Below are 72,089 nucleotides of genomic sequence, written 5' to 3' on the forward strand. Positions count from 1 at the left end.
CCCCTTTGTTCCTGATGTGGAACCACAGTCGGTGGTAACCTCTGTTCCTGAGGTGGAGCCACAGTCGGTGGTAACCTCTGTTCCTGAGGTGGAGCCACAGTCGATGGTCCCCTCTGTTCCTGAGATGGAGCCACAATCGGTGGTCTCCTCTGTTCCTGAGGTGGAGACGCAATCGGCGGGCTCCTCTGTTCCTGACTCGGAGCCGCAATCGGCGGGCTCCTCTGTTCCTGACCCGGAGCCACAATCGGCGGGCTCCTCTGTTCCTGACCCGGAGCCGCAATCGGCGGGCTCCTCTGTTCCTGACCCGGAGCCGCAATCGGCGGGCTCCTCTGTTCCTGACCCGGAGCCGCAATCGGCAGGCTCCTCTGTTCCTGACCCGGAGCCGCAGTCGGCGGGCTCCTCTGTTCCTGACCCGGAGCCGCAGTCGGCGGGCTCCTCTGTTCAAGTCCAGGAGCCGCAGTCGGCGGTCTTCACAGAGCCTGTTCCTGAGCCGCAGTCGGCGGCCACCTCAGAGCCTGTTCCAGAGCCGCAATCGGCGGGCTCCTCTGTTCAAGTCCAGGAGCTGCAGTCGGCGGTCTTCACAGAGCCTGTTCCTGAGCCGCAGTCGGCGGCCACCTCAGAGCCTGTTACAGAGCCGCAGTCGGCGGCCACCTCAGAGCCTGTTCCAGAGCCGCTGAAGAGGGGACGGGGTACCCCTTGGGGCTACCTACTGAAAGTGGGGCATCATCCTCCTAAGAAGCTGCGTCGCCTCCGGCCCCGCTGCCGACCTCCAGAGCGTCAGCGGCGCCTTCGGTCCCCCAGCCGGCCACCCAAGACTCTGCTCCGCTGCCAGATCCTCGGCCGGCCTCCAGAACCTCTGTCACGTCTTCGGTCCCACGGCCGGCCACCTGAGACTCTGCCTCGCTGCCGGTCCCACTGCCGGCCACCTTAGACTCTGCCTCGTTGCCGGTCCCACGGCCGGCCACCTGAGACTTTATATTATTAACTATCAGAGACTTTTGTTGCTTACGTCCACCTTAAGTGGATTGTTTTTTGTTCTGGACTAAGTTTGTGTTTTTTGCCCTCCTGGCCTGTTTCCCCCTCTGCCCACCCTGGGTGGGTTGTTTTTTGGACTCTGTTTTTGTTGTTTCTGGCCCTCCTTGCCCTAGTGCCCCCTCCGCCCGCCCTGGGTGTTTTTTTTTTTTTTTTTTTTCATGGACTGTTCTGAGGGCGTCTGGAATCCGCCCTTGAGGGGGGGGGCTCTGTTGGGATCCTGAGGCTTGCCCACCAGAGGGCGCCGAGGATCCTCTTCTGTTATGTTTTTTGTTAAGGTCTGGGGTTACTGTTGGGATCTGGAGATCTACCACCTGTCTCCAGCAGAGAGCGCTGTGGGTCTCCTGGGCTGGAGCCTCCAGCACACCTGAAGCTCATCAACTCATCAGGAGACTTTCCTACATAAGCAGCAGTCAGACCTTCCTTCGATGCTGCAGTGTTGACCAAGTTTGGTTAGCAAACCTAAGCCTCTGTAAACATAGTGAATCACAGTAGACTCTAGAGAGGAACTAGATTCTAACTTGCCTCTGTCTTCTTTACTCACAGAAAACCTGACCGAAGTCTGAAGCTCTGGATGAGCTTTACCTGGAAACCTGCCTGCCTGCCCAAGGAAGCCAAACTTGAAGGTCTTAGTCTGAATTCCTCCTTCAGCTCTCAGGGAAGAGCTAGGAAGCTAAACCTGAAGATCTCAGTCTGGATTCCTCCCTCGGCTCTCAGGGAAGAGCTAGGAACCAAGCCCACGTCAGAGTCTCTCTAACCAGAAGCTAGACGCTGCTGCTGCTGAGCTCTCTGCTACTTCCACAATCTCTGGACCCAACCGGTTCCCCATCTCAAGGATCTGTCAGAACCTCTTCAAGGTACATTCAGAACTTACTCACTCGTCAAACCATCTAACTGCCTGGCTAACTAAACTCTCATCCCTTCAGATATCTGTGAAACCAGTCCCGGACCTGTACCAGAACCAGTCCTTATTACTCTGTGTTTTTCCTCCATAATAAACATTGTTAAATTTTCCTCTGTCTCCAGTTTGGTGTTCTGCATGTGGGTTAAGTCCATTAGCCAATCATGACACTTAAAATGACAGTGTGTAAGATTTATCACCATCTAGAGGCTTACTAAATTTATTACAACTAACAGTCTAGAGCCTCTACAATTTTTAATATCTAACAGTATTATTATGCTCTATTAACACACTCATTTTTTCGCGATGATGTGCATAATATGTTATATTACATGATTTATAGTCTTCATGGACCTCATACTGAATATGCAATGTGGTGTGCCTATTTCTTACCCTAGATCAGTGTTTCCCAACTTATTTTGACTTGTGTTCGCCTTTGGGCACTTTGTCTTATCATGAGTTCCCCTCTCAGTCAAAAATATTGATGACTGTATAAAAGTGGAACATACCAAAACTGATTATAAAATACGTTTAACTTGACTTAATTAGTTTTACTTTGCTTTCATCAAGACACCTGAGTTTTCTTTGATCAGCTCCAATAGGTCAGTGTGAAAAACAGCTGATCCCAGGATGTTGTCTATTTCCAGTCTGTCCTTCTGCTTGGTTTTAATGTGCTTCAAATCTGAAGGTGAACTCAAACATATAAGAAAATTTACTTTTTAGTTTATCAAAGCTTCTTTTTTTTCTATTGGTTCTTCACAAAACAAAATAGATCCCACCCCTATTTTTCTATTACCTAACAAATAAAGTATTTTCATGTACCCATTGCAATACACTCACGGACCAACAGGGGTACGAGTTTTCCCCATTTGGGAATCGCTGCCTTAAATGACAGTAATCTACTGATGCTATGAAACAGCATGTGTAAAAAAGTGATGACTTTACCCCCCTGAAGATGAGAACATAATTTTTGTTCGATACTGTAGTGCATATATTGTTTACATCTCGACCGGTCTTACTAGGGAGTAACAATATGGCGGCTCGTGACTTCATAGCACCATGTAAAGCTTAACGCCTTTCGGCAATCCAGTAAATAAATAGATCATTGGATCTACTAAGGAAGCGGTGGATTGATATCTTACAGCAGCTAATAACTCTTGAATCCGTACTCATCCAATATAGGCCAATGCTCTGCTTCCTGAAGCACTGAAGATCCATTTAGTGACTGTTAGAAGATAAAACAGAACCAGAAATATTTAATCTGAGCACAGACATTGAATAAAGTAGATCTATCATAGCTCTATACAGTCTTCCTACCTGTGAGCTGCAGGTTCATGAATAAAAACCCTTGAATCCATCTGAGTTGAGCCATCGTGCGTCTGTTGCTCTCACCCTCAGAACTGTCTGACTGCCTGCTGAACACACATGTAGCTTCTACTTCCTGAGACTCACCACTTCCTCACTCTGACTGATGGGCGACTCGCTGCTTTATGTGGTAAAAACATCTATTAGTTACAACTATGACTTGTAATTCTTTTAACAAGAACATTTCAAGAAAAGAGCTGTAGTAAAAAATATAAACTTAAACATTGTGAGAGCTTTTTGTTCAGCCTGATTAAAGGACGTTACAGACAGTGACATGCAAGAAGGCCACAAAAGAGGAAGTAGATCAGTGTGTGAATATTTTTACTTTAGATAAATGTGAGAAATGCACTTCTTTTGTTTAGATGTTTCAGAAACTTGGACGATTATTCAGATAAATCCAGGAGATCTGATCTGTGTTGATGAAGAGCAGCAGATCAAATGTCTAATTTGATAGATCAGTCACACTGGTAAGATTGTATTTTACTTTTAAAACTTGCTGGTTTCCAGTTTTTCTATGAACTGAAGAGGAAGTCATTGGTGAGAATGTGGTGAACAGCAGCAGCAGAGCTCTGGAGGTTTTAACCCACAATGAACAGAGAAATATACATGGTTAACACATTGATGGGTGACATTAACAGACATTAACTTAGTTTATTTGAGGCTACAGCCATATAATAACACATTTGTAGACGGAAACTAATTTAACTACACATGAGCATTACAGTTTTTACACAATGAATTATAAAAACAGAACATCTTTAAGAAGAGAGATAAAAAAAAACAGATCATGCAGACTAAAGGAAGTAGATTGAAAAGCAAAATGGTCAAAAATGAGGAAATGATTCCTAAAGATTCTTCAAGTTACTCTACACACATCAAGAGCTAAAATATTTTGAGCCATAATAAAACAGAATAATTAGACAAAAACTCCTCTTTGCTAAACCAGGCAGCCTGTTGTGATGCTTCAGCCACACAATGACGTCATCAACCTGTCATGACTGGTTTTATATCAAACCCACATGCAGAACACAACGGAGGCTGGGTAAAAGTTTAACAGAGTTTATTAAAGATGTTGACACAAAAACATGAACTGGATCTGGAACAGGTCCGGGTTGGGTTCACTGAAGTCTGCAGAGATTATAGTTTGATTAGCTGGGCAGGCAGATGATTAAAGAGTCCTTTAGATAATTCTGATTCTACCTTGACGGGGTCCAGGCTTCTCTTGTGAGAGAGGGAACCGTTGGGTCCAGAGACTGTTGGTTCAGCAGAGTACACAAGCAGCTGCAGCGTCTAGCTTCTGACTTTGAATGGCAGACCTTGATTACAGTTTCCAGCTCTTCATAGAGAGCAGATGGGGAAATCCAAATAGGAATCTTCAGGTTTGGCTCACCAGGGCTGGAAGGCAGGTTAAGCTCACCCAGAGCTTCAGGCTTGAGACAGGTTTCCTGTGAGCAAAGACAGAGGAAGGTTAGAACCAAGTTTCTTACTTAGAGACAACTTAGATTCTTTCAGGTAACAGAGGCTCAGGTTGCTAACCAAACTAAGGTCAACACTGCGGCGTCGAAGGAAGGTCTGGTTGCTGCTTATGTAGGGAGGGTCTCCTGATGAGCAGATGAGCTCCAGGTGTGCTGTAGGGCTCCAGCCCAGCAGACCCACAGCGCACTCTGCTGGAGAAAGGTGGTACATCTCCAGATCCCAACACAACCAAACAACCTCTAAGCTCATCTCAGCTTTACACTTAAAAGCATTTAGCATATTTACTTAAACAGATTTAGTTTTCAAACGTCATTCAAATATCAGATATATTGATTCTGTAATGCCACACAATTAAACAAACATTAATACTTTTTCTGCTTTGTGATACTTTAAGGTGATATTTGCTTTTCTCCATGTTGAAGTGAAATATATTCTGCTTTAAACTTTTCCAAACACAAATCTATATAAATCTAAAGCCAAGGCTGTGTATATTTGGTCAAACTAAAGAGTCCTCAGATGTTTTCATAGTTCTCTCCATCGTCATCTTCTTTATCCTCTTAAGGAAGATTAAAAATAGAAAAACCAACATCACGTCTTTTAGAAACCTAAAAAAGAAAATAATTCAGCAGCATTTAATGCAATCACTGAATCACTATTCAACATGTCAAACTAAGTAACTCTTAAAGGTAATCCAGAGCCTTAGACACGTGATATTCTGGTAGCTCAGAGGCCTTTTTCACAAAAGCTGAATTAAAAAAAATCCCAGAATAGGAGATAAAGCCAGGCTCATGCATCAGAATCTTGTTTTAGTCAAATAGGACTCTGATCTTGTTGCATGTTTGTCTTTTCCTTCCTGCAGCTTTGGGTTCAGTTGGTAAAGATCTAGAAGCACCTGAGAGGTGGAAGTGACAGCCTATAGAGCTGCTCCTGCAAAGTGTTTCTCTCACTGGGAGGCTGCTTGATAACCTCAGTCAGGTTGTTGTTGCAAACAACTTTTCACCTCATTTTATCCACTATTACCATTATTCTGGGCAGATATTTTTCATCAATGACAACATAATTTCTCTTTTCACAGAGAATCTTAAATATCAAATAATCAAAATAGATCAGGCTAAGCCTTGACTGTAGAGCTTTTTTTGTTGGCAATAATGAGATAGGTTGGTAAAAATTTAGTTTAAAAATGCAAATAGTGACAATAATATCCCTAACTTTACATCAGTAACAGAATAAACACAATAAACCAACTTTTTCTGCACAGTAATTAATATTCTGAGATTTACACCAACTCTATAATCATTCAAAAGTAAATTGAGATTATAAATCTGCTCCATTTCTTTCTATATTACCTTTAATTCAATTCAATTCAGTTTATTTATATAGCGCCATATTCACAACACATGTCATCTCAAGGCACTTTACAGTTCAACCAGATCATACAGTCAAATTGGTACAAAGTTTTCTATCTAAGGAAAACCAGTTGATTGCATTGACTCATTGACTCAAATACAATCCCCCACACTAAGCATGCTTGTAGCGACAGTGGAGAGGAAAAACTCCCTTTTAACAGGAAGAAACCTCCAGCAGAACCAGGCTCAGTGTGAGCGGCCATCTGCCGAGGCCGACTGGGGTTCAAGGAGACAGAAACAGAGATACAAAAAGCAGCTGTAAAAGGCGGCCCCGTCCAGGAAACACACAGCCAGGCAGACGAGCTCCAAGGCAGCTCCCATGCCAGAGGACGAAGATCATCCACTCAGTCACGGCCAGAGAAACAGGACCACACTGGAAAACAGGCCGATCTCCAACATCTATAAACAAGGGTGTTGATGGAAGCAGCACAGCTGATGTTTCTTTCCAGGATGACGTCACAGCCAAACAGGAACAGACGAGGCAAAGCTACTCTGAGGAAAAGCAGAGAGAGCAGAAGGTTAGAGATTGAACTAACAGATTCTGCAGAATAGGAGAACAGAGAGAGAATGAAGCAGAATGATGAAATGGGGGTCCCTATGTCCTCCAAAAGTCTAAGCCTATAGCAGCATAACTATAGAGATAGCTCAGGATAACCTGAGCCACCCTAACTATAAGCTTTATCAAAAAGGAAAGTTTTAAGCCTAGCCTTAAAAGTAGACAGGGTGTCTGCCTCACGGACTAAAACTGGTAGTTGGTTCCACAGGAGAGGAGCCTGATAACTAAAAGATCTGCCTCCCATTCTACTTTTAGAAATTCTAGGAACCACTAGTAAACCTGCAGATTGAGAGCGAAGTGCTCTGTTAGGAACATAAGGAACAATCAGATCTCTGATATAAGATGGTGCTTGGCCATTTAAGGCTTTATATGTGAGAAGGAGGATTTTAAATTCTATTCTTGATTTAACAGGAAGCCAATGAAGAGAAGCCAGGATAGGCGAGATATGATCTCTCTTTTTAATTTTCATCAGAACCCTGGCTGCAGCATTTTGGATCAGCTGAAGGCTTTTAACTACAGTTTGTGGACTTCCTGATAGTAAAGAATTACAATAGTCCAGCCTTGAAGTAACAAATGCATGGACTAGTTTCTCAGCATCACCCCTGGACAGGATATTTCTAATTTTTGCAATGTTCCTCAGATGAAAGAAGGAAATTCTAGAAACCTCTTTGATATGGGATTTAAATGACAGGTCCTGATCAAAAATAACACCAAGATTTTTTACTTTATTATCTGAAATCAGTTTAATCCCATCCAAATGAAGTGACTGGCTAATCAGTTTCTTTTTCAGAGACTCTGGTCCAAAGACTATAACTTCTGTTTTATCTGCATTCAGAAGCAGAAAGTTAAGAGTCATCCAGGTTTTTATGTCTTCAAGACATGCCTGTAATCTATGTAATGGGTTAGCTTCATCTGGATTTATAGACAGATATAGCTGGGTATCATCAGCATAACAGTGGAAATTAATCCCATGCTGTCTAATAATTCTACCAATTGGGAGCATGTATAAAGTAAAGAGAATTGGTCCCAGCACTGATCCCTGTGGTTAGTTCTGGTCCAAACGCTGAAGCTCACAACCGTTATAGAAAGTGCTGCTAAACCCACAGAGACGATGATGATACGCCATAAACCTGAAAGAGAAACAAGAATATTGTTCTCTTGTCGAAGGTCTAAGTAATAACAGCTTTCCTTTACCTATGTTTTTAATTGTCTTTATTTTGTTATTATATTCTCTACAAAATCAAATGATTATATTATTTTTTTTAAATAAAATTGGTCTTATATTGCATTACGTTGTTTATGGTATTTAAGTCTGAAATATAAAATAAAAGCAATATGTGAAACACACTAATAACACAACCTGATGCTTTCTTTCGGTTAAGACATTTCTAAATAAATGCGGGGAAAAAAACATTATCAGTTATCGTTATTAGGAGAGCTTATTTTAGAACAATCAGCACTTTATATATTGCTTTCTGAATAGTGTTTCATAGAATTGACAGAACTTGGGAATTACATACTAGCAGGTGAATTATTTGATGAAGCTTGTTGTTGCTGTGATATATTTCAGAGCCAAAGATTAGAGATTATTTTCTAAACTTAATCTGAAGCTCCATAATACATATTGAAAAAAATATCAGAGGTGTCTTCATGGGAATTTCTACAAATGCTGCCATCATTTTCAATAAACACTTAAAACAAGTTTAAGGGTTTAGTGGCGAGAAAAAAACCTACAACAATGAAACAACATCCCAGCATCTTTACCTCCATTAGATGATGAGTCTGTTGGCGTTGGACCTGGTTCCCTGTTTTTTTCTATATTTCTGGTTGGGCTGCGTGGGCTCTCAGCTATTGTTTCAACGTAAGGGTTGAGATGACAGAAAAAGGTTGAGTGAGATGAAAATACCTGCAACAACAAGACAGTATCACAGCATCTTTACCTCCATTAGATGAGGAGTCTGTTGTGGTTGGAACTGGTTCTGTTCTTTCTTCAATTTCTCTGGTTGGGCTGCATGTGGTTTCAGCTTTTGTTTCAACTTCAGACAAAGATACTAACAAGACCAAAGAGTTAATATGTTCAAGTATTTAATGTGCTGCAACAATAGTTACATGCAAAATAGAAATTTCATGAGATCAGAGATTTTGAGTAAGGTAATTAACCTGAAGCAACAAGTTTTCTCAAATGATTTAATTTTAGAGGATGGATTGTTGAAGTTGAAGAGCTGTCTGGTTCCACCGTGTGTGACGTTACACCCAAACACACACCTCTGCATGTAGGACTGCTCAATAAAACAAACTGCAGCAGAGCAGTCAGGCTGTTTTGACTCACAGTGTTTCACATCTGGAGCTCCAGCAGGACAGCTATGCAGCCACTTCACTTTGTAATCACACCGTCCATATGTCTTCACAGAACAAGTTAATGTCCCTTTATCTGTGTACCTTTGTTTAGTTACTGATGAGGAAACAGTAGGAGACATTTCACACCAGACATACAGAATAAGTCATTGTACTTATTGTGGCTGTAAATGAGTTTATATTTTTCAGACAAAATATTAATTCTGCAGTAAAACAACAACAACAGTATTAATAAAACAGTGACAAGGAGAAAAATGACTTCATATTAATACTCACTGTGGACAACAGACACATGAACTGCACATGAACCAGGATGTGAGGATGTGATTTGTTTCCAGATTTGTATTGTTGGCATTGATAACGACCAGCATCCTCCACTGTGACATTCCTTATTACCAGAGAACAGCTTTCTAAACTCAGTTTGTTTGATTTACTTTGCAGTTTTGGGTCAATCTTTCCGAGTGTGACCAGCCCAGTGCTGCAAACTAAGCTGTCAAAGTATGAGGAAATAAAAATGCATTTTAAACGATTTCAAATGTTTCAATGCACTCTCTAACTTGGCCACTTATTGTTCTCAACTCATTCAGGAAAACATTTTTAGGAAAAACTTCATTGTTCAAAAATCAGAATTTAGGGTTATGAAATACATGATGGTAAACAGTGACTATTTTTGTCTTTATGTTTGTGACACCAGTGGTCTTCATTGATATTGTTCAAAGAGAGAAAATGCATGGGGGGGTGGGGGGCATTAAACACTCAACCCTGTTGTTTCAGCTGCATCGAGGACTGAGGCCTCCATACCTCCATAAGTTAGTCACATGTTCTCACTGCCCTAAAAATCTGAGTTGATACCTTTATTCACGTCGCTCTGAAAAAGTTATCAGACCATTTCAGTTTCTTGTTGCTTAAAGGTGTGAATGGAGCCATATACTGAAGGAGAACAAGTTCATAAATATTAACCCCTTATTTTACTCCAAACAAGTTTTAATTATTCATAATGTTGATTTTTCAATGTTTTACCTCCTAAGTTCTAATTTTCTATCCTTAAATGAAGTAGAAGCATTTATCCAACTGGAAAACTTTCACCTGTTTACCTATCTCCTCCTGTGTTTACTGCTAGACAACTACTGTAATATAATAACCAACAGGTAGTGTTGCGCTTCAACGCATTCAATTAACGCTGTTCACTAAATATGATCATATTTTTAGAGAACAGTGAACCGAACGGACCAGCTTTGAAGGAATGAATGTGAACGAGAGCAACGTTCACTCAGAATAATGAGCAACACGTGTCACTACCCGATGTGTACCATCAGTTCATTTCAGCAGGTGCAAGCAGATATTCACCCAGATATACATATGGTACTTAAATTACTTATATTTATTCTTTGAGACAATAAAGAATGCTGCACAACATCTCTAAATATATGTATATACGACTTTTTTCTGGGACAATTTGATGCTTTTTACATTTTCTTTGTGAAACAGCTTGTCTGATGTCATCATCAAACACGTCCAGAGCAGGTCCGCAAAATAAGATTAAACCATGTTTATCTGCATATCAATTGTTTCTATCTTTAGATTACCAATATATACCATAAGGTTAACATGAAAGGACAAAAGAAAATTCAAAAACAATAGATTTTTATTTAAATCCAAAGACAAAAAAGTTAGGTCCTGGAAGTAGCCTAGGATCACATTTCCAGCACAGATCGGGCACCGATGAGTGATAAAACAGAATTTAAATGAATTAATTTTCTCAGGGGGGAGGCCCCGGGGAAGACCCAGGACACGCTGGAGAGACTATGTTTCTCGGCTGGCCTGGGAACGCCTTGGGGTTCCTCCTGAAGAGCTGGAAGAAGTGGCTGGGGAGAGGGAAGTCTGGGCCTCCCTTCTTAAGCTGCTGCCCCCGCGACCCGACCCCGGATAAGCGGAGGAAGATGGATGGATGGATGGATAATTTTCTCAGGTAATACATTGTTAACCTTTACAGACATTATAGTTTAGTATGCTTACTATTTTAGGGAGGGAAAAACGTAATTTAGGTCTTTTTAACAAAGTAAATCCAAGGGCGACCAAGATGTATATCTGATGGCCCAAATGAGCTGATGGTGTAGATCAGGTAGTGACAACACACACAGCTCATGTTCACGTTGAGTTGACGACAACACTATTTACTGGATAACATCAGGTTTTATGGCATTTATTACAGCATAACAGATCAGCATTTCTACTGCTAGTACTAGTCTGCTCCATTCAGACACATCTACTGGTATTTCTTGTGCCAGTTTAGCAGAGGAAGACTTGGACAGAAAAAAACTCACCTTTTTGTGCAAACTGTGCCAACTGGGACTGAACAAGCTGACTGAACAAGTCCGGACATCAGCGTTGTCCACTTAAACTTAAAGAGAAACATGTTAAAGCATCTAAGCTATCTTAGCAAATATCTGCTACGAAAAGACGAATGGAAGAAACCATTTTGATCCGGATCTTTTCAGCCGATCCTGAATGTTCCTGTATGTTTTTGAAGTTCTGTGTAATTTAGCTAAATAACGGCTTCACGCACATCCAGTATACCTTCACTGCATCCAGTATTTTCCATTTATTTCTATATATTATGATGATCACACATTTAAAGGGGAAAATATGAAGTTCTATTGTGGAGGATTATGGTTTCATTTACCAAATGAACTTGAACTAGCTCATTTATAGGTTTGTAAAATTGGTTAAATTTTGAAAAAGTGAACCATGAGTGTGAAGTAGTTCATTTTCATCTGTGTGATCTGAACTTTGAGATCATTCTTTTAAATTATGAACTGGCTCAACATTGCCCACAGGTCAGTAGGAAAAACTGGCCAGTTTTAAATCTAACCCCGCAATTGGTGAGTCAGAGACTGAGAAATCAGATCCAGAGTCAAGGAATAAAGCGTCTCTGTGGGAACTGATCTATGACAAACAGCTCTATAGCGCTGACCTGAATAATCTTCTAATCCCTTCATTTCACTCTGTGAAGGAACCAGCAGCACATTTTAGATATTATAACCAATATATGTTTAATTGTAAATGAAATCTGAAAGTACAGAAAAAAACAGTTTGTAGATATTATAGTCTAAAGAGCATAAATTTTAACTAATAAGTCAAACCCGGGGAAATTTTTCATGTTTACCGTCAAATGCAAACATCAATTTGTTAAACATGCAACAATATAAATATAAGAAACAGAAATTCATTACTAAACAAAACATAAATCTATTCCTAACTTTTTAGCTTTTCTTTGGCTACGTTCACACTGCACCCTGAAGTGACCCAAACCTGATTTTTTTGGCCCATATGTGACCTGGATCTGATCTTTTCATGGCTGTCTGAACAACACAGATTCGATTTTTTTCCAATGTGACCCAGGCCACTTGGCTCTGTGGTCCTGAATCCGATACGAATCCGATCTTTTCAAATGTGACCTGTGTCTGAATGGCCAGGTCGCATTCATCCGACCTGAACGCTATTAATACCCCACATAGGTCACTATTCTGCTTCATGCTACTCAGAAGCAGCAAGAAAAACAACAACCATGGAGGAGGATAATGTGGAGAGCAGTATTTTTTTTATTAATCTTGAAAAGATTGAGGTTTTAAGGTTTGGAAACATCGCTATACGCGCTCCAGCACTACGCCCATGTTTACTTCTGTAAACACTGAGCATGCTGGCTTGTGACATCACTGGGTCCTGTACTGTGCATGCAGGAAATCGGAATTGAGATCACATACAAGTCGCATATATTTGGAAATGTGAACGGCAACGCAAAAAAAAATTGATTTCACAAAAAAAAAAATCAGAATTGAGCATCAAGGCCTGCAGTGTGAACGTAGCCTTTGAAAGCAGTTAATTTATTTAACGCTCTCATATCTTAGATTATGAACATGTCACCTGAGTTTATTTGCTTTATCTGGCACTAGAAATGTGAGAATAAAGAAAATACCAAACAATGAGTGGGTCATTTTGTCTCTTTAACTTTCATTATGTTATTCATTCTATATTAATGTGTTTTTTTATGATATAATTAAAGTTTTGTAAAAAGAAAGTTCTGTCTAAGATGATGGGATGTTAAAAAAAAATGGTTAAAATATTCATAAGCAGTTTTAGGATTTACAAAGAACCTAATGTACCTGAAGTTAAAAAAATAAATAAAATAAAACAATATGTCAAACTATTAAGCAAGCAATGAATAAAGTACTAAACTACATCATAACATCATCTCCATTAAAAGTGGGAAAAAAAGAAATCTGGTGAAAATGACATGTCAAAAGTACATCTAGAAATATATTTACTGAGAAATATGTTGGCGTGTTAAATACTTATCTCAACAGCTCTGTGTTTGTTACAGGATAATAAAAGGTGATCAGATTAGGTTGCTGTCTTTATGATAAAGACTATGACTGAACAGTTTTATTTATAGTTATGCTTATTACTAACTATTGTCACAATTTTTTCTTGCTTTGCTTTATGAAAACCCTTTGTTTACAGACCTTTGATGATGATTACTGTGAAACCCAGAATCCATCTGTGTAATATTTGAATAAATTAAAAACAAACATAATGTTCCTCAGTATGAACATGTTTTTTTTTAAGTCCCTGAACGCAGAAATTTTGAGCTAATTTGGTCAAAAAATTTATGAACTTTTACTAAACTTCCATGTTACCACTATAGAGAGTAGGTCTGCTTTGCTGTTTCAGTTATTGGAGCTTATGACACTTTAGAGGTTGTTGAGATTCTCAGAGGCTGCAGCAGAAGAGGAACAGTCTCTCACTGTGCTGTAGGTCACAGCATCAGGATCTCCACCAACCTGGAAACAGAAACACAGAGTTACAACTTTATTAAAGTACTACAGTACAGCATAACAGACCAACTGTTCTACTGCTAGTACTAGTCTGCTCTATTCAGACTGATCTACTGGTATTTTTGGTGCCAGTTTAGCAGAGGAAGACTTGGACAGAAAAAACTCACCTTTTTGTGCAAACTGTGCCCACTGGGACTGAACAAGCATGTCCGTACATCAGAGTTGTCCACTTAAACTTAAAGAGACACATGTTAAAGCATCCAAGCTATCTTAGGAAATATCTGCTACTGAATGTCAAATGGAAGAAACCATTTTTATCCAGATCTTTTCAGCAGATCCTGAATGTTCCTGTTGGGATCTGGAGATGTACCACCTTTCTCCAGCAGAGTGCGCCATGGGTCTCCTGGGCTGGAGCCCTCCAGCACACCTGGAGCTCGTCTGCTCATCAGGAGACCTTCCCTACATAAGCAGCTGCCAGACCTTCCTTCAACGCCGCAGTGTTGACCTTAGTTTGGTTAGCGAACCTGAGCCTCTGTTACCTGAAAGAATCTAAGTTGTCTCTAAGTGAGAAAACTGGTTCTAACCTTCCTCTGTCTTTGCTCACAGGAAACCTGTCTCAAGTCTGAAGCTGTGGATGAGCTTAACCTGCCTGCCAGCCCTGGTGAGCCAAACCTGAAGATTCCAATCTGGATTTCTCATGCTGCTCTCAGAGAAGAGCTGGAAACTCTGATCAAGGTCTGCCAATCATAGTCAGAAGCTAGACGCTGCTGCTGCTTGTGCACTCTGCTGAACCAACAGTCTCTGGACCCAACGGTTCCCTCTCTCACAAGTAAAGCCTGGACTTCTTCAAGGTAGACTCTGAATTATCTAAAGACTCAATTAATCATCTGACTGCCTGGCTAATCAAACTGTCCGTTTCTGCAGACATCAGTGAACCCAACCCGGACCAGTACCTGAACCAGTTCATGTCTTTGTGTGAAAACCTTTTTCAATAAACTCTGTTAAACTTTTACTCAGCCTCCGTTTGTGTTCTGCATGTGGGTTTAGCCTTAAACCAATCATGACAGTTCCTGTATGTTTATGAAGTTCTGTGTAATTTAGCTAAATAACGGCTTCACTGCACATCCAGTATACCTTCACTGCATCCAGTATTTTCCATTTCTTTCTATGTATTATGATGATCACACATTTGAAGGGGGAAATAGGAAGTTCTATTGTGGCGGATTATGGCTTCATTTACCAAATGAACTTGAACTAGCTCATTTATAGGTTTGTGAACTTGGTTAATTTTTGAAAAATTGAACTATGAACGTGAGGTACTTCATTTTCATCTGTGTGAACTGAACTTTGAGATCATTCTTTTAAATTATGAACTGGCTCAACATTGCAAACAGGTCAGTAGGAAAAACTGACCAGTTTGAAATCTTACCCGCAATTGGTGAGTCAGAGACTGAGAAATCAGAACCAGAATCAAGGAATAAAGCGTCTCTGTGGGAACTGATCTATGACAAACAGCTCTATAGCGCTGACCTGAATAATCTTCTAATCCCTTCATTTTACTCTGAAGGAACCAGCAGCACATTTTAGATATTATAACCAATATACTGTATGTTTAATTGTAAATGAAATCAGAAAGTACAAAAAAAAAAACAGTTTGTAGATATAGTCTAAAGAGTATACATTTTAAACAATAAGTCAAACTGAGGAAACGTTTGATATTTACAGTCAAATACGAACAATATGTTAAACATGCAACAATATCAATATAAAAAACAGAAATTAATTGCTAAACAAAACGTAAATCTATTCTTAACTTTTTAGCTTTTCTTTGGCTACGTTCACACTGCAGCCTGAAGTGACCCAAATTAAATTTTTTGGCCCATATGCAACCTGGATCTGATCTTTTCATGGCTGTCTGAACAACACAGATCCGATTTTTTCCAATCCGACCCAGACCGCTGGGCTATGTGGTCCTGAATCCGATACGAATCCGATCTTTTCAAATGCGACCTGTGTCTGAACGGCCAGGTCGCATTCATCCGACCTGAACGCCATTAATACCCGACATTATTGCATATCTATTGTATACTTCACTTATATTTAACTCTGCAATAATTTATACAATCAATCATTTGCACAGAACTTTACTGTTGTCACTCCATACCAGTGTTTGTAACCTTAGCCTTAGCCATTTAACTAAGGCTAAGGTGTGATGGCCTTGTCTGTATATACTTAATATATATTTTCAACATTTTTTATATTTTGTATTCTTTCTTTTTTCCTACTGTACTGTTCACTGTGATGCAACGCTGCAATTTCCCCATTGTGGGACAAATTATCTTATCATTGGTCACTATTCTGCTTCTTGCTACTCAGAAGCAGCAAGTAAAACAACCATGGAGGAGGATAATGTAGAGAGCAGTATTTTTTTAACCATCTCGAAAAGACTGAGGTTTTAAGGTTTGGAAAGGTCGCTATATGTGCTCCAGCTCTTCATCCATGTTTAGTTCCGTAAACACGAAGCACTTTGGTTTGTGACGTCATTGCGTCCTCTAATGCACATGCGGGACGCTTAATCTGTATGAATGCAGTTCACAGAGGAGATCACATACAAGTCGCATATATTTGGAAATGTGAACGGCAACGCAAAAAAAAATTGATTTCACAAAAAAAAATCAGAATTGAGCATCAAGGACTGCAGTGTGAACGTAGCCTTTTAGAGCACCTAATTTATTTAACCCTCTCATAGCTTAGATTATGAACATGTCACCTGAGTTTATTTAGTTTATCTGGTACTAGAAATGTGAGAATAAAGAAAATACCAAACAATGAGTGGGTCATTTTGTCTCTTCAACTTTCATTATGTTATTCATTCTATATTAATGTGTGTATTTTTTGTTTTTTTTTTACGATAGAATTAAAGTTTAGTAAAAAGAAAGTTTTGTCTAAGATAATGGGATGCTAAGAAATTTGATTAAAATATTCATAAGCAGTTTTAGGATTTACAAAGAACCTATTTGCTAAAGTAAAAGAAAAAAAACAATATGTAAAACTGTTAAGCAAGCAATGTATAAACTACTAAACTACATAATTTAAACTAAATAAACTAAAATAATTTCCATTAAAAGGGGAAAAACAAAAATCTGGTGAAAATGTCATGTCAATAGCACATCTAGAAATATATTTACTGAGAAATATGTTGGCGTGTTAAATACTTATCTTAACAGCTGTGTGTTTATTACAGGATAATAAAAGGTGATCAGATTAGGTTGCTGTCTTTACAAGTCTCTATGACAAAGACAATGACTGGACAGTTTTATTTATAGTTATGCTTATTAATAACAATTGTAAGCTTTTTTGCTTTGCTTTATGAAAACCATTTGTTTACAGACCTTTGATGATGATTACTGTGAAACCCAGAAACCATCTGTGTAATATTTGAATAAATTAGAAACAAACATATTAGGCCTCAGTATAAATGTGTTTTTTTAGTCCCTGAATGCAGAAATTTTGAGCTAATTTGGTGAGAAAAGTTGTGTACTTTTACTAAACTTCCATGTTACCACTATAGAGAGCAGGTCTGCTTTACTGTTTCAGTTATTGGAACTTATGACGCTGTAGAGGTTGTTGGGATTATCAGAGGCTGCAGCAGAAGAGGAACAGGCTCTCACTGTGCTGTAGGTCACAGCATCAGCATCTCCACCAACCTGGAAACAGAAACACAGAGTTACAACTTTATCAAAGTACTAGAAGTTTTAATCTTCCAAGATCTGTTATACCCCTTTCCCTCTGTCTGAAAAACCTGTTTAAACCCGGGAACAATCGGCTTTTATTGGCAGTGGGAACAGCTCACTGACGTGTGTCTAACTGGGTCAAACGACTCTGCAAGTGACCTGTGTTAAAATCAACTCGATACAGATCAGCATGCTGTGGGAACACCAGAGCTGGGTTGAACCGCTAAATTACGTGATACCATTGAACGCAACGTACAGGCGTCAACAACCCGCGCCAGCCATGTCTGTTCTAACAAACCAAAAAAAACAATGTTTACATTTGTTAAATAAGGCACAGCGCTGGTATGAGGGATTTGGAAAGTTAATAGAGTGAAACAACAAAGCACACCAACTACGCCCTGGCTTCCTTACATGTTGTTCTCCATTGTTTACTTTCTTGATTTCTGTCGCACTGGTGACATCATCAGCGCTAACACCATAGACATTATATACGTAGACACCTCATTGGACACTGGCCGGTGTGCCTAGAGGGCGGCCATCTTGGATAGGACCACATTTCAGATAGCTGCTGTCAGGAGACACCTTAGATCTTATTTTCATCACATGTTTTATATATAGATCTATATATCTATATATAGATATATAGATCTATATATATAGATAGATATATACATATATACAATATTGATATATATACAATACATTTATATGATATTTTATGGTGAGAAGTCAGATTTTGAAAATTTGATCACTTTGATAACTTTTGATCCCCAATGACTTAAGTTTGCTTCAATATGAATAAAAAAGACAGAATACTGGCTTGATTTAAAATGTCTCCAGGACTGTTTTGTAGACCTTGATGAGTTACACATGTGTATCATGTGTATAAAATGTATTATTCCTCAGTAAAAGCATGGCCTGGGACAGATTTATTGTTAAATGGGTTGAATTCCTATTGTGGAATTATTCATTCCAATTTTGACCCCTGTGGCCATGTGACTAAGCTCATATGCTTTGATGGAGGAAAAAATCCTTTGGTAACGTTTGATCCCCAATTCCTTAAGTCTATGTTGAGCCAAGTTAACTCTCATGTTGAGGAGTTTGCTCAGATATTACTTTATCATGTCCATTAGTTTTATGGCAAGAAGTCAAATTTTTAGGTTTGGCCATGGCCACATGCTTTGATGTAGTAAAAATAATTTGATAACAATTGACTCCCAATGCATTAAGTCTATGCACACTGAATTTAAAGTCTGTAACTCAAAAGCTATGGGAGGAATTCACTCAGGTACAAAATAACTAAATGAGAGAAAATTGGACCTGATGGCAAAATGTCAGAATAAAGTCAGAATAGTATCTGTGTATCATCTGCTGCTGGAGATATAATAAAAATATACGTGATATTTGGGACTTTCTCCCCTAATGTATAACAAAATTGATGCTGTTGCAAAACTGAAACATTAATATTTGAGGTTGAAGCCAAATAAAACATGTTGAGGAGTTTAAATGAAAAATAATGAAAATACATTTTTCACAAACATGCAGCCTGAAGATTCAGGGTAATTTTAAAGTGTTACCTCCCTACTGAGATCCTGTGATCTCTAACTTCATTATAGGATTTATTTTCTTTTTATCTACATTACAGAAAGAACAGAATAAGAAGTGGTTCAAGAAAGTTAGGCCTCAATGAAAATTTAGTTTAAAATAAACATGTTCAAACTGATTTTATGGTTTACAACCATCATGCAGAAAAATAGTGGTGGCTCTATGAGCAAACTTTGGCATTTTTCTCTCTGATTGTTTATCCTTTTAACATGACATTAAACTGTGAAAATGTAGAAACTATCTTACTTTATTTTTTCTTTTATTTTTCCCTGGATGTGTGATGGTGGCGTAGGTAACATCACCTCCAAGATCAACCTGGAGAGGAAAGAACCATAAAAATAAATCAAATAACTTTAATTAAATTACAGAGTTAGAAATGTTTACCTTCATCCATAAAATGATAACACATTTTTTTTTTAAACATCTTGGTTTGGTTTTAGGAATAAAAACAAAAATATTTATCAAAAATGTTTTAGTTTTTTAGAATCACATCCTGGATGCCTTTCTTTGGACGCCTCAGTCTTCCCCCAGCTGAGCTGGAGGAGGAGGCTGGTGAGAGGAAAGTCTGAGAGTCTCTGCAGAGACTGCTGCCCGAGCGAACCGGTCTCTGATAAAGCGGAGGAGTATGAGCACATCTAATAAATATTTCTAGATTCCTTGCAACAGATAACCATTTTCTATGCTGTCTTGAGGAGGTTTTTTTTCGAGAACAAATATTCACACTGAGTCCTGTCTGGATTAGGTTTCAGACTGAGTTCTTTGCATTTATGTCAGTTACCTAGCCTAGTAAGCTAGCCCCACCCACCAGCGGCCAAAATTATTTTGGCCTGCGAGTGGTCTAGCCTTGATTAATGCCCCAGGCCCTAGAACTGGCGGGCCAATCACAACGCAGAGATGTGTTTTGAATTTCTGGATGCAAAGTGAGTGGGGTTTTGAGGGCGTGACGACAAAGCTGCGCAACGCTGGAGAAAGCACAATAAGGAAGATGGCAACTATTGAACAGTTCTCGTTTGACTCAGCTTTGGAATCAGTTTTGGAAAGAATTAGACTTGGGGTTTTCATTGAAACGTGAGCAGGAAAAGCTCTACGCTCATTCATTTTTAAGAAGGACGTATTCGCCGTTTTACCGACAGGCTGTTTGTTTACACTCCCCCAACAGCTTTCAGTCATGCTTCCTACGTCACAGTCAGTTGCTCTCATTGGTCAGAGCGTTGGCCAATACGCACAGACATGGTTTGAAAAACAACGGGTTGTTCTCATCAAAAATCTTCTGATGTCTCATTCATCAGGTCCAGACTAAATTACACATTTAATCTCACATTTAGTCTGGTTTATCAGGCTACCAGTTACAGAGAAAATAGAAAAAAAAAACTCAAAAGAATAAAAAGAGAAACAAAGACACATCAAATAGATCAAATAGATTTAAACTTTACTCACAGCATTTTCACTGGTCGGGATTTTCTTTCCTGAAAAATCAAAAAACAACAACAAAATTCTAATTTATCACAAGCACTTATGATCATTAAAGATTTTATTTTTTTCAGTCCCTGTTCTCACCTTTTACTCTCCATCTGATGATCACTACAGCAAATATAAAGAAAATGAGAGGAACCAAGACTCCAGCAACGATTCCATGAGCTGAAAACAAACCACACACCAACATCAGCTGCATATTTATATTAATCTACTGAGTATGATGGGGTCCTAGTTTGCTTTAAGCCCCTTTTTTTTTTTTTTTTACACTGGTGGCTTTATTTGTTGAGTTTTCAGGAAAATCAGAAAAAAGAAAAAAGTTTGTAAATATGTTGAAAAAAAATGCAACGCAACTTATTCTAAAGGCAAATATTTGCCTCATAAAGATTCATAATATTTAAAAATCTTTAGGCCTAAATTTCCTGATCTGTGTGAAATTAACTGATTCATTTTTAAAAGATAATTGATGCACATCAAGAAGCTACAATGAAAGATTTGCAAAAAAATATGCTAAAATAGGCAGAGAAAAACAGACATGATATCAACTTCTAATTAAACATATAGCTTTGTTTCAAACATTAAAGGATTACTTTGTTGTAAAGTTGGTGGAGTATTGACTGTTCCTGGTTGGGTTGTTGTAAACTGTTTGCTTCCAGGTTTCTTTGCTGTTTGAACCTTCCCTCCTGAAATGAAAAACGCAGCAGAATAATCAAAACTGTTTTTATTTCAGTTTTTTTACTATTTCAAAATATTATAGATAAAACTATAATGGATGATTTGATAATTTACAAAAATCTATGTATGAATACATTTGAGTATCCAGTCCAGATATTTAAAAAAATCTTGCAGTTAATCCTAGTTTCCTGTGATGTCAGCGATCTTCTACAATTCATCATCTTCTAACCATTTTCTCACCTTAGGGCTAAAGACTAGTCTTCAGTTAACACAGAGTACATGTCAGATTAACTAATACTTCAACGATATTATTTAGGTGTTAGTTTATTTTATGTCTCGTACCATGTCTGTTGGTTGTGCTGTTCTTTTAACATCTTTTTGCAAATGATGAAGACTGAAAATGTTTTATCGTTATCTCCCTTTTATCTCCTCTTTCTTTCATCTATTTCTCCTTTTTCTGTTTTTCCTTTCCTCTTCTACCTACATTGCAGTGTCCATATAATCTGTAAAACTCCCCGCATAATTACAATAAAGCAATTTATATGCATAAAACTATTGGAACAATATGGCAATAGCCGTACTGCTCCACTTGTGAAAGTAAAATCTGTTGGGCTCTTTTTGGCATCAAGACAATTATTCTTATTGCCACATCACCAGAAATGACACTTAAAAAAAAAAAATAATAAAAAAATAAACACTATATTGTTCTTGATCAGGCCCACATAGTACAAAGGAAATATATATATATATATATATATATATAATTTTTATTATTATTTTTGCATTATATTGCCAGTGAGCTTTACAACATTTTCTCAACTTGTCAAAATAAGACCAACTCTGAAGGACAATTGTTTTAAATTCACCAAAGCTCTAAAATGTCCAGCCTATGGAGGATAGAGTGACTTTTATGAACATTGATGATGTCTTTTAAAACTGCGAGTCTGATTTAACTCAGAAAAAGTATAATTTAGAAGGATGTATTTGTGGTTTTATCAGTCAGAACTCTCATTCCTAACTCTCCATGTCATGATCACCACAGTATGTATAAAGATGACTGAAATAACAACAACATAACAGGAGCTCAAGACAAACCACTCATATATTCATATTAATTTACTGAGTATAATTGGGTCAAACCTTGATTTGATGTGACAGAAGTTCTCCTGCTCCCAACTGTTTGCTTTGGGTCCTTGTTTCCTGGAGTGGCTTCATTTGTTCAGTTTACAGGAAAAATAAGAAACAAAGTTGCAAAATATTTTGTAATGAAATGGATTATATTGTCTTTTAAATGTAAAGGTTTAATTTATAAGTAAAGTTTTTATCAGAATTTTTTCTTAAATGTTATTTCATCTTTATTCTCTCATTTCAGAACCAAAAGGACCAAAATGAGCAGATTATAATATACATCATATGATCATGATTTTGAAATATACTAAAACATTAGAACAATCACTACCTTGAAAGGTTGGTGAGATATTTTTGGTTTCTGGTCTGGTTGTCTTTGAGTTTTTGTTTCCAGGTTTGTTTGTTGGTTGAACTTTTCCTCCTGATATTTCTGGAAACAAGAACAAAGTGTCAGAAACCAAAACTGTTCATATGTTAGTCTTTAAAACTCTTTCAAAGTATTAGACAGATTAAATAACTATATCAGTTGATTATGGTCATTAATAACAATCCGATTGTTGCTAAAATAAGAAAATAGTCCAGTTGTGTCCAAATGCTGAATCTAACCTGAGTTTCCTGTGATGTCAGTGATCTTCTTCAGTTGATCATCCTCTAACCTGTTTCTCACCTGAGGACTGAAGACTGAAGGTAAACTCTTCATCAGTAACAGTATCAGTCACTTTACACTGAGGGAACTCAGACCCTGATGATAAAGAGACATTAGCAGAGCAGCCAGTCTCTGATGGTGGTTCTTTGTTGTCCACATCCTGATTAAACCACTTCACTTTGTATCTACAGGGGTCAAAGGTCACCACAGAGCAGCTTAATGTCACCCTCTGGTTCTCCTGTTTAATTACTAAGGAAGAGAGAAACAATAAAACACTAAATCAGACAAATGAACTCCATCACTAATCATTTCTAAATATTGCTGCATAAAATGATTTGACTTTTAAATACAAAAACAATAATTTAATAAATATTAACACTCACTGTTAAGAACAGACAGATCTACAGCAGACTCATTAACTGGTTCGTGTGCTCCTCTAAATTTCCATTGTTCACAGTAATAACGTCCAGCATCTTCCTCTCTGACCTTCTTTATAACCAGAGAACAGTCTGCTGTTAGACTCAGTCTGTCTGCTTTAGTGATGTCATTATTAATCTGACCGAGGGTAACCAGCTCTACTGATGCTCTGTTTCCTGAATCAGTGAAGATCCATGTAGTGCTGCTACACTTCTGTTGACCATCGATCACTGTTGAACATTTCAATGTGACTTCCTCTCCAGCTCTCTTTAAAACAGATGTTTGATCTGCAGTGACAGATGATAAAACAGAACCAGAAATATTCAATCTGAACACAGACACAGTTGATAAAGCAGATCTATCATTTATAGCTCCACATCCTGATTAAACCATTTCACTTCGTATCTACAGAGGTCAAAGGTCATACCCTGGGTGCCATTCCGAACTTAGTCCCGCCCACAACGTTTGAGGTCGGGAAGTTCGGTCTGGCATTGCTCCATAGTAGCGCGAGTATGATCGCCCACTCTCTGGCGATCCAATCAAAATGTCAGGGCGGGCTTTATACGATGATGGACAGATGATCAACAGTAATGTAATCAACCATGTGACCAAAGCGCGCATGGGTGACAACAACAATGGCTGCCGCTGGAGAGTTTAGGTGAGTAGATTCTGCTATTAGGTCTGTTCTAGAAGATATTGACAGCAAATTAATTTTAAAAGAGGAACAGAGAAACGCGATCAAGGCTCATCTTCTTATTCTAGGCGTGCAACTGCACGCTTTGATTTTTGTTGACAACAACTATGCCTCGCTTAACATACGTCACGCACTCGTTGCTCTTATTGGTTGTAGGTTTATCCAATTGAGTGCAGAGGCATTTTTTTTACTGGTTCGTTCGAAACACGCCCCATAATCACAGCTCTATGGAGCAGCATCAGACTCATATTCTGACTAGAATTGAGTCGGACTACGTCAGGCTACAAAGGTCACCACAGAGCAGCTTAATATGACCCTCTCATTCTCCTACTGTTTCATCACTGATGACTCAATTTAATCCTTCCCACTCACTGTTGGAAAAAAATGTTTTAACTCGAACATAAATCATGTCATTTAGCAAAATTTGATACTCACTGTTAAGAACAGACAGATCTACATGAGACTGATGAACTGGTTCGTGTGCTCCTCTATATTCCCATTGTTCACAGATATAACGTCCAGCATCTTCCTCTCTAACCTTCTTCATAACCAGAGAACAGTCTGCTGTTAGACTCAGTCTGACTGCTTTAGTGATGTCATTCTTAATCTGACCGAGTTCAACCAGCTCTACTGATGCTCTGTTTCCTGAACCACTTAAGATCCATGTAGTGCTGTTACACTTCTGTCGACCATTGATCACTGTTGAACATTTCAATGTGACTTCATCTCCAGCTCTCTTTAAAACAGTTGTATGATCTGCAGTGACTGTTAAAAGATAAAACAGAACCAGAAATATTCAATCTGAACACAGACACAGTTGATAAAGCAGATCTATCATTTATAGCTCTACACAAAGGTTTTCAGTCTTCCTACCTGTGAGCTGCAGGATCATTAATAAAAACCCTTGAATCCATCTGAGTTGAGCCATCGTGCGTCTGTTGCTCTCACCCTCAGAACTGTCTGACTGCCTGCTGAAGACACATGTAGCTTTTACTTCCTGAGACTCACCACTTCCTCACTCTGACTGATGGGCGACTTGCTGCTTTATTTGGTAAAAACATCTATTTGTTTTAACTGAGGATGAAAGACTAAATCATCAACTATTATATATTTTTAATAAAAAGATCAAAATTTCGAGGAAAAGCTGCTGTAAAAAATAGAAACTTAAACATTGCGAGAGCTTTTTGTTCAGCCTCATTAGAGGACATTATAGACAGCGACATGCAAGAAGTCCATAAAAGAGGAAGTAGATCAGTGTGTGAATATTTTTACTTTAGATAGATGTGAGAAATGCACTTCTTCTTTTGTTTAGATGTTTTAGAAACCTGGAGAATCAATCAGATAAATCCAGGAGATCTGATCTCTGTTGATGAAGAGCAGCAGATCAAATGTCTAATTTCATAGATCAGTCACACTGGTAGGATTATATTTTACTTTTAAAACCTGCTGGTTTCCAGTTTAACCTCTGAAGTGTTTTTCTATGAACTGAAGAGGAAGTGATTCGTGAGAATGTGGTGAACAGCAGCAGCAGAGCTCTGGAGATTTTAACCCACAATGAACAGAGAAATATACGTAGTTAACACATTGATGGGTGACATTAACAGACATTAATAGACATAGCAACTCAATTTATTTTAAAGCTACAGCTACATTATAACACATACATCACATTTGTGGACAAAAACCAATTAGAACTACTCATAGATATTAAAATATTCAGCCACCATAAAAAAAAAAGACATAAGAAAATAGATGTAAAAAACAAAAATACAAGGCATCTTAGATTTTTTTTAAACCCGTTTTACACGCATTAACACCTTAAAACATTTTCAGTATATGATAAAAAAATGATAAACTAGAATATTTTCACATAAAGTCTGTTAAACCAGGCAGCCTGTTGTGATGCTTCAGCAACACAATGACGTCATCAACCAAACAGCCTCTCAGCTCATCTCAGCTTTACACTTAAAAGCTATTAGCATATTTTCTTAAACAGATTTCATTTTCAAACCTCAGAACTCATTTAAAGTTCACATGCACCGATACTGTAACATCACACATTTAAACAGACATCAATACTGTGTTTGTTTCATGATACTTTAGGTTGAAGTTTGATTTTCTCCATGTTGAAGTGAAATATCATCTGACACTCAGGGGTCTTCAGCTCGGGCCCTAGAGCTCCAGTGTTCAGCACCTTTTAGACTATGTTCCCACTGCAGGTCTTAATGCTCATATTCATTATTTTTTTCTGAAATCTAATTTTTTGTTTGGTTGTTGACATGTCATTAAAACTTTGCCCAAATCTGACTTCAGTGTGAACCGTTTGCGGCTCCAAACTAAAACACAGTTTGGCCATTAAAAGGCCAAATAAGCTTCCTTCTTCTCAAAAAAATCCATGAAAATTAGTGAAAAATTTTGCCCAAGATACAAAAGTCAGGCCTCCGATATCTAATAACCAAGCTAACAGCTCGGTGTTATGCTGCTCTTTCCAACCCTTCCTCCTGTTCTGTGTTACTCCCATCTCTCCCTCTCTTTGACTCCCTCCACAGACCCCTGATTTTCCTGCATGGTATTATGACATTACATTATGGTTATATCCAGCATCAGCAGGTGACTGCCAAAAGGTAAAAAAAAACAGCATCTGTTGAGACTTAACCTGTACTAGTTTGTGTTTATTTTGCAGCAAATTATTTCTCACCCAGGTCGGACTCTCCCTCCTCTTGGTAACATTTGAATAAACAGAGACAGTGATCTTGGTTGATGATTAATAACTCTGTTGATAGCTATGGCCTAATTTACTATATTGATGAAGAGAACCAAATTTTAAACAGCCGGTCCAGAAGTCAACCAGGGATGTGAGAGGCCAAGACTCCTGATGAGTATGCAGATTACAGTTATAATTATTCAACTAGTGACATTCAATTGGTTTTACCCTCGCTTTTGAATAATCTATTATTTAAATACAACCTCCAGTTCCAGTTAATCATACATCCATAATCTACTGGTAAAATATCACAACAAAGTTCTATCAATAATATACGTTTTAAAACTAACCTTAAATCTCACCCTGATGATATTTTACTAATCATTACTCCAGCTTCCTCAGTCTCTCCATCTTTTACAGCTTCAATTGCCTCATTACCAATCTACTATCATTGTCCTGATTAGACATTAAACACAATAACTGACATCAGAAATTATAAATGGCTGAATATGATGTGTAACCATTACTAACACTGTTTCTTTAAATAGAATATCGTCAAAGTCCATCTTCTTTGATATTTTGTCAAAATGAGATAAAAAAATGTTTATTGGATGGTTGATGTTACTTGGGAAACACCAATAAAGTTAGCAGCTCAATAATAGACAGGTGTCCATCCCAGAATCAGATGAGCTCAATGATGTGATTTCTAGATATTCACGTAAACTAACAACAAGATGTTATAAACCAACAAGTTTTATAACATTATTTCCTGCATTCAAAGGTCTCTAAATCAAAGTAGCTGACAGAGCAGCCTCCAGTCTCTGTCTCACTTTAACACTCAGAGCAGGTAAGGAGATTTATAAAAGGGTTATATAGGAATTTCACAATAAAAACTACATCTAACTTTCAAAAAGTTCATATGAATCTTTTAATTTGACTTTGAATAAAGTTTTACCTGTTTATTAACGAGCTCTAATGTCTCTCTGTCTCTCCACTGTCCAGTTCTATTCCAGCCCTCCTTCTGTTTTACCAACTGCTACCGTTTCCTGCTCAGCAGATCTAAGTTGTGATGAATGCAGTGGAAAGTGATGTTCAAGTTACATCTAAACTTCTTCAATCGTTCCTGTTGGAGTCAGTTTACAAAGATCAGATAAGAGACAAAGTCAGGACCACATGTGAACGAGGCTCAATGTGACTAGAATAACATTAGATGGGGGCCTGAAATGGTTCAAATCTGAGTCATTCCATTTGTTTTAAAAAGCCTTGACTGCAAAAAATTTGACTTAGGCCAAATTTATCTGCTGTGGGAAAACCTTATATGTCTCTACTTCTACTCACCTGAGTCTAATATTCAGGTCATCATCAGGACTGTGGAGAACTTGGCTGCAAACTGAGGAGGTAATTCAGCCATTTGACTCAGGTGTGTGGAAGCAGAGACACATCTAAAAGGTTCAGGACACCAGACCTGGAGGACTGGAAGACCCCTGCTACATTTTAATAAGCTGAAAAAATATTAAAATCTGCTGAGCATGCAAAAAAAAAAAAAAAAAAAATGAAAACTTCCCCTTATTGAAACATTAAGTTACACTTGTGATTTTTTTTATGCATTTGGTACAGTCATATTTTTCACCATGCATTTTTATCATGTAACACATTACCATAAAGTAAAAAGTCTTCAGGTGTTTTCATAGTCATCTCCCTCCTCATCTTCTTTATCTTCATCTTAAAAAGTAAAAACAGAAAAACAAATATCACTTCTTATAGAAATAGATATAATAAAAACTGTTTCAGCAGCAGGTAATGGAATCGCCTAATCACTCTTCAACACATCAGACTAAGTAATCTTTAAAAAGTAATCCAGAGCCTTAGACATGTGATGCCCTGGTGGCCCAGAGGCCTTAAAAATATATATATATAAATTATGACATTCCAAGAATAAGAGATAAAGCCAGGCTCATGCATCAGACTTTTGGTTTAGTCAAACATGCCTCTGATTTTATTCCTGCATCTTCATAAAGTCAGGTGTAAATAATAAAGGTAAATGCAGGTCTGCAGTTTTCTTCCAGAGACCATGAGGTCGATCACAGATTCATTGATTCAACAAGGATAGCAGATTAACTAAAATAAATATAATTATAATAAATATTTTAATTAGCCTAAAATACACATTCTAAATGCTTCTATGAAGTGAATGCCACAATTTAAGGATTTATTTCATGTAATTCTCAAAAGAATGACTGTTAACCTAAAAATGAACAATGGAAGCAAGAAAGGCAACATATGCAGATCTCACAGTTTATAGATTTATATTAGATTTTCTCTTAATATTCAGTCTGTCTCGGGTTCAGTTGTCTAACCTTTAATGCAGGAATATCTGGATCAAACCCTGATAACTTAATGAAAATGATCTATAATATGATTTATATAATTTCTGTTTTGTTACAATATTAAAAATCCCCATTTGTTACAGAGGGATGTTATCTCTTAATGTGTGTTTAAATATAACAATAACATGAAGGAATCCTGTATTGAAAATAATAAAAAGTAGCCCATTTGTTCCAAAGTTTCTCTGTAGTCTAATTCATGCTATGTGCAATTTTGTAGAATCCCTACATCATGTAGTTTGTCTTTCTTCTGTGGCTTATGAAGGTTATAAAGATATCTGTATCTCCTTTTATTGCTAATTAGTCTTCTGATAATGCAGCAAATAGTGTCTTTGCTCAGACTTTCAGCATCTCCTGCTGCCTACAGAAACAAACCACTAGCAGAACATCTGAATCGAACACAGATCATCTTTTTGATGATAAATTAATGAATTTCCAGACCCAGCAGTCTGCACTGGTAGCAGATGTCATCCCCAGAAAGGCATAAAAGCTCATGGAGGTAATTGGTGGCCTAGTGGGTTAGAGCAGAGCGCTTGTGCCCTGAGAAGGTTGCAAGTATGTAGTTCGACCCCCACAGCCTCCACTCTGGGTTACTGAGCGAAACCCTTAACCCCTGATTGCTCCCCAGGCGCCACACAATGGTGGCCCACCTATCCCCAAGGGGATGGACCAACATGCACAGAGTGAATTTCCCTATTGTGGGACATTAAAGGGATTTATATTACATGATATATTCTAAAATTATAGTTAGAATAATGAGATAAGTTAATATATGAGACTATATATTAGACACATTTAATGTAGACAGACGAAAAATAGCACAACATGCACAAGGTGAGGATATGATTAAATAAGTTTCAATACTTCATAACCCTGTTCAGAAATAAACACTTAAGTATACATCAGTGGCGGCTGGTGAAAAATATTTTTGGTGGGGCTGATATAGCCTAGTGTATGTCTCCAACTAATCCGGAATAAGAATTCAAATAAACAATTGCACAATACATACAATTTAACAGTAATGATTTAATTTACTATATAATAACAGTAACAGTAATGATTTTGGTCACTGTGACGGGGTTCTTTGGCCTCCAAGAATCCAGGCTCAGTCGGGTTACCTGTGTTGGTGATTTATTGTGCTCAAAAACTCAACACAGGGTGCAAAAGAAACTAAACATATACAAGATCCTCTGGGCCTCAGCCTCCCTCCAGTTACCAGCAATGTAACAAAGAAACAGAAAACAGAAATGGCCGCTCTTCTTCCCACAGCCCTCATTAAATAGTTTAAGCCCCTACCCTCAGGCTCTCTTATTTCTGATTTCTTCTCATAAATCAGTTTTGTCCATATATTACCTCCACAAACAATTGATGTACAAAAACAAATAATTTTTACAACTTAATTCTTTTACACAGATTCATTGACTTATTCAATTACACCAAACTGGGTTTGAACCCAGCAAAGACGCAGCCAGACTGAAGATGACAAGTCCCCGTAGCGCACACACACACACACACACACACACACACACACACACACACACACACACACGGCTAACCCCACTGAAATATTAAGTGTGCACCCTCAATACGCCAGCAGGTAACCAGGAACAGCTTGTGTGTTTTAAGTTAATGGAGCTACTGGTCTCAGCGCGAGCGGATTGGTCCTCACAAGCACAGTATAACAGGAATGTGTGTGTGGCACGCAAAGTTTTAAGCGACAAGGTGGATTCGTCACAGTCACAATAACCATGACAGGAAATTTTCATATCCTACAACAGGGATGTTCTTCTGGCAAACGGGTAGATAAATAAGGATCTCACCAAATTTGGTGGAAGCTGCATCTCGTTCGTTACGTTCGCCATTGTCCCTCTAATTGTCTGCACCTGCGCTTGGGTTCAGAAGCCTGTAAAAGCGCAGTATTTTCAGAGCCCCAAGACCATAAAGTTCTGAGACGCTGATTGGCCATTAAATTCACCTAGCAATAGTACATGATTGACAGATTCTCTGCAAATGTGGGTCTGTCCGATCAGCGCCCCAAGACAGAGACGGTAGGAGTCTGTCTGTGGAAATCCACAAATGAATGACAGTAGGTAGGGAAATGTAGTTTATATAATTTGTTTTGCTTATAGGTACACACTCTAGAGAGTAAAACTGACATTTATGAGTTAATTTCTAAAAATATATTTTACGTTTCTCTCTTCTTATCAGGGAGGGCGGTGCCCCAGCGCCCCCTATGGGCCGGCCGCCACTGGTATACATGTAACACAATTAAATGTGTCATTAATGGTTGCATGTGCTAAATTTGTAATTTTTTGTCTAGTGTTGCAGCGAAACAGTATCGGGGCGGGGCCCCGATCCAACACTAAAGTGGTGGTATCGGTATCGGCAAGTACCAACAAATAGGGCACTGATACCATTTTGAGAACCAAAAGTTTATTTAACTATTGTCCCCCATTCCAGGTAGGCAATAAAAAGTTCTACTGGATCCACCTTGTATTAGTCTTTTTCCTGCTTCACAAAGGTAGGCAGCAGCTTGACAAAGCCATGATGAAAATTATTTTACATCCAAGTAGTATGCAGTTCTTCATATATACACACACAAACTAATTTCAAATAGATGGTATCGGTATCGGCCAATACTGCACAGCCAGGTATCGTATCGGGGCCAAAAAATGGCATCGACGCAACACTCATTTTTACTGAATTGTATGAGATAAGATGGAAACAGACGAGTTTAAAAACTTGACATTAAAATCTCCAACTTAATCACCAACAGGTGTTAGAAGAGAACAAACACAATAAACCATATTTTTTGCAAATCAAAGTGTATTTTGAGATTTATACCGATGGATATAATCAATTAAAAATGAAGTGAGGATTCTGATTCAATAGATTATAAAACTGTTTTATTTCTTTCTATCTTACCTTTAGTTCTGGTCCAAACATTGATGCTTACAACCGTTATAGAAAGAGCTGCTAAACCTACAGAGACGATGATGATACGCCATAAACCTGAAAAAGAAACAAGAAATAATGTTCTGTAATCAAAGGTTAAAATGATATTTTACTTTATTAGAAGTCAGATGATTTACATTTTTTAAACTGTTTGTCAGAATAGAATCAAGCTAGAACTGATGGTAAAAAATTATTTAAGAAACTCGAAAATTTATGAGAGAGGAAATAAAATCACCATCTGTGTGTGAGTGTGTGTTGGGGGGGGGCATGTATTTCTTACATTGTGGGGACCGTTTTCCATAAATAATGGCACATTCTGAGGACCGACTGCTCTAGTAGGGACCAACGTCTGGTCGCCATGGACACAGACGCCGTTTTAAGGTGAGTTTAAAAACTAAGGTATGAATTGAGTTTAGGATGAGGTTAGGATTAGGTATAAACACATAATGCTTAGGTTTAGAGCCACAGTTAGGCTGTAGAAATTAGTTAGAAATGATGGAAGTCAATGAAAATTCTCCACATGCATAGAGAAACATGATTGTGTGTGGAATATAAACTAGATTTATCTTTTATATGAAAACAAAGAGAAATGACTTCATGATTTACCCTGAATCGTTGCTGCTGTTATCTTTTGATTATTTCTCTGACCAGGAAAAGTTCACTCAGTTACTGTTCAGCTAGTTTCCCTATAAACCTCACACTCACACAGCAGCCCTGCTTAGAGAAACTAGCAGAGGTGAGCTGCAGCAATGGCTGCTTCAGGGGGAAAGATGGGGATTCCAGAGTGGAGGTACAGACACTATTTTACTTTCCATTAGATACATCCACATAGCATGAAAAGAAGGAAACCAGTCCTGGCATAGATGATTATAAACATGACACTATTGCAGGTGAGGTTGACAACGTTCACTAATTCTAAGTTATATCCCACAAAATTACCTTGACAATGGCAATAAATTAATCAAAGCTCTAAATTGTCCCAGTCTATGGAGGATGAAGTGACTTTAATTAACATTGATGATGTCTTTTAAAACTGCGAGTCTGATTTAACTCAGAAAAAGTATAATTTAGAAGGATGTATTTGTGGTTTTATCAGTCAGAACTCTCATTCCTAACTCTCCATGTCATGATCACCACAGTATGTATAAAGATGACTGAAATAACAACAACATGATAACAGGAGCTCAAGACAAACCACTCATGTATTCATATTAATTTACTGAGTATAATTGGGTCAAACCTTGATTTGTTGTGACAGAAGTTCTCCTGCTCCCAACTGTTTGCTTTGGGTCCTTGTTTCCTGGAGTGGCTTTTTTTTTTTTCAGTTTCCAGGAAAAATAAGAAACAAAGTTTCTAAATATTTTGTAATGAAATGCAGCAGTGTCTTTTAAACGTATAAGTTTAACTTATAAGTAAAGTTTTATCAGATTTTTTTTTTTTAATCTTATTTCATGATTTTATTCCCTAATTCTAGAGCCAAAAAAGGCCAAAATGAGCAGATTATAATTTAGATCATATGATCATGATTTTGAAATATTTGTAAAACATTAGAACAATTACTACCTTGAAAGGTTGGTGAGATATTTTCTGTTTCTGGTCTGGTTGTCTTTGAGTTTGTGTTTCCAGGTTTGTTTGTTGGTTGAACGTTTCCTCCTGATATTTCTAGAAACAAGGAGAAAGTTTATATCTGTTTATTAACGAGCTCTAATGTCTCTCTGTCTCTCCACTGTCCAGTTATATTTCAGGCCTCCTTCTGTTTTACCAACTGCTACTGTTTCCTGCTGAGAAGATCTAAGTTCTGATGAATCCAGTGGAAAGTGATATTCAAATTAAATCTAAACTTCCTCAATCGTTGCCATTGGAGTCACATTAAAAAACATCATATAAGAGTCAGATTCAGGACCAAATATGAATGGGGTTCAAATCTGACTACAAAAAAAAACACAAAAAAAAAAACAAACTCAGACGGGGGCCATTAATGGGCCAATTCTGAGCCATTCCACTTTTTTTAAAAGCCTTGACTCCAAAAATATCTAATTCAGGCCAAATTTATCTGCAGTTGGAAAACCTTATATGTCTCTAATTCTAATCACCTGAGACGAAAAAAGGCCAAAATGTGCAGATTATAATATACATCATATGATCACGATTTTGAAATATACTAAAACATTAGAACAATCACTACCTTGAAAGGTTGGTGAGATATTTTCGGTTTCTGGTCTGGTTGTCTTTGAGCTTTTGTTTCCAGGTTTGTTTGTGGGTTGAACTTTTCCTCCTGATTTTTCTGGAAACAAGAACAAAGTGTCAGCAACCAAAACTGTTCATATGTTAGTATTTAAAACTCTTTCAAAGTATTAGACAGATTAAATAAATATATGAGTTGATTTTGGTCATTCATAACAATCCGATTATTAATACATGAGAAAATAGTCCAGTTGTGTCCTAATCTTGAATCTAATCCTAGTTTCCTGTGATGTCAGTGATCTTCTTCTGTTGATCATCCTCTAACCTGTTTCTCACCTGAGGACTGAAGACTGAAGGTAAACTCTTCATCAGTAACAGTATCAGTCACTTTACACTGAGGGAACTCAAACCCTGATGATAAAGAGACAGTAGCAGAGCAGCCAGTCTCTGATGGTGGTTCTTTGTTGTCCACATCCTGATTAAACCACTTCACTTTGTATCTACAGAGGTCAAAGGTCACCACAGAGCAGCTTAATGTCACCCTCTGGTTCTCCTGTTTAATTACTAAGGAAGAGAGAAACAATAAAACACTAAATCAGACAAATGACCTCCATCACTAATCATTTCTAAATATTGCTGCATAAAATGATTTGACTTTTAAATACAAAAACAATAATTTAATAAATATTAACACTCACTGTTAAGAACAGACAGATCTACAGCAGACTCATTAACTGGTTCGTGTGCTCCTCTAAATTTCCATTGTTCACAGTAATAACGTCCAGCATCTTCCTCTCTGACCTTCTTTATAACCAGAGAACAGTCTGCTGTTAGACTCAGTCTGTCTGCTTTAGTGATGTCATTATTAATCTGACCGAGGGTAACCAGCTCTACTGATGCTCTGTTTCCTGAATCAGTGAAGATCCATGTAGTGCTGTTACACTTCTGTTGACCATCGATCACTGTTGAACATTTCAATGTGACTTCATCTCCAGCTCTCTTTAAAACAGATGTTTGATCTGCAGTGACAGATGATAAAACAGAACCAGAAATATTCAATCTGAACACAGACACAGTGGATAAAGAAGATCTATCATTTATACACTACCATTCCAAAGTTTGGGACCACGTTGAAATGTCCTTATTTTTGAAGAAAAGGAACTGTACTCTTCAATAAAGATAACTTTAAACTAGTGTTAACTTTAAAGATATACACTCTATACATTGCTAATGTGGTAAATGACTATTCTAGCTGTATAGGTATAGCACAAACAGGCTCTAACCAGAGTAGAAAAAGAAGTGGGAGGCCCTGTTGCACAACTTACAAGAAAATGAGTACATTAGAGTCTCTAGTTTGAGAAACAGATGCCTCACAAGTCCAAAACTGGCATCTTCATTAAATAGTACCCACAGTAGCCTGTTTGTGCTGTCCTCTGAAGGGAGTAGTACACACCGCTGTAGAAAATCTTCAATTTCTTAGCAAATTCTCACATGGAATAGCCTTCATTTCTAAGAACAAGAAGAGACTGTCGCGTTTCAAAAGAAAGTTCTCTTTTTCTGGCCATTTTAACATTTCATTGACCCCACAAATGTTCCAGAATGCCAATTTGCTAAAAGGAAGGCCAGTTTTGTAGCTTCTGTAACGAGCTGATCTGTTTTCAGATGTGTGAATGTTATTGCACAAGGGTTTTCTAATCATCAATTAGCCTTCTGAGCCAATGAGCAAACACTTTGTACCATTAGAACACTGGAGTGATAGTTGCTGGAAATAGGCCTCTATACGCCTATGTAGATATTGCACAAAAAACCAAACATTTGGAGCTAGAATAGTCATTTACCACATTAGCATTTTCAATTTATGATAAAAAAAATGATAAACTAGAATATTTTCACATAAAGTTTCTGTTAAACCAGGCAGCCTGTTGTGATGCTTCCGCCACACAATGATGTCATCAACCAAACAACCTCTCAGCTCATCTCAGCTTTACACTTAAAAGCATATTTTCTTAAACAGATTTCATTTTCAAACCTCAGAACTCATTAAAAGTTAACATACACCGATACTGTAACATCACACATTTGAACAAACGTAAATATTTTGTTTCATGATACTTTAAGTTGAAGTTTGATTTTCTCCATGTTGAAGTGAAATATCATCTGACACTCAGGGGTCTTCAGCTCGGGCCCTAGAGCACCAGTGTTCAGCACCTTTTAGACTATGTTCCCACAGCAGGTCATAATGCTCATATCCATTATTTTTTTCTGAAATCTAATTTTTTGTTTGGTTGATCACATTTCATTAAAATTTTGCCCAGATCTGACTTCAGTGTGATCCGTTTTTGGCTCCAAACTAAAACACAGTTTGGCCAATAAAAGGTTATATAAGCTTCCTTCTTCTCAAACAAATCCATGAAAATGAGTGGAACATTTTGAAGGAGCCCTATCTGGCTTATTGACCTGTGGGACTCCAGAAGCAGCTGATATGTACCGACAGTCAAAGCGGCAGGTGGCTCGGCTGGTCGCTGAGGCAAAATCTCGGGCGTGGGGAAGAGTTCGGAGAGAAAGACTTCCGTACAGGCTCAAAGCGATTCTGGTCCTCAGTCCGGCGTCTCAGGAGGAGGAAGCAGTCCAGTACCAACACTATTTATAGTGAGGGTGGGGTGTTGCTGACCTTAAGTCAGGACGGTGGATGGAGTATTTCGAAGACCCCCTTAATCCCACCAACACGTCTTCCATTGAGGAAGCAGAGCCTGGGGGCTCCGGCTCGGGTTCTCCCATCTCTGGTGCTTAAGTCACTGAGGTGGTTAAAAAGCTCCTTAGTGGCAAGGTCCCAGGGGTGGATGAGATTCTACCTGAGTACCTTAAGGCTCTGGATGTTGTGTGGCCGTGTTGGTTAACGCGGCTCTGCAACATTATGTAGACATCAGGGGCAGTTCCCCTGGATTGGCAGACTGGGGTGGTGGCCCCTCTATTTAAAAAAGGGGACCGGAGGGTGTGTTCCAACTACAGAGGAATCACACTCTTAAGCCTCCCTGGTAAGGTCTATTCCGGGGTTCTGGAAAGGAGGGTCCGTCAGATAGTCGAATCTCGGATTCAGGAGGAGCAGTGTGGTTTTCGTCCTGGTCGTGGATCACTGGATCAGCTCTACACCCTCAGCAGGATTCTGGGGGGTACATGCGAGTTTGCCCAACCAGTCTACATGTATTTTGTGGATCTGGAGAAGGCCGTGTCCCTTGGGGGGTCCTTTGGGGGGTACTCTGGGAGTATGGAGTACCAGGCCCTTTAATAAGGGCTGTTAGGTCTCTGTACGACCGGTGTCAGAGCCTGGTCCGCATTGCCGGCAGTAAGTCAGATTAGTTTTTCCGGTGAGGGTTGGACTCCGCCAAGGTTGGCCTTTGTCACCAATTCTGTTCATAACTTTTATGGACACAATTTCTAGGCGCAACCAAGGTGTTGAGGGGATCTGTTTTGGTGGCCTTAGGATTGCATCTCTGTTATTCACAGATGATGTGGTTCTATTGGCTTCATCAGGGCATGATCTATAGCTCTCACTGGAGCGGTTTGCAGCTGAGTGTGAAGCTGTCGGGATGAGGATCAGTGCCTCCAAATCTGAGACCATGGTCTTGAGCTGGAAAAGGGTAGAGTGCCTTCTCCAGGTTGGGGGGGGGGGGGGGGGGGGGGGGGGGAAGAAGGAGCGGGAGATAGGCGGATTGGTGCAGCGTCTGCTGTGAAGCATGCGCTGTACCGGTCTCGATTTACTGGTTGATCTATGTTCCTACCCTCATCTATCGTCATGAGCTTTGGGTCATGACCGAAAGAATGAGATCCTGGATACAAACGGCTGAAATGCGTTTTCTCCGTAGTGTGTCTGGGCTCTCCCTTCGAGATAGGGTGAGGAGCTCAGTCATCCATGGAGGACTTGAAATAGAGCCGCTGCTCCTCCACATCGAGAGTATCCAGTTGAGGTGGCTCGGGCCTCTGATTAGGATGCCTCCTGGACGTCTCCCTGGTTAGGTGTTCCAGGCACAGAAGAGGCCCAGGGGGAGACCCAGGACTTGCTTGAGGAACTATGTTTCTCAGCTGGCCTGGGAGCACCTTAGGATTCCCCTGGAGGAGCTTGCCCAAGTGGCTGGGGAGATGCACGACTGGGCCTCCATACTGAAGCTACTACCCCTACTACCCGACCCCGGACAAGCGGAAGAAAATGGATGGATGGATTTTGCCAAAGATACAAAAGTCATACCTCCGATATCTAATAGCCAAGCTAACAGCTCGGTGTTCTGTTGCTCTTTCCAAACCTTCCTTCTGTTCTTTGTTACTCTGTCTTACAGCATCTATGGGTCAGCTGCCATCTCTCCCTTACTTTGACTCCCTCCACAGACCCTTGATGACATTTCATTATGGTTATATCCAGCATCAGCAGATGACTGCCAAAAGGTAAAAAACAGCATCTGTTAAGACTTTTTCTCAGACATATAGATTTTTAACATCTGATGTGCAGTTGTAGTTAGACTCATACTCTGTCATATCTGTCATAACCTAACACTGACATTGAAAGTGATCACTGATGTATTTTAAGTCTTCACCTCCAACGCTTTACCATCATCCTCATTTTCTGTTTTGCATTTCTGCTCCTAAACAAACAGAAAAGCTCCAGCATTCATGTCTGAGGTGCAGCACTTAAGCATAAAGGTGGCAAAAATAAATGGGGAAATAAATTCTTCCTCTAAGTTACTATGGAGGAGCATTTTCGCCCTAAAAAAATGAAATTGTTGTAGTGCAGTTTAGTTCAAATAATCAAATAAGTTCTGTGGAAACATTTAGATAATGAAGATAAAATTAACTTGAAAAATCTACCTGATATCAATCTCCTTTCCGGATCTGTTGTTGTGGCACAAACACTGCTGAAATAATTACAGTCTGACCACTGAATGACTCATAAGCAGGTCCCTTTAAGATGGGCATGGGCAGACCATGACTGCGCAGGTGTGAGCAGGCCCCCTGACTGCGCTGTAGTTTACATTCCTTCCAGAAAATCCAACAGCTCAGATGACAATCATGCGAGCAGACCAAACCTCCAGGGGTCACACCTGTGAGACGAATGAGCTGAAGCAAAAGCTGTGATGCAGGCAGGACTGCCCACCACCCTCATACCCCTTTAAAAGCAGCACACTAAATGCTAAGTGCCGTCTTTTACCCGAGCAACGCGACTCTTTCCACGTAAAATCTTTTGGAAGTGAGTCTACAGACAGGCCTCTTCCTCTATTCTGCCGTCAGAAACCCCTGGCTGCAGTGTCTGATCGCAACAGAGCCTATGCCTCAGCTCAGCCCCCCACCCCCACCCCCCCCCCCCCCCCCCCCCACCCCCCCACCCCTTTTTTGAAAATCATAACCTATGGTGCGCCCACACTTGTAGTCTAATCCTCCCATTTAAATGGACTCTAAAACCCCTTGCCCCTCATTCCAAATTATCAGTATTACTCTACCTGATGTTTATTTTTTTGCAGTTTGTTGTGTTTGCAACGTTGTTAGATTTCTTATAGTCACTGATTGTTAGAAATAAAAACATTATTTTAACCTGTACTAGTTTGTGTTTATTTTGCTGAAAATAATTTATCACTCAGGTCAGACTCTCCCTCCTCTGGGTAACATTTGAATAAACAGAGACAGTGTACTTGGTTGATGATTAATAACTCTGTTGATAGCCATAGCCTAATTTACTATGTTGATGAAGAGAACCGGAAGTCCACCAGGGATGTGAGAGGCCAAGACTCCTGATGAGTATGCAGATTACAGTTATAATTATTCAACTAGTGACATTCAATTGGTTTTACCCTCGATTTTGAATTATCTATTATTTAAATACAACCTCGAGTTCTAGTTAAACATATAATCATAATCTACTAGTAAAATATCAAAATTTCACAATTCAATTGCCTCATTACCAATCTACTATCATTGTCCTTATTAGACTTTAAACACAATTAAATGGCTGAATATGATGTGTAACCGTTACTAACACTGTTTCTTTAAATAGAGTATTGTCTAAGTCCTGCTGTTGTTTTAGCTTTTTCTTTGATATTTTATCAAAATTAGATGAAAAAAGGTTTATTGGATGGTTGATGTTACTTGGGAAAACACCGATAAAGTTAGCAGCTCAATAATAGGGCTGGTGTCCATCCCAGAATCAGATGAGCTCAAACAATGTGATTTCTAAATATTCATGCAAACTAACAACAAGACGTTATAAACCAGCCACATTTCATATTCATATGAATCTTTGAATTTGACCTGAATAAAGTTTTACCTGTTTATTAACGAGCTCTAATGTATCTCTGTCTCTCCACTGTCCAGTTCTATTCCAGCCCTCCTTCTGTTTTACCAACTGCTACCGTTTCCTGCTCAGCAGATCAAAGTTGTGATGAATGCAGTGGAAAGTGATGTCCAAGTTAAATCTTAACTCCCTCAATCGTTCCTGTTGAAGTCAGTTTACAAAAGATCAGATAAAAGACAGATTCAGGACCAAATATGAATGTGGCTCAAATGTGACTAGAATAAAATCAGATGGGGGCCTGAAATGGGCCAAATCTGAGTCATTCCACTTGTTTTAAAAAGCCTTGACTCCAAAAAATCTGATTTAGAAAAAATTTATCTGCGGTGGGAAAACCTTACTTCTACTCACCTGAGTCTAATATTCAGGTCATCATCAGGACTGTGGAGAACTTGGCTGCAAACTGAGGAGGTAATTCAGCCATTTGACTCAGGTGTGTGGAAGCAGAGACACATCTAAAAGGTTCAGGACACCAGACCTGGAGGACTGGAAGACCCCTGCTACATTTTAATGAACTGAACAAATATTAAAATCTGCTAAGCATGCAAAACAAGAAAAAAGAAAACTTCCCCTTATGATGTTTCTCAACCTCCCCTTGATGTAGAGAGAAGTTTAAGACAAACTAAAGAGTCCTCAGGCGTTTTCATAGTTCTCTCCATCCTCATCTTCTTTATGCTCTTCAGAAAAAATAAAAACAGAAAAACAAATGATACTCCTTTTAGAAACAGATGAAATAAAAACTCTTTCAGCAGCAGTTAATGGAATCGCTGAATCGCTCTTCAACACCTCAGACTAAGTAATTTCTTAACAGTAATCCAGAGCCTTAGACATGTGATGTCCTGGTGGCCCAGAGGCACAAAAGAAAAAAAAAAAAATAAGAATAATTTTATACATTCCAAGAATAAGAGATAAAGCCAGGTTCAGGCACCAGACTCTGGGTTTAGTGAAACAGGCCTGCTGTTTTCTTCCAGAGACCATGAGGTTGAGCACAGATTCATTGATTCAACCACAATAGCAGATTAACTAAATGCTCAAACAGCCTAAAATACACATTCTAACCGCTTCTATGAACTAAACATTACAATTTAATTATTAATTTTATATAAATGTCAAAAGAAGAACTGGAAAAGGGGAACGCCTTTTTTTTACATTGGCCCCTTGATTTTACGTTATTACATCATGTTCTACTCACTCATATAAGTTTTGTGTCATCGGGAGCTGTTCTGAAGATATTCCGTTAGGTTATATCCAAGTAATGTCTTCCTATGAGCAGTATACTTGAAGGCACAAGCTGAACTGTTCATAATTTATCATTTATGGTACGTCAGCATTCATAACATGTAGGCGAATCACTGTCCCCCAGACATCCGCGGGTATATTTTTTATTTTTGTATTTTTCTAAAACAAAGCGGCGAGTGTATGACGTCAGTAATGATGACCAGATAGAAAATTATAGAGTTAATAATAATGGGGGGAGTGTTAGCCTAATGGGTTAGAGCAGTGCGCTTGTAATCTGAGAAGGTTGCAAGTATCCAGTCGATCCTCACAGCCTCCCATCTGAGTTCCAGAGCAAAACCCTTAACCCCCACTTGCTCCCCAGGTGCCACACAATGGCAGCAAACATGCCCAGAGTGAATTTCCTTATTGTGGGACATTAAAGGGATTTACATAAATTATATACGCTAAAATTATAGTTAGAATAATGACATAAGTTAATATATAAGAATATATATTAGAGACTTTTAATGTAGGCAGATGAAAAATAGCACAACATGCACAACGATATGAAGAGGTATGATTAGATAAGCTTCAATTCTTCATAACCCTGTTCCTAAATAAACACTAAAGTATACATATAACACAATTATACGTGCCATTGATGTTTCTATGTGTTAAATGTGTTGTTTTTACTGAATTGTGTGAAATAAAGTTATTCATTCATTCATAAGGTAACAGAATCACTAACAAAGCTCATTGGTTTCTGATCAATGTGACGCTGACTGAGCAGATAAAAGATCAGGATGAGTCTGACTCTCAGTCTTGTCTATAGCAGGCTGGCTGCTCAGAATAAATCACCATGGCAACAGATGTGTTACTGCTTTCCTGAAAATCCTGACTTAATCCCTTATCCTGGTTTCATGAAATCAGCCTCTGATCTTGTTGCATGTTTGTCTTTTCCTTCCTGCAGCTTTGGGTTCAGTTGGTAAAGATCTAGAAGCACCTGAGAGGTGGAAGTGACAGCCTATAGAGCTGCTCCTGCAAAGTGTTTCTCTCACTGAGACGCTTATTGATAAACTCAGTCAGGTTGTTGTTATGAGCAACTTTTCACCTTATCTCTTCTACGGTTACCACTAACTAAGGTCAAAATTTCTCTAATAACGACATAATCATTTCTGTTTTCATTGTGAATCTTTAATGTCAGAATAAAGAAATATAAGCTCTGTTTTAAGAGTTTCCAACAGTAAGAAAAGATGGAAACAGACGAGTTCAAAAATATAAATATAGACATTAAAATCTCTAACTTCATCAACGACAGGTGTTAGAAGACAATAAACACTGTGAACCATATTTTTTTGCAAATCAAAGTATATTCTACGATTTATACCGATTGATATAATTAATTAAAAATGAAGTGAGGATTCTGATTCAACAGATTATAAAACTGTTTTATTTCTTTCTATCTTACCTTTAGTTCTGGTCCAAACGTTGACGCTCACAACCGTTATAGAAAGAGCTGCTAAACCCACAGAGACGATGATGATATGCCATAAACCTGAAAGAGAAACAAGAAATAATGTTTTGTAATTTAAGGTTAAAATGATATTTTACTTTATTAGCGGTCAGATGATTTTCATTTTTTTAAACTGTTTGTCAGCATAGAATTAAGCTAGAACTAATGGTAAAAATTATTTAAGAAACTCAAAAATGTATGAGAGAGGATATAAAATCAACATTTGTGTGTGAGTGTGTTGGGGGGCATGCATTTTTTACAGTGTGGGGACCGTTTTCTATAAATAATGGCACATTCTGTGGACCGACTGTTCTAGTAGTGACCAATGCCTGGTCACCATGGACACAGATGCTGTTTTAAGGTGAGTTAAATAGACTAAGGTATGAATTGAGTTTAGGATGAGATTAGGATTAGGCATAAACACGTAATGCTTAGGTTTAGGGTCACAGTTCGGCTGTAGAAATGGGTTAGAAATGATGGAAGTCAAAGAAAATTCTCCACAGGGATAGAGAAACATGATTGTGTGTGGAGTATAAACTAGATTTATTGTTTATTTTAAAACAAAGAGAAATGACTCCATGATTTCCTGAATTCACCCTGAATTCTTGCTGCTGTTTCATTCTGATTCTTTCTCTGACCAGGAAAACTTCACTCAGTCACTGTTCAGCTAGTTTCCCTATAAACCTCACACTCACACAGCAGCCCTGCTTAGAGAAACTAGCAGAGGTGAGCTGCAGCAATGGCTGCTTCAGGGGGAAAGATGGTGATTTCAGAGTGGAGGTACAGACACTATTTTACTTTCCATTAGATACATCCACATAGCATGAAAAGAAGGAAAGTAGCCCTGGCATAGATGATTTAAAGGCTGTTATAGTTATGAAACTATTGCAGGTGAGGTTGACAACATTCACTTATTCTAAGGTATATCCAACAAAATAACCTCGACAATGGCAATAAATTCATCAAAGCTCTAAAATGTCCCAGTCTATGGAGGATGAAATGACTTAAATTACATTGATGATGTCTTTTAAAACTGCGAGTCTGATTTATCTCAGAAAAATTATAATTTAGAAAGATTTATTTCTGGTTTTATCAGTCAGCACACTCAATCCTAACTCTCCATGTCATGATCACCACAGTATGTATAAAGATGACTGAAATAACAACATGATAACAGGAGCTCAAGACAAACCACTCATATATTCATAACTGAGTATAATTGGGCCAAACCTTGATTTGTTGTGTCAGAAGTTCTCCTGCTCCCAACTGTTTGCTTTGGGTCCTTGTTTCCTGGAGTGGCTTCATTTGTTCAGTTTCCAGGAAAAATAAGAAACAAAGTTGCTAAATATTTTGTACTGAATTTCAGCATAGTGTCTTTTAAATGTAAAGGTTTAACTTATAAGTAAAGTTTTATCAGATGTTTTTTAATTATTTAATGTCTTTATTCACTCATTTTAGAAATAAAAGGCCAAAATGTGCAGATTATAATATACATCATATGATCATGATTTTGAAATATATCTAAAACATTAGAACAATCACTACCTTGAAAGGTTGGTGAGATATTTTTGGTTTCTGGTCTGGTTGTCTTTGAGCTTTTGTTTCCAGGTTTGTTTGTTGGATGAACTTTCCCTCCTGATATTTCTGGAAACAAGAACAAAGTGTCAGAAACCAAAACTGTTCATATGTTAGTCTTTAAAACTCTTTCAAAGTATTAGACTGATTAAATAACTATATCCGTTGATTTTGGTCATTAATAAAAATCCGATTATTACTAAAATGAGAAAATAGTCCAGTTGTGTTCAAATCTTGAATCTAATCCTAGTTTCCTGTGATGTCAGTGATCTTCTTCAGTTCATCATCTTCTAACCTGTTTCTCACCTGAGGACTGAAGACTGAAGGTAAACTCTTCATCAGTAACAGTATCAGTCACTTTACACTGAGGGAACTCAGAACCTGATGATAAAGAGACATTAGCAGAGCAGCCAGTCTCTGATGGTGGTTCTTTGTTGTCCACATCCTGGTTAAACCACTTCACTCTGTATCTACAGGGGTCAAAGGTCACCACAGAGCAGCTTAATGTCACCCTCTGATTTTCCTGTTTAATTACTGATGAAGAGAGAAACAATAAACACTAAATCAGATAAATGACCTCCATCACTAATCAATTCCACATATTGTTGCATAAAATGATTTGACTTTTAAGTACAAAAACAATAATTTAAGAAATATTAAAACTCACTGTTAAGAACAGACAGATCTACAGCAGACTGATGAACTGGTCTGTCTGCTCCTCTATATTCCCATTGTTGACAGTAATAACGTCCAGCATCTTCCTCTCTGACCTTCTTTATAACCAGAGAACAGTCTGCTGTTAGACTCAGTCTGTCTGCTTTAGTGATGTCATTATTAATCTGACCGAAGTCAACCAGCTCTACTGATGCTCTGTATCCTGAACCAGTGAAGATCCATGTAGTGCTGCTACACTTCTGTTGACCATCGATCACTGTTGAACATTTCAATGTGACTTCATCTCTAGCTCTCTTTAAAACAGATGTTAGATCTACAGCGACTGTTAAAAGATAAAACAGAACCAGAAATATTCAATCTGAACACAGACACAGTGAATAAAGCAGATCTATCATTTATAGCTCTATACAAAGATTTTCAGTCTTCCTACCTTTGAGCTGCAGGATGATTAATAAAAACCCTTGAATCCATCTGAGTTGAGCCATCGTGCGTCTGTTGCTCTCACCCTCACAACTGTCTGACTGCCTCCTGAACACACATGTAGCTTCTACTTCCTGAGACTCACCACTTCCTCACTCTGACTGATGGGCATCTCGCTGCTTTATGTGGTAAAAACATCTATTTGTTTTAATTGAGGATGAAAGACTAAATCATCAACTTTTAATTATATACTTTTAATAAAAATATTCATATCTAATTGAAAAGCTGCTGTAAAAAATATAAACTTAAACATTGTTACAGCTTATATTTCAGGCTCATTAGAGGACATTATAGACAGTGACATGCAAGAAGTCCATAATAGAGGAAGAAGATCAGTGTGTGAATATTTTTACTTTAGATAGATGTGAGAAATGCACTTCTTCTTTTGTTTAGATGTTTTAGAAACCTGGAGAATCAATCAGATAAATCCAGGAGGTCTGATCTGTGTCGATAAAGAGCAGCAGATCAAATGTCTAATTTCATAGATCAGTCACACTGGTAAGATTGGATTTTACTTTTAAAACCTGCTGGTTTCCAGTTTAACCTCTGAAGTGTTTTTCTATGAACTGAAGAGGAAGTGATTGAAGAGGAAGTGATTGATGCTGTGGTGAACAGCAGCAGCAGAGCTCTGGAGGTTTTAACCCACAATGAACAGAGAAATATACGCAGTTAACACATTGATGGGTGACATTAACAGACATTAATAGACACAGCAACACAATTTATTTGAAAGCTACAGCTACATTATAACACATATGTCACATTTGTGGACAGAAACCAATTAGAACTACTCATATATTAAAATCTTCGGCCACCATAAAAAAAGACAGAAAAAAAAATAAATAAAAAATACAAGGCATCTTAATTTTTTTTTTAACTCACTTTAAACGCAGTAAGACCTTAAACATTTTCAGTATATGATAAAAAAAAATGATAAACTAGAATATTTTCACATACACTCACCTGCCACTTTATTAGGAACACCGTCTAACTGCTCTTTAACACTTAATTTCTAAGCAGCCAATCACATGGCGGCAACTCAGTGCATTTAGGCATGTAGACATGGTCAAGACAATCTCCTGCAGTTCAAACCGAGCATCAGTATGGGGAAGAAAGGTGATTTGAGTGACTTTGAACGTGGCATGATTGTTGGTGCCAGAAGGGCTGGTCTGAGTATTTCAGAAACAGCTGATCTACTGGGATTTTCACGCACAACCATCTCTAGCCCTCTATGGCATTCTGTTGCCCTCAGGCAACAAACCACTATTTTGGCCCACACACCGCCCCTTTAAATTTTTTTAAGTAAAACATCACATTAAAAGTCTGATGATATGTCTGTGACCAATGAAATTCGAGCTAGGCGTGGTCTTGACCTTTGTCTTGGAGTGAAACAATCCTTTTTTGGACCGCAGCAGACTTGGACACACCCCTAGCAGAAGGTCAGATAAATTTCACTTTTTTACATGTTTAAATTTAAATAATTTTGTATAAATAATATCTGTGATGTGCATGAATAAGTAAAAAAGCATATTTGATTGAGTAAAGATACCTTTTGTCTTCATTTATATACTAAAATGGCAGTTTTTCATTCGTTGCCTCAGGGCAACATTGTGCAGTTAGACCACTTTTGTATGAACTATAACATGCTCATGGATGGAGATGTGTAGGGATGTGTAGTTATCAACATAATACATTTTTTTCTGTAATATCTACTATTAATCACAGGAAATGGATGCACAAAGATTTTTGTCAACTTGATGTGTGATACTGAGTTGAAGAGAACTGGGCGTGGATCTTTTGAACAGAAGATGGCCACGGTTGGCGAAACCACCTTGCATGTCTTGAAATGGTATGATAACCGTTCAGTCAGTCTTCTCAGCAATTACATTGGAGCACACCCAGTCACCGACGTTGATAGGTGGGATGCCAAGCAGAAAAAAATCATCAAAGCTCCCTGTCCTGCTGTGGTGAGAGAGTACAATAAAAATATGGGTGGAGTGGATCTGCTCAACTCCCTCATTGCACTGTACCGCAGCAAAATCAGGTCGAAAAAGTGGTACCATCGGCTGATGTTCCACTTTATCGACATGACCATCGTGACTGCCTGGCTGCTCTACAAGAGAGACTGCAGCAGCACTGGGATGAGAAAAGAGGAACAGATGAGGCTTTATACATTCAAGTCGTATATTGCAGAAAGCTTGTGCAAAAGTGGCAAGAATCTGGAGCGCAAGACAGGTCGTCCCGGTTCCACAATTGCTGGGGAGTACGAGGAGAAGAGGAGAAGAGGACCCACTACACCTATCCCAGTCCCTGATGTGCGTCTGGATGCCACAGCCCACTGGATGGTCATGGATGAAAAGAAAGGGAGATGCAAGGTACCAAGATGCACAGGTACACCTAAAGCCAAGTGCCAAAAATGTGACGCCCACCTTTGTTTCACATCCACGAGCAACTGCTTCATGAGGTTCCATACAGAATAATACAAACTGTACTTTGTAAAAAAGAGAAACACAGAGCCATTCAGTACCCCACAGGAACATGTATTTAGAAACATAAACACACTGCAGCTAATCTCTAATGCACTAATTAATAAACCATTTGTGGCCGTTTGTTGAAAGGAAACTTGTTGAAATTGAAATAAAACTTGAAATAAAACTTCTTCTAATGTATTTATTGTTTGTTTGTTCATCATTCCACTTAAAGAAAACCTTGGCATTTTAGTACCCTTATAGCATATTGTTGCCCTGAGACAACAAACCAAAATCTGGTGGGGGGGGGGCAGGGTGGAGCACATTTTCTGATTGATATTTTATAAAGACCCCCTCAAGCTCCCAAAACTAGGGTGAAATATTTTTTTCCTCATAAAATAAAAATTCATGCCATAGAGGGCTAGGGTTTACAGAGAATGGTCGGAAAAAGAAAAAAACATCCAGTGAGCGGCAGTTCTGTGGGCAGAAATGACTTGTTGATGCCAGAGGTCAGAGGAGAATGGCCAGACTGGTTCGAGCTGATAGAAGGGCAACAGTGACTCAAATAACCACCCGTTACAACCAAGGTGGGCAGAAGAGCATCTCTGAATGCACAGTACGTCGAACTTTGAGGCAGATGGGCTACAGCAGCAGAAGACCACACCGGGTGCCACTCCTTTCAGCTAAGAACAGGAAACTGAGGCTACAATTTGCACAAGCTCATCGAAATTGGACAATAGAAGATTGGAAAAACGTTGCCTGGTCTGATGAGTCTCGATTTCTGCTGCGACATTCGGATGGTGGGGTCAGAAATGGGTGTCTACAACTTGAAAGCATGGATCCATCCTGCCTTGTATCAACGGTTCAGGCTGGTGGTGGTGGTGTCATGGTGTGGGGAATATTTTCTTGGCACTCTTTGGGCCCCTTGGTACCAATTGAGCATTGTTGCAAAGCCACAGCCCACCTTAATATTGTTGCTGACCATGTACATCCCTTTATGACCACAATGTACCCAACTTCTGATGGCTACTTTCAGCAGGATAATGCGCCATGTCATAAAGCTGGAATAATCTCAGACTGGTTTCTTGAACATGACAATGAGTTCACTGTACTCAAATGGCCTCCACAGTCACCAGATCTCAATCCAAAAGAGCATCTTTGGGATATGGTGGAACGGGAGATTCGCATCATGGATATGCAGCCGACAAATCTGCGGCAACTGTGTGATGCCATCATGTCAATATGGACCAAACTCCCTGAGGAATTCTTCCAGCACCTTGTTGAATCTATGCCACGAAGAATTGAGGCAGTTCTGAAGGCAAAAGGGGGTCCAACCCGTTACTAGCATGGGGTACCTAATAAAGTGCATGTTGGACTCCGACAGGGCTGTCCTCTGTCACCGGTCCTGTTCATAACTTTTATGGACAGGATTTCTAGGCGCAGCCAAGGACCGGAGGGGGTCTGGTTTGGGGACCAGCGGATCTCCTCCCTGCTTTTTGCGGATGACGTAGTTCTGCTGGCTCCCTCCTGCCAAGACCTACAGCGTTCGCTGGGGCGGTTCGCAGCCGAGTGTGAAGCGGCCGGGATGAGAATCAGCTCCTCCAAGTCCGAGGCCATGGTTCTCGACCGGAAAAAGGTGGCTTGTCCCCTTCAGGTTGGAGGAGAGTCCCTGCCTCAAGTGGAGGAGTTCCAGTATCCTCGGGTCCTGTTCACGAGTTAGGGAAGAATGGAGCGGGAGATCGATAGACGGATCAGTGCGGCTGCTGCAATAATGCGGACGCTGCACCGGTCTATCGTGGTGAAGAGAGAGCTGAGCGAAAAGGCAAAGCTCCCAATTTACCGTTCGGTCTACGTTCCTATGGTCATGAAATCTGGATCATGACCGAAAGAACGAGATCCCGGATACAAGCGGCTGAAATTAGCTTCCTCCGCAGGGTGGCTGGGCTCTCCCTTAGAGATAGGGTGAGGAGCTCGGTCATTCGGGCTCAGTGTAGAGCCGGTTCTCCTCCACATCAAGAGGAGTCAGTTGAGGTGGCTCGGACATCTTCTTCGGATGCCCCCTGGACGCCTCCCTCGGGAGGTGTTCCAGGCACGTCCCACTGGGAGGAGGTCCAGGGGACGACCCAGGACAGGCAGGAGAGACTACGTCTCTTGGCTGGCCTGGGAGTGCCTAGGGCTTCCCCCAGCAGAGCTGGAGGAGGTGTCTGCGGAGAGGGAAGTCTGGGAGTCTCTGCTTAGTCTGCTGCCCCCGCGACCCGGTTCCGGATAAAGCGGGAGACGACGACGACAACAAACCTAATAAAGTGGCCGGTGAGTGTAAAGTCTCTGTTAAACCAGGCAGCCTGCTGTGATGCTTCAGCCACAAAATCACATCATCAACCAAACAGCCTCTCAGCTCATCTCAGCTTTATACTTAAAAGCATTTAGTATATTTTCTTAAACAGATTTCATTTTCAAACCTCAGAACTCATTCAAAGTTCACATACACTGGTACTGTAACATCACACATTTAAACAAACATTAATACTGTGTTTGTTTCATGATATTTTAAGTTGATGTTTGATTTTCTCCATGTTGAAGTGAAATATCATCTGACACTCAGGGGTCTTCAGTTCAGGCCCTACAGCTCCAGTGTTCAGCACCTTTTACACTATGTTCCCACTGCAGGTCTTGTATGGTCGTTTCCATTTGATTAAAACTTTGCCCAGATCTGACTTCAATGTGAACTGCCTGTGGCTTCATATTAAAACAAAGTTTGGCCAAAAAAAAGTCGAATGGTATTATATCACATTATGGTTATATCCAGCATCAGCAGATGACTGCCAAAAGATAAAAAACAGCATCTGTTGTGACTTTTTCTAATACATAGAGATTTTTAACAACTTATGTGCAGTTGTGTTTAGGCTCATACTCTGACATACCTGTTAAAATCATAACTTACACTGACATTGAAAGTGATCACTGATGTATTTTATGTCTTCACCTCCAACGCTTTACAATCATCCTCATTTTCTGTTCGTTTTTGGGATTTGGTTGAAATAATCTAGTGCTGTGGAAAAATTGAGATAATGAAGAGATATTTAACTTTAAAAATTAACCTGATATCAATCTCCTTTCTGGATCTGTCGTTGTGACACAAACGCTGCTGAAATAATAACAGTCTGACCACTGAATGACTGTCAGCAGGTCCCTTTAAGATGAGCAGACCATGACTGCGCAGGTGCGAGCAGGCCCCCCTGACTGTGCTGCTGTGCGCATTCCTTCCAATTGCTAAGCGTATCTTTTATCTGAGCAACACGACTTTTAGGAAAGATTTCCACATGGAATCTCCCGGAAGTGAGTCTATGGACAGGCCTCTTCCTCTATTCTGCAATCAGAGCCCCTGGCTGTAGTGTCTCATCGCAACCCCTACCCTCTGTAAGCATCTGTCCTGTACTACTGAAATGAGACCATTGCTGTGAAAAGCCAGCGTTGCAGTGAGCTTTTACGGTATGAGGCGGGAGGTACGCCTCCTGAGGAAGCCGTAATTTCACAACATCAATTAAAGCTCATCAAATTACCTTGTTGCATCAGACTGAAGGAAACTTACTAGTTGGACCAAAGCGAGAACTGAGGCAGCCCCCCCGCCCCTCTCTCTTCCACCGACTAACAGTAAAACCTTTTACATTAATTCTATCAAATGCTCGAATAAGGTGCTTAGCTTGGGCGACCGTAGTTATTTGGGTTTTGCATGCATTTTTATTGAATTCTTGATTTTTCTTAACTGAGCTCTGGTTTCATGATATGAATGAGTGTTGTGTGAATGGCTGCAGTTGGGTTTATTTGCTTCTTATATTTTGATTTCCTGGTTGCTTTATCCTGAGTTGCCATGTTAAAGCAAACAAAGCTTTGTAAGTCTTCTTAAAGGGGAACACCGTTTTTTTTTTACATTTGGCCCTTGATTTTACGTTTTTACATCATGTTCTACTCACCCGTATTAGTTCAGTTAGGTTATATCCAAGTAACATCTCATAGGTAATGACTTGAAGGCACAAACTAAACTGTTCATAATTTATCATTTATGGGACGCCAGCATTCATAATATGAAGGCGAATCACTTTCCCCCAGACATCCGCGGTTATATTTTTTTATGGTTATATTTTTTTAAAACAAAGCGGAGTTTGTATGACGTCATCCGCGCATGCTGTCCCCTGAACTGCTGCTAGTTTAACTCACATGCCTGGAAGATGTCTAGTCCTACTACCACAGATGATCTCCCTCTTGAACTGGAATTGAACATTTCAGATTAGCTAGCCGAATGAATAGAAGCGGTAGAGCGTAGCCGCCTGTGGCCCGGGCTGCCTGTCACAACTCCAGTCCGGGGCGCGGATGATGAAAAAACTCTGTTGATAGCCTATTTTACTATATTGATGAAGATAACCGAATTTTAAACAGCTGGTCCAGAAGTCCACCAGGGATGTGAGAGGCCAAGACTCCTGGTGAGTATGCAGATTACAGTTATAATTTTTCAACTGTTCAATTTACATCTAAACTTCTTCAATCGTTCCTGTTGGAGTAAGTTTACAAAAGATCAGATAAGAGTCGAATTCAGGACCAAATATGAATGTGGCTCAAATGTGGCTAGAATGAAATCAGATGGGGGCCTGAAATGGGTCAAATCTGAGTCATTCCACTTGTTTTGAACAGGCTTGACTCCAAGAAATCTGATTTAGGCCAAATTTGTCTGTAGTGTAATGTCTTTATTTCTACCCACCTGAGTCTAATATTTAGGTCAACATCAGGACTGTTGAGAACTTGGCTGCATACTGAGGAGGTAATTCAGCCATTTGACTCAGGTGTGTGGAAGCAGAGACACATCTAAAAGGTTCAGGACACCAGACCTGGAGGACTGGAAGACCCCTGCTACATTTTAATAAACTGAACAAATATTAATTAAAAATAGCTTGACACATAAAAAGCTAAACTTTCACTAACTGAAATGTAACTCTGTTTTGATTTTTTTTTCACGAATTGTGTACAGTAATATAATATATAGCTGATTTTATTATCATGTAACACATTGCACAGCCCAGACTGTATTTCTATGTAGACTTGATGTTGAGAAAAAGTAAAAAAGAAAAAAAACAAAGATTAAACAGTCCTCAGGTAAGTTCATAGTTCTCTCCAACCTCATCTTCTTTGTGCTCTATTGGAAAATAAAAACAGAAAAAAACATAACTTCTCTTAGAAACAGAGAAAATAAAAACTCTTTCAGCAGCCGTTAATGGAATCACTGAATCAATATTCAACATATAGCCTCAGACCTGTGAGGTCCTGGCAGCGCTGAAGCCTTGTTCACAAAAACTGAATAAAAAATTCCCAGAATAAGAGATAAATCCAGGCTTGTGAATTAAGTCAGGAGTAAATAACAAAGGTAAATGCAGATCTGCTGTTTTCTTAAAGAGACCACGAGGCCGATCACAGATTCAATGATTCAGCAACAATAGCAGATTAACAGATACAAACCGGAGGTTTGGATCCACTTTCCCCCCCGAGGAATCGTTTGAGCTTCACACTGAGGAAGGGATTCATCTGCACCACAGTCGGTTCAAGTACCGCAGGAAACTGAGTGGCAGTCAGTCTTCTCCGTTCATCTACAAGAAACTGCATTCTGGGTAACCCTGTCCGCCCTCCACCTTATGAGACAAACACCGGAACACATTCCTCACCTACTGGAGTCTAAGAGTCAACCAGTTCTCTGGAAACGTGAGTCTGCCTACCTTTCCTCCTCTTCAAGTTCGAGAATCAATTTTCCCACTGAACCTGAACCAACCGCAGTGTCTTTCCCTCACCTTTCAGTTCCGGTTGAGCAGTGTTCAGAGGAAAACTGGAATCTCGAAAAAACTTCTCAATAAACCTGTTAAACTTTTCCCCTTGTTTCTCTGGATTGGTTTATCTGCATGTGGGTCCGAGTTCTTAAGAAAATCTTGACACGGCCAAGTTAACCCTGTAAAAACTAGCGAAGGTATTTGGGGATGACAAAGAGGCTGTTCTACATGGCCTCCAGAGTGACACTCGTCATAGTGACCCATGACACACTAATGCTTCTGGTGGGATGGCACCGTACACCAACAGGGGGTTGGTAGCCCTGTAGAATGTATGCCTGTTCCACCACCTCCACAATCCAACATGCAAGGCGCTGTTAAGAAAGGGCCTGCCCCTTGCGGGGCCCTGCGTACCAAGCAAACAGACTATCAGACTGCTGGACAGAAGCCATGAGACTGACATATGATTTCAGTGCCCAAAGAGGACAGAGAGGCTCATTAGGCCCATCCGCATGAAGGCCAGCCAGCTGGAGGGGCACAGTGTGGCTCGCAGATGAGGCCGCTTAAGGAAGAAACACCACTTCAGGCCACAGAGTAACGCCACAACCTGCTGGGCACCAAACGCAAAAGGACTCGTGAACACACTTTGCATGTAGCTCACCCACCCGCTTTCGCTGCAGACATGACAAGGTGAAAAGCCGTCTTTTTCAACACACACTTTTAAGGCCCACCACTGCCAAAGGTTCAAATTGAGGAAAACACAGGGCAGTGAAGATGAGAGAAAGGTCCCACACAGGCACAACAGGGCGTGTGGGCACCTCTCAGAAATAAAGAAACCTCATTGTTACGGCCTACCGTTTCCCCACTCACCACTGAATGCCAGCAACAAATGGCAGCAACGTTAATTTTCAGAGTGGATGGAGACCGACCGTGAGAAAGCAGTGCTTGAAGGAAGGTTAAAATAACAGAAACAGGACAGTGTACTGGGTCTTTCTGTCTTTCACGGCACCAGCTGCTAAAAACCTTCCACTTATGGGTGTACACCAGTCGTGTGGAAGGGGCCCTGGCATTCGCCTTTGTGTGTCCAATGTCTCCACCATATTCTGAGAAGGAAACGCTGGGCGGAGTCATAGGTGACTCGCATTGGGATGCAGGATTTGATCCCCCAGCTGTGACAGAAGGTCCTTCCATTGGGGAAGAGGCATTGAAGAGCTACAACAAAGCCTGTGCAGCAGTAGAAACCAGGTCCTCTGTGGCCACTGGGGGGCCACTAGAAGGAGCTAATGCCTGTTCTAAAGGATCCGAAGGAGTGTTGGGCCTATCAGGGGAAGTGGCTGGTATTTCTAATCCCTTCTATAAAGCAATTGTCTAATAAAAACCCTTCTGTCAAACTTAGAAAGACAGCTGTTTACAAAAAACAAAACAAATGATGACCACAAAGAAAATTATGGAGTTGATAATGATAAAGGCTACGATTATAGAGTTAGAATGATGAGAGAAGTTGACTATATAAGAATATATTTTAGAGAATTCAATGTAGACCTCTGAAAAATAGCACAACATGGACATCAGTTGAATAGTTGTGCTTAAATAAGTTTCACTTCTTAACAACCCTGTTCAGAAATAAACAAATTATACAAATAACCTAAATATTAATGTCATGAATTACAGATGTTTCTGTATGTACATTTATACTTTTTTACTGGATTGTTTGAAATAAAGTTATTCATCCATCCATCCATCCATCCATCATCCATCCATCCATCCATCCATACTCAGTGTGACGCTGCTGGAGCAGATATTAGACCAGGATTGAGTCTGACTCTCAGTCTGGTCTGGAGCAGGCTGGATGCTCAGAATAAATCACCTGGTGTGTTACTGCTTTCCTGAAACCAAGTTGAAATAAATAGGTCTGGATATCTGAAAAATCCAAACTTAATCCCTTATCCTGGTTTCATTAAATCAGCGTCTGATCTTGTTGCATGTTTGTATTTTCCTTCCTGCAGCTTTGGGTTCAGTTGGTAAAGATCTAGAAGCATCTGAGAGGTGGAAGTGACAGCCTATAGAGCTGCTCCTGCAAAGTGTTTCTCTCACTGAGAGGCTGCTTGATAACCTGAGCAGGTTGTCACAAACAACTTTTCACCTTATCTCTTCTACTGTTACCACTGACTAAGGTCAACATTTCTTTATTAGCGACATAATCCATTCTGTTTTAATTGTAAATCTTTAATGTCAGAATATAGAAATCTAAGATCTTTTTTAAAAGTTTCCTCTTTTGTTGACAACAATGAGCTAAAATGAAACAGACAAGTTTAAAAATATATTGATATTGACATTAAAATCTCTAAATGCAGGTGTTAGAGAACAAACACAATAAACCATATTTTTTTGCAAATCAAAATATATTCTGAGATTTATACCAACTGGTTTAACCAATCAAAAGTGAGGTGAAGATTCTGATTTAACAGATTATCAAAATGTTTTCTTAAACTTATTTATCTGTCTTACCTTTAGTTCTTTTCCAAACATTGACGCTCACAACCATTATAGAAAGAGCTGCTAAACCCACAGAGACGATGATGACACGCCATAAACCTGAAAGAGAAACAAGAAATAATGTTCTGTAATCAAAATTTCAAATTATATTAGCTTTTTTAAATTCATATTTTGAATTGTCTTCATTAGAAGTTTGATTTTCTCACAGCTGGAGATAGGCACCAGGCCAGCACCCATTGCAACCCCGCCTGGCATTAGGTGTGTAAGAAAATGGATAGATGGATGTTGCTGCTGTTTCATTCTGATTCTTTTTCTGACCAGGAAAAGTTCACTCAGTCACTGTTCAGCTAGTTTCCCTATAAACCTCACACTCACACAGCAGCCCTGCTTAGAGAAACTAGCAGAGGTGAGCTGCAGCAATGGCTGCTTCAGGGGGAAAGATGGTGATTCCAGAGTGGAGGTAAAGACACTATTTTACTTTCCATTAGATACATCCACATAGCATGAAAAGAAGGAAAGCAGCACTGGCATAGATGATTTAAAGGCTGTTATAAGTATGACACTATTGCAGGTGAGCTTGACAACATTCACTGATTCTAAGGTATATCCCACAAAATAAAACCTACAATAGCTCTAAATTGATAAAATCTCCAAATTGTCCCAGCCTATGGAGGATGAAGTGACTTTTCTTAACATTGATGGTGTCTTTTAAGGACAATTTAGAGAAGCCAATTAACATAACAGGCAAGTGTTCGGACTGTGGGAGGAAGCCAAAGTACCATGAGAGAACCCACAAAGCTCAGGGAGAACATGCAAACGCCACGCAGAAAGACCTCAGGCCAGAAAACTTCTTGCTCCAAGGCAGCAGTGCTACCCACTGCACCACTGAGCAGTCCCTACATATACATAAATATTCATATTCATTTACTGAATACAATTGGGCCCAACCTTGATTGGTTGTGACTAGGGGTGTAAATAATAATCGTTTTGTATCGATGCATCGATCCAACAGCCGATGATCTGATGCATCGATACGTCCGCAAGAGTATCGATTCATGTTTTTTTTTCCTCCGGTCTATTTTTATCCATTTGCTCCTGGGCGTAATTCTCCCTCCCGTGCTGCGGTCGCGCTAAACCTATGTTGCCCTCCTACCCCGCTTCCTGGTTATACTCTTACAGCAGTTTGTTGCAGTAAACTTGACAGAGACATTTTTAAATTATGCTCAATATTGAAGCGTGGTCTGTGCTACACACTGTGGGTCTAGATACGGCCGAGGCGGTGAGGAAGTGGGGGCGAGTTTAGTCCGACGACGGAGGGACATGAGGGCTAAAAAGAGCGGAGATCCAGGTTGAAAAAGGGGCCCAGCGTTCTAGTGCACCTCGCTCTTCTAGCGGGTCAAACTTCATGAGTTGTTTTCCGCAATTTCGGTCATAAAAACAAAACAAGCCGGCCTCCTGTCTGCGGCACTGTTTGCGGTCAGCTACAATTTGGGAGAGGTGCAGCGGAGCGTCAGTGGAGGGGGCGGGACGTCTGGAGCCGAGGTATTGAATTGTACTCATTGCACTGATTTTGTGCAGTATTTTTTGATGCAACCTTTCTACTTCTGTTATTTGCTGTTGTTTCTAAAAAAAAAAAATGCATAATGATATTACAGCTTTCATTGATTTATTTCAAATTTGAAACATTGTCTAGCCTGTAAGGTGTAAAAAAAAAAGGAAAAAAAGAAAAAAAAAATTAACCAATTAATCGAATTGAATAATTTTGTGGTGTATTCTTGAGTATCGAAAATAATCTAATCGTTGGGTCAGGAAATCGATACTGAATCGAATCACCATGATGGATGTGATTTACACCCCTAGTTGTGACAGAAGGTATTTTGCTCCCAACTGTTTGATTTGGGTCCTTGTTTCCAGTGGTGGCTTCATTTGTTCAGTTTCCAGGAAAAATAAGAAACAGATAAAAGTTTCTAAATATGTCGTAATGAAATACAGCACCATGACTTTTAATGTAAAGTTTTATCTTATTTCATGTCTTTATTCCCTCATTGTACCTAGACTTATTTGATTACTTGATGCTCATAGTGGAACTAAAATTACATAAGACGCCAAAAAAAGCGAAAATGTGCCGATTATATTAAACATCATATGATCATGATTTTGAAATATATCTAAAACATTAGAACAATTGCTACCTTGAAAGGTTGTTGAAACATTTTTTGTTTCTGGTATGGTTGTCTTTGAGTTTGCTTTTCCAGGTTTGTTTGTTGGTTGAACTTTTCCTCTTGATATATCTGGAAACAAGAACAAAGTGTTAGCAACCAAAACTGTTTATATGTTTGTCTTTAAAACTCTTTCAACTTATTAGACAGTTTAATAACTGTATCAGTTGATTTTGGTCATTAATAACAATCCGATTATTAATAAATGAGAAAATAGTCCAGTTGTGTCCAAATCTTGAAGCTAATCCTACTTTCCTGTGATGTCAGTGATCTTTAGTTCATCTTCTAAACTGTTTCTCACCTGAGGACTGAAGACTGAAGGTAAACTCTTCATCAGTAACAGTATCAGTCACTTTACACTGAGGGAACTCAGAACCTGATGATAAAGAGACAGTAGCAGAGCAGCTAGTCTCTAATGGTGGCTCTTTGTTGTCCATATCCTGATTAAACCACTTCAATTTGTATCTACAGAGGTCAAAGGTCACCACAGAGCAGCTTAATGTCACCCTCTCATTCTCCTGTTTAATTACTGAGGAAGAGAGAAACAATAAAACACTAAATAAGACAAATTACCTTCATTAATGTACATTTTTTCACATATTGTATAAAAAATGTAATGAAGAAAAAAAAGTGAAGCAATAATTATTTAACAAATATTAACACTTACTGTTAAGAACAGACACATATACAGCAGACTGATGAACTGGTTTGTCTGCTCCTCCATATTCCCATTGTTCACAGATGTAATGTCCAGCATCTTCCTCTCTGACCTTCTTTATACCCAGAGAACAGTCTGCTGTTAGACTCAGTCTGTCTGCTTTAGTGATGTCATTATTAATCTGACCGAGGGTAACCAGCTCTACTGATGCTCTGCTTTCAGAATCAGTGTACATCCATGTAGTGCTGTTACACTTCTGTTGACCATCGATCACTGTTGAACACTTCAGTTTGACTTTATCTCCAGCTCTCTTTAAAACAGTTGTTTGATCTGCAGTGACTGTTAGAAAATTAAACAGAACCAGAAATATTCAAGCTGAACACAGACACAGTGGATAAAGCAGATCTATCATTTATAGCTCTATACAAAGGTTTTCAGTCTTCCTACCTGTGAGCTGCAGGATCATTAATAAAAACCCTTGAATCCATGTGAGTTGAGCCATCATGCGTCTGTTGCTCTCACCCTCAGAACTGTCTGACTGCCTCCTGAACACACATGTAGCTTCTACTTCCTGAGACTCACCACTTCCTCACTCTGACTGATGGTCGACTTGATGCCTTATTTGGTAAAAACATCTATTTTCTTTAACTGACTACTTATTTCTAAATAACTTTTTTGATACAATCAATTCGTTTCAAGGTACTATTTTAGGGCAACACAAGGCATCGACAGTACTGAATATTAACATTAACTGTTCGTTTTTTTTTATTCTCGCTATATGACATCACAGACAGTGACATGCAAGAAGTCTTCATAAGAGGAAGAAGATCAGCATGTGAATATTTTTAGATCAAATACATTATGTGAAAAAAATATGCACTTCTTTTTTTTATTGTTTCAGAAACCTGAAAATTTTACTTAGACTAAACTAAAGACCATGCAGATTTATGTTGATGAAGAGCAGCAGTTTGAAATAAGTTATTGGATCCATCACAGTGTTAATATATTATTTTACGTTTTAAAACCTGCTGATTTTCAGTTTAACCTCTGAAGTGTTTTTCTATGAACTGAAGAGGAAGTGATTGGTGAGAATGTGGTGAACAGCAGCAGCAGAGCTCTGGAGGTTTTAACCCACAATGAACAGAGAAGTATACGTAGTTAACACATTGATGGGTGACATTAATACACACATCAACACAGTTTGGTTCAAACCCACAGTTAGATTAAAACATATATCCAGAAAAAAATAGACAATTTTTAATTGTTCATGGGTATTACTCTAACCTCACCTGCAAGCTTAATTCACGTAATTTTTGTAGCCACCATGCATCTTGTCCTACTCCTGCTTTAGTTAATAGAAACAGACCCACAAGAGGTAGGTGAATCATTTTGCAATATTGTGGCTTAAGGTGGGACATATCAGTGATGAAAACCAGAGCTGCTGAGCCCATAGCTGAACTAAAATATCCTTGAAGCATAGTAGGATTTGCGGTTTTTGCTGTCACTTCTGTTTTCTCAGAACAAATGATTTCATCTTCGAAAGAAGAACCGCAAGAGCAAAAATGCAGAAGCTGTTGTGAATTCTAGTGGCCTCTGTCACTACCCGATCCGGCCCAGAAGCACGATCTGTATCATCGGCTCATTTGCACATGTGCAAGTAGATATTCATCCAGGTGCAAAAATAATGTAATCAGACTAAAAGTACTGATTTTTATCCTTAAATCATTGAAGAATGCTAAAAACATTCTCTAAAACATGTTTTATTAATTTTCTGAGATATTTGATGAATTTTTCCATTTTCCCCATTTAACAGCTTGTCTGAGGTCATCATCGGACATGCTCAGGGTAGTCTGGCAAAATATGATTGACACTAGATGTCCCGGACAATTCCAGTTTTCCTGCAATCCCCCCCTCCCCTCTTCAAGTTTGTGTATTCACTCTACATTGCTAACTGTCCCTTTTGTAATGCAAAAAATCTGTGATATGACCAGCCCTTCTACAGGAGACTGGATAAAGGCTGAAACAAACTGGCATCAGAACAAGAGCATGCTGCAAACACTTTTCATTGCCTGCCCCTGCAACATCAGACCTTTTTGCAGGAATATCTTGATAAGTCATATCTAAATCTTTTATTTAGGCAAACCTATTGAACAACCAGATATCATACGGGTCCTAGTTCCTGATCTGAGAACAGGTCATAACCATGCTTTTCCAGCAAGGCAAGGCAGAGCCTATTTATATTGCCCATTCACCAACAGACTCATTTATATTGCAAAGCTCACCAAGTGAAAGAAACTGAGAATAATTGTATTTTGTCTTGTCTCGCCTTTTCAATATTTTAGCTTAGAGAATGACAAACAGTATGATCTCAGTATTGGAGTAACATTTATTTCACCCAAAGAAAAGCACTACATATGAAGCTACAATTGTCCCATTTAGCAGTATACAATTGAAGGTGCGTCCTTCCTGCATTTGAGAAAGGTATACTTTGTGCAGTGCACACAACGCTCAGTGCTGTGGTTCCTGGTGCAGAGATTGCACACCTGGCCTGCTTATAACAACAATGAAAAAAATCTAAAAAAAAAAAAAAATAGCACATATTCCAAAAGTAAGAGTTGTAGTATGAACTAGATGAGGTTATCTATGTGTGCTACAAGTTTGGTGGCACTACAATGATCTATAGTGTCATTATTGGCTATTATCTGCTTATAACAACAATGAATAAAAAAAAAAAAAAAAAAAAATACAGTTTGGCCTATCTTCCCAAAGTAAGAAAGTAAAGGATGTTAGTATTGTAAATATAAAGTCATATGTTTATATTACTATTTTTTTATATATTTATTACAGTTTTCAAGGCTGCAATTCAAAATATGAAATGAAAATGTTAGAACTGTAAATTTACTGTCATGTTTATATAACCGTTTTTATATATTTTATTTCTTCAAGCTTGTACTTTAAGAAAAAAGACAAAATTGTGCAGAGAGCTGTTCCAAACAAAAGTTCTTTTTGTTTAACAGTTATGCAAACAAAATGACAAATATGTTTAAGTCTAACAATCAGCACCATTAATTATATTAAATGCATTTTTTTTACCCTATGAATGAAGTAAAAGAAGATTTTTTGGCGATAGGACCAAGTTTGTGTTCATTTAATTGTAGAAATAAATCTGATTTCATAAAAAAAAAAAAAAAAAACTTTTTTTAGAGTTATTACTGTCAGAGTTTGGTTAAGGTTTGCAGAGGTGATTTATTGCTGTTTCATAAGTAAACAGAAACAAAAAATAGATGTTAATATTTATAGATTCTTAACCATAATCAATTCCCACCATCTTCAAATGTATTTATAGCAGATTAATCCTCTGCTTATTACAGATTCTTTCATTATAGCTCTCATTGGTGACTGTTGCAGCACTAAGGAGATGCAGCCATTTGAAGTTTTTATATCAGATGTGGCGCCAATTAAGACATTTTGAGACTTAAAATGTTGCCAGAACATAAAAACATTTCTATCAAAGTCCTTCTTTGTCCTATATAGGCTTCATTCTACAGTTTTATATTATTATCCAGTCCATACCTCCAACAATCAATTTGTAGTTACATAAAAGGAAAGGTGAAAGAGAAAGGCAAGGACAATATTTAGGTGTTCCAACACTTAAAAGCTACAGTGGGGGAAATAAGTATTTGACCCCTTGCTGATTTTGCAGGTTTGCCCACTTACAAAGAATGCAACAATCTACAATTTTAATCATATGTACATTCTAACAGTGAGAGACAGAATCCCAAAGAAAATTCCAGAAATTCACATCATATGAATTTATAAAAATTGATAACCATCTGATGAGGAAAAACAAGTATATGATCCCCTACAAAACAGCAAGTATTCTGGCTCCTACAAGCCAGTTAGTCTTTCTTTAAGACACAGCCCCAATCCCATCCAATTATCTACATCAAATACACCTGCCTCACCTCGTTACCTGTATAAAAGAAACCGGTCAACACCCAAACAACAAGCATCCAAAATCACCACCATGGGCAAGACCAAAGAGCTTTCTACGGACATCAGGGACAAGATTGTTGACCTGCACAAGGCTCGGATGGGCTACAAGAGAATCGGAAAGCAACTTGGAGAGAAAAGATCAACTGAAGAAGCACCAAACCACCGCCAACCTCCCTCGGTCTGGGCCTCCACACAAGTTCTCGCCTCGTGGGGCATCCTTGATCATGCGAATGGTGAGGAATGATCCCAAAACCACAAGGGGGGAACTGATCAATCAACTGAAGGCAGCTGGGACCACAGTTACAAAAGAAACTGTTGGTAACACACTACGCCATCATGGATTGAAATCCTGCAGTGCACGCAAGGTCCCCCTGCTCAAGAAGAAACATGTACAGGCCCGCATGAAGTTCGCAATTCACCAACTGGACAACTCAGAAGAGGCCTGGAAGAAGGTGATGTGGTCAGATGAGACCAACATAGACCTTTTTGGCCTCAACTAAACTCGTCGTGTTTGGAGGGCAAAGAACACCGAGTACAACCCAAAGAACACCATCCCCACCGTCAAGCATGGCGGTGGCAACATCATGCTTTGCTGGTACTTTTCAGCCAAGGGGACGGGACAACTCCATCGTATTGACGGGAGGATGGATGGGGCCATGTATGGTGGAATTCTGGACCAACATCTCCTTCCCTCAGTGAGAAAGCTGAAGATGGGTCGAGGATGGGTGTTTCAGCACGACAACGACCCTAAGAACACCGCCAAAGCAACAAAAATGTGGCTGAAGAAGAAGCACATCAAGGTTCTGGAGTGGCCTAGCCAGTCTCCAGACCTGAATCCAATTGAAAATCTTTGGAGGGAGCTTAAAATTCGAGTTGCCAGGCAACAACCTCGGAACCTGAATGATTTGGAGGCTGTCTGCAGGGAGGAGTGGGCCAACATCCCTGCCGAAATATGCAGAAACCTTGTCACAAACTATACAAAACGTTTGACATCTGTGCTGGCCAATAATGGCTTTTCTACAAAATATTAACATGCTGTTTGTCCAGGGGGTCAAATACTTGTTTTTCCTCATCAGATGGTTATCAATTTTATAAATTCATATGATGTGAATTTCTGAAATTTTCTTTGGGATTCTGTCTCTCACTGTTAGAATGTACATATGATTAAAATTGTAGATTGTTGCATTCTTTGTAAGTGGGCAAACCTGCAAAATCAGCAAGGGGTCAAATACTTATTTCCCCCAATGTACACAGTGAACATAATTCAAGCAAATTTACTGGAGGATCTATCTATCTATCTCTATATATAAAAGAGAACAGGAGTTCACTATAGTTGGTTATGCTTTTCCAGCCATTTTGTTGATTTTGGTTTGACCACTTAACAGGTCGGTTTTAATGAGAAATAGCATAAAAGGAACAGAAACTTTGATTTAATTGGTAAAAAATAAAGGCAAAAAAATTGACTTAATTAACATCACCACTAGAGGGAGATATTCTTTCCTGCTTCAGTTGATGGAGGTCATGATGCTGAAGATGTTGTTGGGATCATCAGAGGCTGCAGCGGAAGAGGAACAGGCTCTAAGAGTGCTGTGGGTCACTGCATCAGGATCTCTACCAACCTGGAAACAGAAAAACATTTTAATTTTAATAAGGGGGAGTTGCATCGTGCTTCCCGAAGGCTATATCCTCTGAATTTAATCACCTGGAACTCATAGGATCTCTTGGCATACTTTAAACCAGTAAGGACACTAGAGCCACAGATGAAATTTGTCGTCCACAGTGGTTATAGTAAGTGCTATATGAATAATGCTGCTGACAATTAGGAAGGAGCAAAGACCAGGAAGCAGGATGCTTCCCTAGCACCAATGCAGCTAGCATTTGGACCTCCTGACACCCTAACCTACAATAGGGGACAGAGAGTTTTTTGCCAGGAGGAGGCAATAAACTGCCTTTTTTGAAAAATTTTAGGGGCCAAACTAAAGGTCACAGGGTCACGGGCCCAGGGCCCCATTAAAGGGCCAACCCTCGTGACCCTTATGCCCGGGTCACCTGATTTTTATTGCCCACCCTGAGCCCGTGGCGGACCCCCAAACAGGGCAAAGTTTCACAAAAAATTCAATTTTAGGGCATGTTAGGGTATAGAGGCACCGATTGACCACCAGAGGGCGCCGGGACACTTTGCATAACTCAGTATGGGACAATTGGCTGGGGACACCCCGCATTATTGCATATTAGACATTAATATGGATCTAACTATGGGACAGCCTGGTAGTTCTTTTCATTGATCCATTCCGGCGCACCGAGACATTGGACATGTCCGAGGATCGAGAAACTATGGACAAGATGAGGCATTGAGGGTTGAGACATGTCTTGGGATGAAAGAATGTGCCAACCCGGTGCATTTTGAATGGGCCAAGAGTCAGCATGAACCCAATTTTTGCCTTACCAGGGGCACGGACACGCGGAGGCACTAACTGATGGACACAGGACTATACTGAAGAACTGGACATGTCTTCGGAGCAAAGAACAAACCAACCCGGCGCATTTTGAATGGGCCAAGAGTCCGCATGAACCCAAATTTTGCCTTACCAGGGGCACGGTCACCCAGAGGCACTAACTGATGGACACAGGACTAAACTGAATAACTGGACATGTCTTCGGATCAAAGAACGTGCCAAGAACAAACCAACCCGGTGCATTTTGAATGAGCCAAGAGTCAGCATGAACCCAATTTTGGATTTTTTTCCAAGTTTTACTGCCTTGCACGGTCACCCAGAGGCACTAACTGAGGGACAGAGGACTATACTGAAGAACTGGGCATGTCCTCGGACCCAATAGTGACCCGATATGTCCCACCACACCCCCCGTCAAACGCCCTGAAAACGCCGTAAAAGCACTTAATACACCCATAAGTCCAACTTGGGTCCCATTTGTCCCACCTCACCCCTCGTCAAACACTCTGATAACGCCATAAAAGTACTTAATACACACATCTGGCCCTCTTTGGTCCCCTTTGGCCCACCTGAAAAGTGTCCGCCTCCGATGCGGCGGTTCGGAGGCTCAGCATTAAACCAATTTTTGGATTTTTTCTAAATTTTACAAACTTACCTGGTTCACAGCGACCCAACAGCAACAACGAATGGACATCTGGCCAGATTTAAGCACTGGGACAACCGTCAGCATGTTAAAGCGGAGATAACATTTAACCATTTTTTCTAAGTTTTACCACCTTACCAGGGGCAAAGCCACCCAGTGCAGCCCCTCATCCCAGGGACAGGTGTCGACATCAGGGGACAAGACTCAGCAGACCTGGTTAAACACCTCCAGAACCAGGGGGCCCGGTTCCCCACAGGCCTCCAGAACCATGGGGCCCGGTTCGCCACAGGCCTCCAGAACCATGGGGCCCGGTTCCCCACAGGCCTCCAGAACCATGGGGCCCGGTTCAGAACCAGTGCACACCCCAGGGACAGGTGTCGACATCAGGGGACAAGACTCGGCAGACCCGGTTCAAAACAGACTGTCCTCCAGAACCAAGGGGGCCCATGAAGCGGGCCCTGGACCGCCCTGGTTCCCCACAGGCCTCCAGAACCATGGGGCCCGGTTCAGAACCAGTGGGACAGGTGTCGACACCAGGGGACAGTGATCGGCAGGGCCTGGGTCCAGAACCAGGGGACCAAATGGAGATCCTCTCCCCAGAGACAGAGCACCACGGGCCCACCTGCAGACGGGCTTAACACACCGTCTGACCTCCACACAACCACGTGCAGGGCCCCTGCTTTTTTAAAATGATCATTCGGGGGACAGAGGTGAGCATTAAACGGACAGAAAGCCGCACAGCCCTTGACCTTTGACCCCTGGAGAACGTCACACAGGGCCCGTGGGCTCAGATCGGTGACCTGGTCAGGGTCCAGAACCATGGGGCCCGGTTCAGAACCAGTGCAAACCCCAGGGACAGGTGTCGACATCAGGGGACAGTACTCGGCAGGGCCTGGGTCCAGAAGCAGGGGGGCCCATGGACCGGGACCTGGTTCCCCACAGAACTGCATCCAGACCCAGGGGACCAAATGGAGATCCTCTACCCAGAGACAGAGCACCACGGGCCCGCCTGCCTGCATGCAGACGGGCTGAGCACACCGTCTGACCTCCACACAACCACGTGCAGGGCCCCTGCTTTCAGGGGACAGAGGTGAGCATTAAACAAACAGAAAGCCGCACAGCCCTTGACCTTTGACCCCTAGAGAACGTCACACAGGGCCCGTGGGTTCAGATCGGTGACCTGGAGCATTTTAAATAGGAAAGATTAAAGGGGAACGTAGGTGGGCATTTAAAATTGAGCATTAGACTGCATTTACACACTGGGATCCACACACTGCGCCTCCAGAACCAGCGGAGCAAGTGGAGCTCCTCTCCCCAGAGACGGAGCACTCTGGGCCCGCATCAACTTCCATGGAGCAGCCCCTGGTTCTCCAGAACCCACATCATGTCCCACTAACCACCCGTTTTGCCCACCTCAGCACACACTGGCACTCAAACGCTCTAAAAACCCAATAGTGACCCTATATGTCCAACTTGGGTCCCATTTGTCCCACCTCACCCCTCGTCAAACGCTCTGATAACGCCATAAAAGTACTTAATACACACATCTGGCCCTCTTTGGTCCCCTTTGGCCCACCTCACCCCGCCACCGGCACTCAAACAGTTAAAAAACACAAAATCTACCCAAAAGTCCCACTTCGGACCCCATTCTGGCACGCCCAAAACCAAAGGCAAGACTGCCACCCAGTCTGCTCTGTATTGCAGATGACCCCAAAACGCCCATTTGGAACCCTCCTGGCACTGTTTGAGGAGTACCGGGGTGGCCCAGTTGCTCTTCCTGCCATTTGGGGCCCAAACGGGCCACCACTCCGGATGACAAATAGGACACTCAGGTCACTTTTTCTCAGCCCTCTAACCTCTACTAGCATGGTTGCCCACAATTCTTTGTGTGACAGACGGTATTAGCACAGCTCACCTCACAGAGTTGCACAAAAGTACATTTTATGTCATGCAATGCATGAGATTCATGCAAATGTCATTAGCTTCATATGTTTTGGGATTTATAAAGGAGGGTTTCATACATTCACTACATTTATGTAATTCTTGTTTTTTGCAGGCAGTCTGTACTCCCAAATGGACCAACGTCATTCATGTGAATGTCCAGATTCACTGAAACAGCCTAACATCTTTCCTATCCTGGAAAGAGTTGTTGCTGCTGAACCTGTGAAAGATTAATGGATAGTAGGCACAGGAAACAGGAGCTAGGATATAAAACTTGTGGTCTTCTCACTTCTTTTAAAAAAAGGTTTATCTTCAAAACCTAAAGAAGCTTGGGCTGGTGCCCATTTTCAGAGGTAATTTGGTGAGAGGTGAAGTTCAGTCCATCACAGGGAAACAGACACAGACAAGTCAAACAACCATGGATAGAATTCAGAGAGACCTGTTACAAGTCTGTCTGTTAACTCACCTCACAGTGAATCTACTTTTACAGGGAAAGTCTCATTGAGTGTAAACAATGTCATATTGATTCTCTCTTGTGAACTGGTTTTACTAATTGTGTGAAAATCTGACCAGAGCACATTTCAGATAAAATGTGCAGCTTCTACTTCTGGCAGATATAACCATCCTTGTTATCAATCCCCTCTAAACCTAAGTGAACGTTTTTAAAGGGAATATACCTCAATTATGGAATAAAGTCAGAAGAATATCTGTGCAACAGCTGCTGCTAGGGTAGGTAAGAATCACAATTTATGTGATATATGGGACTTTCTAATATTACAAAATATGCTCTCTATGTAAGTCGGACAGTGGTGTTCTACGTTCCTCTATCAGAAGGAAAATGTGAACTTTTGATCATTTTAAATGCAGAGAATGAAAGATGATTAGAGCTTTCAGGCATTTAGACAGGATGAACCTGATTTTTTAATCATGATATTAACCTGAAACCTCAGGCTTGAGGTTTCAGGGTAATATTTAAGTGATGAATTCACATTGGGCTCATTCAATCTCTACCATCATAATCAGATGTTTTCTTGGTTGTTACAATGGATACAGATTGGGATAAACAATAAAACAAGATTTATTACTCTGCACCATGGGAAAGCTTTTAGAAATGGAAATTTACCCAAAACATAAACATGTTAAGTTAAATTTTAGTGGAGAAATGGTGGTTCTTTGGGAAAAAAAGATAACTTTTCCTTTTCTGTGTTTCTTTTTACATGAAATGTAAATGAAATCGACTATCTTACCTGATTGGCTTGTCTTTTGGTTTTATTTGGATGACTGATCATGGTGTCGGAAACATCGTCTTCAAGACCAACCTGTAGAGAAGGAGGAACTAATAAACTCATTACTATTACGTGATTAAAATGTTTGCTTTCTTATATACAGGTCCTTCTCAAAATATTAGCATATTGTGATAAAGTTCACTATTTTCCATAATGTGATGATACAACTTGAACATTCATATTTTAGATTAATTGCACACCAACTGAAATATTTCAGGTCTTTTAATGTCTATATGTCTAATACAGATGATTTTTGCATAGAGCACATAAAAACCCAAAATTCCTATCTCACAAAATTAGCATATTTCATCCAACCAATAAAAGAAACGTGTTCTTAATACAAAAAAAGTAAAACATCTGCTGACATGACACCCCAGACCATCACTGACTGTGGGGTACTGACACTGGATTTCTGGCATTTCCTTCTCCCCAGTCTTCCTCCAGAATATGGCTCCTTGACTTCCAAATGACATGCAAAACTGAGCAACAGTCCAGTGCTGCTTCTCTGTAGCCCAGGTCAGGCGCCTCTGCCTCCGTTTCAGGTTCAAAAGTGGCTTGACCTGCGGAATGCGGCACCTGTACCCCATTTCCTGCACAATACCATGTTGATTCAGATGATTAGGTGTATAGCTCGTTTAGAGACCTTTGTCATGATTGCTAATTGTGTGAGATAGGAATTTTGGGTTTTCATGAGCTGTATGCCAAAATCATCCATATTAAGACAATAAAAGACCTGAAATATTTCAGTTAGTGGGCAATGAATCTAAAATATATGAATGTTTAAGTTTTATCATTACATTATGGAAAATAATGAACTTTATCGCAATATGCTAATATTTTGAGAAGGACGTGTAGTAAACAAAAGGTTCTAAGCTGTTAACATACTAATTGTTCTTTTAATTCATAACTTAAAGAGTTTCTAGCGCTCCTGTGACCCAAACTTATTCTTTCAGATTCTAAAGTTTGCTACCAGAGGACTTATTTTAAGTAAAATTATGTATTTTATTCAAAGTTACTGATCACCTGAGTCCTGAATAGATGGGTTAAGGCTTTTGTGTGCATTTTATACCAGTTGTTGGGAAAAAAGAAAAAAAAATGAAAATTTGACAAAAACTTTAAAAAAAGACAAATTTAAATCCATTAAACTTTACTTACAGTGTTCTCATTGTTCTGCCTTTGCTTTCCTAAAGAGATGGAATGACTTAATTTAAACACATAAGATGCATTCATACTTTTATCAATCCACACTTACCCTTAGCTCTCCATCTGATGATCATCAGAGGAATAATAAAGATAATGACAGGAACAATCACTGCAGCAATGATTACAGGAGCTGAAAAACCCAGACATATATTAATTATTTTGACATTTCTAATATCACTGATTGTTCAACAGAAAGTTGGAACAGCTTTCACCTCCAATATATAAGCATGCACAGAGGAATGACCAAACAAATGAGTGGAGAGTGAATAAAAGCGAAGGAGCATAGATAGATTATAGATATATTTGTATTCATTTATACAGAAACCTACCTTCGTTTAGAAAAGATGCATCAGAAGGTGTCTCACTTTTAACTGTCTGCTTTAAGACTTCATTTCCAGGCGTAGCTTTTCCACCATTCCAAGCAAAATAGAAGACAAAATTTTCTGAATATTTTCACTGGAAATGCAACACAATGTTTCCACATAGCAAAGATTTTACTCGTAAGTAAAGATTCATTTAATGGGTTTTGATTATATGCTTATAGTTCCTCATTTTGTGTTGAGCTCATAGATTGCTTTTAAAAGACAAAACAAGAGGAAGTTAAA

General features: G+C 39.6%; 1 protein-coding gene and 2 long non-coding RNA genes across 3 annotated transcripts; all 3 read right to left on the bottom strand.

Moving 5' to 3' along the window:
• Nucleotides 1-4,168: 4,168 nt before the first annotated feature.
• LOC119795893 lies at nt 4,169-5,092 on the bottom strand. The gene is made up of 2 exons (XR_005282386.1): nt 5,004-5,092; nt 4,169-4,287 (listed from the first exon to the last, which is right to left on the bottom strand). It is a non-coding gene; the product is annotated as an uncharacterized LOC119795893 (long non-coding RNA).
• Nucleotides 5,093-5,323: 231 nt separating this feature from the next.
• On the bottom strand, nt 5,324-46,322 carry LOC119795874. The gene is made up of 11 exons (XM_038304114.1): nt 46,268-46,322; nt 45,830-46,159; nt 35,224-35,553; nt 34,862-35,089; nt 34,527-34,625; nt 33,905-34,003; nt 22,873-22,971; nt 22,554-22,622; nt 21,329-21,421; nt 7,770-7,866; nt 5,324-5,330 (listed from the first exon to the last, which is right to left on the bottom strand). The coding sequence occupies exons 1-11, from the start codon at nt 46,320-46,322 to the stop codon at nt 5,324-5,326; spliced, it is 1,506 nt and encodes a 501-aa protein (XP_038160042.1).
• Nucleotides 17,286-20,903, bottom strand: LOC119795892. Its single transcript, XR_005282385.1, has 4 exons — nt 20,823-20,903; nt 20,703-20,731; nt 19,512-19,580; nt 17,286-17,633 (listed from the first exon to the last, which is right to left on the bottom strand). It is a non-coding gene; the product is annotated as an uncharacterized LOC119795892 (long non-coding RNA).
• Nucleotides 46,323-72,089: the final 25,767 nt, after the last annotated feature.

Source organism: Cyprinodon tularosa, unplaced genomic scaffold (genome assembly GCF_016077235.1).
Source record: "Cyprinodon tularosa strain WSP-4 unplaced genomic scaffold, ASM1607723v1 ctg526, whole genome shotgun sequence".
Classification (NCBI taxonomy): domain Eukaryota; kingdom Metazoa; phylum Chordata; class Actinopteri; order Cyprinodontiformes; family Cyprinodontidae; genus Cyprinodon; species Cyprinodon tularosa.

Excerpts from the sequence above, each read along its gene's own strand:
- LOC119795874 (XM_038304114.1), bottom strand. The coding sequence starts at position 46,322 with ATGGCTCAACTCAGATGGATTCAAGGGTTTTTATTAATCATCCTGCAG. Across the intron at positions 35,090-35,223 it reads AGATCTGTCTGTTCTTAACA|TAATTAAACAGGAGAACCAG; the intron begins GTGAGTGTTAAT and ends TCTCTTCCTTAG. Across the intron at positions 22,623-22,872 it reads TATCTCACCAACCTTTCAAG|CCACTCCAGGAAACAAGGAC; the intron begins GTAGTGATTGTT and ends GAACAAATGAAG.